Genomic DNA, 72,089 nt, shown 5'->3' on the forward strand with positions numbered 1-72,089 from the left:
ATAAATCCTCTTTTAAATTCATCTGCTTTAGTTTCTGTAGTTAGCCACTACGATTATGAGAGCTCTACGGTTGAATCTCTTATCTACATGAATCACAGAAAACCATGTAGGACAGAGAAGTTTTCCACAAAATGTCTACATATGACTTTACTGCAGAAAGTGCACCCTGTCACAAAAGCCCACTGATTCAAGAAGAAAAACATCCTACTTAGTAATAATATGTAAATTTTGCTAATTAAAATATTTAGTGTTGTAGTTATCTAAAACAATTTTATTATTTTATTATAATAAAGACAAAACAATAAAAATTATCATTAGGTTAGTTAAGTAGTTGACAACTCCTGAAGATTGGTTCTTTTAAAAATAGGAATTACATGAGCAATCTTTACTAGTTTATTGCTTTAGGAATAAGCAAGTACATTATGACATTTAGAGAAACTTCACTTAGAGAAGAAAAATTTGTGTTTGAATTCTGCTACCTGATAAATCTGACCATTAGTAAGTTATTGTTCCTAGCTACAAATTGTAAAAATGTCTTTTAGATAGTATTATTTTAAAGATTAAAAGACAAGAGAAATTCTGTATCAAATCTTCGTCAGGGTTTACAACAAAGCCTGCATTTTCTTATTTTCAAACTCATATTCCTTTCAGGGATTGGAAAAAAAATTGTGTATAGTGTTTAAACTTTCCAAGGAAAAGAAATTTAGTATTTTTTTTTTAATGTGAACTAACTTTTCTCTATAAAACAACCATGTTGGGGCAAATATTCCATCAATTCAAAATACTCTAACAAGTGTATTTCTCTCTTATCAACTGATCCTCTTTTTTCTTTCCCCTTACCAAGAAGATTCTTTGATGTAAGTAAGCATTCTCTTGGTAGAAGTGTTGGGCAGCTGGCTCTTGAGATGGCCCTTGTGCTATGTCAAGTCCCAGCTCCCCAAGAGATCTATCTTTTTCTATATGGTCATTGTGTACATTCACTAAGGCTGATTTTGCTGTTTTCCACTGCTAGAACTTTAGAGAAACACAAGAAGCTCTATATCTTTTGTGCAACAAAGAACCAATGGGAAGTAGTGGAAGCCAAGAAGGGACTGAAGGCTTATTTTGACTTATTCTGCAGTGGGATGCAGGGTGAGGCCTTTCTTGCCCACGGTGCCCATTTTTGAATAAGGTGATCTACACAACTTTAATTCAAACATGGTGAACTAAAAAATAATTAAAACTTCATTTCTGCTTTCATTTTCCTCCCATTCTAAATTATCTATGTTCTTGCTACTGCTCTTGATGTTTAATTCAAAAGACTGGAAAGGGAGAAGAAATAAGACTCTGTCAACAAATTGTTCCCCTTTCCCTCTATCTTGTCTTTGTTTTCTTAAAGTCTTACAAATGTTGTCTTTTCTTTTCCAAAGGGTGGCAAATCCCATATGTCTCATCCTGAGTCCTCTGTTTAAATTCTTACACTTAGATGCATAATTTTGATATAAAATGAAAATGCCTTTGAAAGTTAAAAAATCTTTTCCTACATAAATCATGCTTATCAAGGTTATTATCTTGCTTTATATGCACATGAACACAAACAAATACACACATACACAATTCCCGTGTGTTATTATCTGAACATTGTGTTTTTCTGTGTTTTCCAATAATTCTAGTTGCCCCTGAGACATTGAATGCATGTTGTCAAATAGAAGCAAGATTTACAAGTAAGAATAAAAGAGGAAAGGCAAAATAATGCATTTTAAAAATATTACCCTATTGAATGAATAGGAGAAATATTTATAATTGAAACAATAACTTAAATTATTCTGCTCAATCACTGAACAGATGTCTATTGAGTTCCTCATATGTGCAGAGGCCAAGTAGAAATTGGAGAAACCAAGGAACAAAGTGGAATCAGTACAGGAAGATGCAAATTTTGCTTTGTAGAGAAGACAATCATACACTTAGTAATTACAAGCATGAAAAGAAACACTGAAGGTGACATTTAGGGCTCAGAGCTAACATCTAACAGGAGGCACCCACTTGGACTGAATTTTCAATAAGAATTTTCCTCAAAAAGTAAGTGAGGGAAGGAGTTTACCTGTATAGCTTATTCAAAGCTACTTGAGTATATGTGTGAATACATTTGTCTATACTTATATATGTACCTGTATAGTTTATTTCTATTGACAATGATAATTTCTTAGCATTTTTCCAAATGGAATTTATTTGGAAAAATAATGCTTATATTTTTAGTCTGACAACTCAATGTTTTCTCCAAGTGAAATTTTTAAAACATGCAAGTACAACTTTCTGACATGCACGTTTATAAGCATAAATTAAGTATATCAACTCTACTATATTCTATTAACTTATTCATTTAAATGTACTTATTAAAAAAGCAAAATGTAAAAATAATGACAGTAGACTTTCTGAAATTTGCAAGATGTTTATAATAAAATAAAAACTGTTTATTGCCTGAAGAAAATTTTAAAATAAAATCTTAATTCATTGGGTTTAAGAGGAACATGAAACACCTTAAGGCATGATTCCCCTAAACTGCCTAGATGCACGAAAATGGGTTCACCGAGTTTGTTGCAATGAATGTCTGTATCTGCATTTTTATTAACATTGTCATTTACAGTGGCAATAATTAGCCTCTCTGCAGTAAGGAAAAGTTGATTCATACATTTATAGCCTGTCAATGCTGTAATTTTAGATGCTTAGACCAAAAAATAAAAAAAACAAAAAAATGCTGGCTGCATGGCAACAGGGCTCTCTAAGGTCAGAGAAAAACAGGGGAAAGAGAGGGCTAATTTCTTCTCATTCAGAACAAAAAAGTCACTTGTGTTCAAATTTGTCCTTTGCCTGACACCATGTAAATGGAACAAACGGGAAATGATGAGATAGATTATAAGAACAGAGACCAGCATGTTCCATCACCTCTTCATGATAAATAATGTGGCAGTGTGACAAATAATATCAAAGGGCAGAAATAATTTTATGCATCATGGCCTTGATTGGCCTCAAGGTGTCCTAACTTTCTTCTATGGTTTCAATATGTCCTCCAAAGGTCACATGCAGAAACTTAACCTCCAATGAACAATGCTAGAACCCTTAAGAAGAGAGTAGGGAATAGGGCTCTGCTCTTGCGTGTGGAGTAACACTGTTATAATAGGAATGGTTTTGTTATCAGTGGATTAGTATTGTGTAGTGCAAGTGAGTTTATAACAAAAACTAGTTTGGGCCTCTCCTGATCTTTTTATGTGCTTTCTTGCCCTTCTGCTTCTGCCTTTACTGTATAATGCAATTTTCAAAAGACCCTAAGGAGATGCTGACCCTTAATCCTGGAATTTTAGCCTCAAGAACCATGATGCAAATAAATTTCTGTTAAATATAAATTACCCAGTTTAGGTTGTTCTCTTATAGAAGAACAAAATAGACTAAGACCAAGTCTTGATATTAAACATTGGAGCTGTTGCTGCAATAATGCCTGAAATGTAGAAGCAGCTTTGGAACTGAATATGGTAAAAGCTGGAACAATTTGGAGAAGTAGTGTGTAGCAACTTATGTGGCTACAAAATGGAGTGTTTGGAAAGGGCTCAGAAGAATACAAAAACTGAAGGAAAATGATTGGAATTTCTTAGAGATTACTTAAGCTTTCATAATCAGAATTTTGATATAAATATGGACAGTTAAGTACATTGTAATGAAGTCACAGAAGGAGATAAAGAACAAGTTTTGAAAAGTGGGCTAAAAGCAAAGAACATGGCAGGATTGTGTCTATGCCCTAGGACTTTGAAAAAAGTCAGTGACCTTGGTTACAGATTTAATGCAATTTACAAGCTTGGGGAAGATGGCTGCCTTTGTGTTTGTGTGGGGAAGATGGCCATGGTTTTGTTTCTCACCCAATGTAGAGTTTGTGAACAGAAGCAAAATTTTGCCAAAAACTTTTATTTGTGAACTGAATTGTTTGCAAACAGAAGCCTTCGTGAACCAAGGTATTACTGTAAAACATATGACCAAATAATTAGAATATCTGGTAAAAGAAACATCTAAGCAACAAAGTGCTCAAGTCACTAAGTGGCTTTTTACAGTAAAATGAAAGAAGATAAATGATATAAATATGAAATTTACAATTAAATAAGAATGAGATTTGGAAAATGAACAGCCTTCCTGCTATACATTGGATCCCAAATGTCTTCCAAACAGCTCATGTGTTCAAAGTTGGGCTTTAGAAAAGTCATTAGATCATGATGTTTCTAACTTCTTCAGCTGGTCAATCCATCGTTGAGTCTCTGGTTTGCCCGCTACAAGAGGTGATGGAAAACCTAGAATATAGGGTCTAATGTTCAGGGAATGAGGTATGGAATTAGAGAGCTTTAATTTGTCCCCTACCCCTTCTTCTCTCAGTCAGTCTCTCTGTTGTTCTCTCTCCCCTCCCTCTCCCTCCTTCTCCTTCCCTCTCCCTCTCCCCCTCTCTCCCCCCCTCTTTCTCTCTCCTTCGCCCCTCTCTCCCATCCATCCCTATACCCCTCCCTCCCTCTTGTCCACCAGGAAGTGAGCCACTTTCCTCTCCACTATGATGTTCTGACCCCCTCTGTCCGGGAAAGAATGGAGCTACCAGACTATTGACCAGAGCCTCCAAATCCATGACCCACAAAAAAATCCCCTCTATTAAATTGACCTTCTCCAGTGTACTCTCACAGTGACAGAAACCTAACATACTTCTTTTATGATAAAATGGCAGGACTCTTTTACAAAGTAAACCACAAGTGCAGCCAAGTGAAAATTTGCTAGAGAGCTCAGTATGCATAGAAGACAGCCAAGTGCTATTCATCAAGAAAATGGCAAGATGACCAGCAGTGCATTTTAGATATCTTGATGGCAACTTTAAGGGCAAGGTTTACAAAGAGTCACCCTCAGCAGCAGCATGCCCTGCCCTGCACTTCCTTAAATCTCCACTCCCCATACTGTCACAGTGCTCACTGGCTGTCTCAGGTGTGGTTCCAGCAGGATGAATGAAGCTCCTGTCATTTCATCTAAAAGTGCAAGTTGTTAAGTGTTGGTAATGGCTACGTGATGCCTACTCTGCATATGCAAAGAATGCACAATCCATGCACTGACTGGCCTTCATTTAAGCCCCAAAGGATGCATTGTGCAGCCTGTGGGCCCAGGCAAAAACTTGCTTGGGGTGAAGCTTGGGGCTGTCATATAGAATCCCCTCCAGATCAATTCCTGGGACCGTCATGGAAAAGGGACCACTCACATGACCTCAGAAATGTAGAGATACCAGTGTGCAAAGTTAGCTTGGAAGAGCTACTAGCATTGGATTCCAACCTGTGGAAATTATGAAAGCTAACCCAAGAGAAGTCATACAGGCAGTACTGTCTGAGACATTGGGAGCCCTCAATATTTCCAAGAGGTGCCACACAGAGTGAGTATTCTGGAGTGTTAAGGTTTAACATTTTTTGTTGGGTTTTAGATTTACGTGGAACTATTTACTCCTCATTAGATTTTTTTCCCTTTTCAAAATTGCTATGTCTATCTTAGGCCTGTCTCACCATTATGTTTTGATAGTAAACACATTGTTTTGATTTAGGAAGATCAGACCTGGAGGAGAACTGCCCCAGGGTGAATTATGCCTTGAGTTTCACTCATATCTGTGTTAGACAAAGCTTTGGACTTTGGAGTTTTTAATTAATTTATTTATTTATTTATGTATTTTGGCCCCAGGGATCGAACTCAGGTCCTTGTGCTTTCAAGGTGGGGAGTGGGGGAAACCATTGAGCTAAACCCCAGCCCTGAACTTTGGAGTTTTTAGTTGATACTGGATAAGTTCATAATTTTGAGACTATTTGGATTCTGGAAGATACATTTTGCATGTGAAGAAAACATAATTTTTAGGAGTTGGGGATTTAGCTCTGTGGTGCCACAACTTGCCTCACAAGCATAAGGTCCAGAGTTCAATCCCCGGTACCCTTTAAAAAAAAAAAAAAACCCTAGAAAACATAAATTTTGGAGCCAACAGACAATATTATTGTTGAATGTAACCCTCAAAGTTGATGCATTGGAATCTTAATTCTCAGTGTATAGTTTTGAGATATGAGACCTTTAAGAATTGATTAGTGTCTTTTCCATGGAAATGACTTATTGTAAAAATGCTCTCATGCACATGCTCTCTTGCCCATGTGATGCTTTCCACCATACCATGATAAAGCAAGAAAGTGCTTGCCAGATGTTGGCCCTTGATCTTGGATCAACCAACCTCCACAACCAAAAGTCAAGTTTTATTATAAATATTATCTATGGTACTCTGTTACAGTCACTTGCAACAGACTAGGTCACTCTCAAAAACATGTGAGGATTTACAGTTTAATTTTGATTTACTATTTTAAATATATAGGGCTTTGTGTTAAACTCATTTGTGTCAATGAGAATATGTACATATTCATTTCTTCAGATAAGAATTCTAGCTGCCATTTACTAAGTGTTTATGTTAAATATCAGACTTTATGGTATTTACATTACATACATTTTTATGCTATCCATATTGTATACATTATTTTGTGGAAGCATCACAAAACTACTTGGTATGGTTGTGATAGTCATAACTTTATAATGAAGGTGAAAAAATTTAAAAAATGTTAAGAAAATTTCTACATAGCACAAAGTTAGTAAGTAGTACAAGCTGTCTGATTTCCAAGTTCAAACATTTAACTACACACTTTGATTATTGAAATTATTTCAAATTAACCTGTTTTTTTTCAAAAAAATTATGTTCATCATCAGATATGCTTTGAATGTGTCTCTCAAAGTTTGTGTGTTGGAAATTAATCCTCAAATTCATATGTTGATGATATTTGAAGCTGAGACTTTTGAGAGATATTTAGGGTAAGGTAAGATCATGAGGGTAGAGTGGCTGTGATGTGATTAGTAATTTTATAAGAGGGAGAACTGTCCCAGTACAAAGATCCCCTTGCTCTTGGCAGGAGAGGCCCACTGCCATGTTATGAAGTAGGATGAGACCTCCCTCACCAAAAGCCAGAGCCTTGGATTTCCAACCTCCAGAACTATAAAAAATAAATGTGTTCTTCTTTTACAACTTACTTAGACTGTTTTCTTAGAGTAACCTGAAAAAAGCTAAAATATCATCTTTTAAAATTTCCAACCAAATTAACTAAAATGGAAAGTAGTTTATTATATAGAGATGAAAAACATGAGGATAAAAACTATATACATGGTACTCAAGAGCTTACAGTTTATTAAGAGAGAGGATATACAAATCAGTGGTCTTTTAACATAAAATTTGGAGATCCTGACTTTCTTTTTTGATGGTACTTTGTCTTACACATAGCCTCTTAGTTTAGAAGAAAGGGTTCAGTCATGTAGAGGCAATCCCTGAGGCCAAATTCCAAAGAAATGAGATTGGATGCTCTTTAAAAACATTCAAATTAAAGTAAGAAGCATAGCAAACTGTAAGCAAGAAGGAAAAGCAGACATACTTTTTAATGTCCGGGATGGTAGCTGAAGTCTCTTATATTAGTTAGGTACCCAAAATTATAATCGAATTTCCTGGTATGAGTTTCAGACTGTCTCACACATTACCGAAGGCCAGTATCATTTACACGTTTTTATAGATGAAAATGCCACAGATTTCTGACCTCTGTTTAGGTAAGAAAGCCTCCTAGGAGTTCCAAATATTTTTTAACATATTTTAAACTTTTTAAGTGTTCATTAAGTTGAAGGGGTAATTTAAAGAAGTTGTCAAAGAGAACATTTTTCATTAAAAATATCTCCAAAGTGCAGCTCCCTCCCCCCACTCCCACTCCCACCCCTTGCCTGAGGGAGCATTTTCTGGGACACTCTTTGTAAGAGACAGGTGTGGCCGGAGGTGAGACCTGGTTACTTAGTCTAAACCAAAAGAAACTTTGAGTACGTGGCCACATTGATTTACTAGTGATTCTGATACATTGAATAATTAAACAATCTATCACATGATATTTAACATATGTCCAATAGTTAAATTGATGACAGTGCTGCAGCCAAGCTGAAGAATAAGCTTGAGTGCATCCAACCCATCTTATTTGACCTGTTTTCAGGTGGCAAGGTGTAGAAGCTTCATATGGGTGGTGAGGGCTCAAGAGAAGTTATTCACTAAGGATTTACTGAGTTTAAGTTAACTTTACCTAACCCAGGATTTCCATTTTCGTCACAACCAGGGAGGAGCATTTTGGAAAATTTAACACTGGATAGGAAGAAAAATGGAAGGAGAAGAATCTCCTAACTTGGGCAACACCTTATCACTTTTTACTTGGAAGTGTTTATGGCAATAAACCTACCCCCCTAAAAAAGAGTGTAAGTAGTGAGAATATTTCCATTCTTTCTCTCTTCAATATTGACATAAGGCCTTGGCCTTATGTCTTGAGAAGGGGTAGCTGGGATGGTCAATTTCAACTAAGCCTGAATAGATAAAGAGCCTACCTCAAATACAGAAGATACCTTTAGAAGCCATTATGCAGACACTCCTGGTAAAAGTCATGTAGGCTACTGAAGAACTAGTAATATTTCTGGTAAAGACTGGTAAATTATTAATCTCAAAAAAATAATCAGGGTCACAGACAATATCTGCTATTATTTTTATAGCCAATGAACTAAGCTAGATAGTCTCAATAAACAGATGTTGGTGAAAAACATAAGGGGAACAATTGAAAGTCTCTTGTTATTAATCTTTGATCCTCCATTTCTAGGTATAAATATGAAAACACTTTTTATCTAGTGAATGGTTATATCTACCAATAGCAACATATTCTGGCTTTTGCCATAATTATATGTTTTGTAATTCAGTGGCTGAGCATAAAATATATGCAGTGGCTTGTAGTATAGTTTCAAGTTGGGGATTGTGATAACCCCTGCCATGTCTCTGTTGCCTAGAATTGCTTTTGCTATTCTAGGTCTCTTCTGATTCCAAATAAATATTTGGATTATTTTCTCTAGTTCTATGAAATATACTGTAGCCATGTCTCTTGCCTAGAATTGCTTTTGCTATTCTAGGTCTCTTCTGATTCCAAATAAATATTTGGATTATTTTCTCTAGTTCTATGAAATATACTGTAGGGATTTCTATAGGGATTGCATTGAGATGGTATAGCAGTTTTGAAAGTATGGCTATTTTCACTATATTGATTCTCCCTACACAGGAACAAGGGATGCCATATGCTTTAATGTAGTTCATAGAATATTTTTATTTTTATTTTATAAAATCAGAACTCAAATAGTTTTCTCATTTAAATAAGTTAATGTGAAATTTTAAAAATTCCTCTTAATGTTTTTACACACATGTGCACAACACAACAAATAAATATTTACCTTGACATTTAAATACATTTCTACGTTTTCAAAACAGATATGCATAATCTGGAGGAAAACATTAAAAGAATTCCATGCAATTTTACTTTTTAACTTCAAAGTTTTAAATGTCCTCGCAGTGCCAGAGTGTTGATGTCACAATTCAAAGGCCATTAAGATAGACTTCTATTTTTGAGTGGATTCTTTAAGTAAACATTCTTCTTGTCTATACCAAAGAGGTCTCAAAACTTGCACAAATTCTGGGGATTTATAAGATTTAGAATTACATGTGAACAGAATCAATGACTCTTAAAGAGAAAAAGGATGTCTTCACTGTCTGAAGTGAAAATAAATGCTGTTATTAAGAGGTTACACTGTGGATCCATAAGTCCTTGATTTAAACCCTGGCTTTCTTGCTCAATAGAGATTTCTTTTTTTAAGTTTTTTTTTTTTAAGGGGTTGTGTCTTCAATCTTTTTATGCCCATTTTCCTCTTACAAAACAATAATATTTAACTCCTATGACTATTAATAGAAGTAAATAATGATAAACTAAAGTCAGCATAAATCATATGCTAAGCTAAATCAAATAAAATTATCGTCTTAATAATTGAAAAATGATTATCAGGGTTTTTTATATGCCAACCTAATATTAGTGTTATTTGCCTAACTACTTCTTTTTGCTTAAGATTGAAGAGCCTTTTAATTCCTTTCAGGGACTTCTCTAACTCCTACTCTTTCTTCTGTGACTAAATTCAGACATTATCCCACAATGTCTCTGTTCTACTACCATTATGCAGGGGATATAGTGCTATTAAACCTTTATCATTTCCATTCTATTTACTCTCAGCCTTAAAACACTTTTTAAATACTGTTTTTATTTTTGTAATTCTAGAAATTATCACATATTTCATATTAGTATATCAAAATTATAATAGCAGTGTCGATAGCAGTATTAGTACAGAATTTATCTTTTTAAATTGCCAAAGTTCAAACCTACTCTTGAGTCTACCCAAAAGCAAACTCCCAGCCATGATACAGGCTTTACAGGGTGCACACAGAGATTGCTAGTGAAGATGATCATGCCAGAGAACACAGCAGAGAAAACTGCCCAGCACCTCCTGAATGCAGAGAAGTGGGTAATAAGAAAATTGATTCCACCCTTAGACCTGCCTGCATGACAATTATGTTCTCAAGAAGTAATTTCCTAGGTTTGAAATTATGGCTTCAAGAGTAATGAGAGATTTCATGCAAGTAGAGAGAGCTCATGATCTCTATACATATCTATTGTCATATAGTGAAAAGCAAACCCTGTAATCCTACATCTAGCCTTGAATACACTGTGTATTCCATTCCTGAAAGAACAAAAAATTCAAGGAAGGAGAAAAGCAAGGAAAGAAGGAAACAATGAAGAAAATCAGACAAGCAGTGAGAAAGGGGAAGAGGTTATGAAGGAGGGAGGAAGTCATTGAGCGAGGGAAGAACCAAAAAAGGGGAAAAGAGAATGACAAGAAATAAACAGAAAGGAATGTTTTAACTATGTATGTATTTAACGCATCATGAAAAGAAATACATTCGCATTACCAGTAATGGGGCTTTAGAATCATTAAGAACTTACTTTGAATCTTGCCTTGGCTATTTTTGTCACCTATGTGTATTCTTAGAAAGTTACTTTCTTCCCTATTCCTCAATTTCTTATCTGTAAAATGAGGATTGTAATTGTAGTGTCAACCTTACAAAGTAGTGAAGTGCAAATAAGGTATGTAAATTATTAAATATAATGTTGGGCTATAGAAAGAGCTCAATAATTTTATATTAACATGGGAAAGAGGCAATGTAAGTTCAGAAATACATATTATGTTATATGTATGCTTATTTTAAAAATACAATAAATCTTGGGAATACTTTTACAACTTTTATAGAATGAATATTTGATGGTTTTAAAAAGTCTCATGAAATACTGTTTTAATGTATTTTTATTATGTACATTTCCAAGATTTAATTTAGAAAATATGATCATCACTGAATTTAAATTCAAATTTGGTAAACTGCTCTTGAAATAGTGTATACACTCATATAGAAGGCCATCACTAGGACCTTAAACAAAAAAGATATATATTTATTTTTCTCTTACAAAATTATATGAGGCCCAGAAGAGATATAGAAGCCCTATGGTATTTGAGACCCAAGTCTCTTCAATCTTCATGTTCTTTTGTTCCAGAGGTTGGTTTAATACATTCATAATTCAGGATAAGTTATTTTACTTTAACAAATCATCCCTTACATTATTGAGCATTCATAAGAAAAGTTTATTATTTATAGATATTATATTATATAACCAGCAAAGTACTTTACTACACAAAATCTCTCAGAACATTGGGGTGACGGACACTCTGCCACCTTACAGCACCATTAAATGGGATCTGTAATTCCCTTGGTCATCATGGCAGAAGATAGGAGAAGTTCATATTTGCAAATAGTCTTTCACTGTCTAATTGAGAAGTGACTGAGGTCATATCAACTCATGGTTTATTAGTCAGAAATAGTTTTTTGGCTGTAACTAACTAGATGAGTATGGGACATGTTAGGGTACAAGGAATACTGGGGAAAGATTTCTGTCTCTTTCACAGCCAAAATTCCCCAAAATGTCTCACCATTCTAGCTTCATTTCAGTCAGAAGGAAGAGGTAAAGAAGGAAATGGAGGGTATTCTCCATTTACAAAAAACACAACCCTGAAGATCTGCATAGAGTTCTACTCATAGTGCATTGGACATACTTAGGTGGCTACATCTACTTGCAAAGCTAGAGAATAAGATCATTGTTCAGAAGACTGTATTCTTTGCTTTTGTTGAAGGGTTCTATCACTAAATAGAAAAGAATGTGTATCAAAATTCAAATTACAGTCTCAGTCACAAAGTTTATTAACAAAACTATAACGTCATTTACATACATATTTAGGAAATGTTTATATTTCTGTATTCTGATATATATCAAATTTTAGAATTCAAAACAAACCTGAATCACTTCCTATGTATCATCAAAATAACTCTTTTAAAATAGGTATCAAATCTACTGATGTTATTGGAATAATATTTTTCCTATTAGACAAATTTTCTTCTGAATTAGGCAGTCTATAGATCTCTGATAGCAAAATATTTTACAGGATGTCAGGAATCTAAGGTTAAGTATAGATTAAAGAATCAAAAAGCATACGTTAATCATTCACTGTTTAACATTCTTTGTAGTGATACAAGGAGAAACAGTTATTCATTTATGTTGCCTAGAAGACTTTTCATTGCTTCTTTTCCCTATCAAGAAAGTCTTAATTCCATGAACTAATGTGCAAGTTGCATAATTAGTTACAAATCAATTTAAAGCAGACAAACATTAGGTCTCTCCCTCCTCTTCTTCCTTCTCCTTTGCATGGAAAACAAGATAATTGCTATCACAGGCCCTTTGCTCACTTGAAATTCTTACTTAGATAACATTTCAAAACTCCATTTCATTGGCCACCTAAAGATTTCAACAGAGCAAATCGGTCGAAATTCTATTTCTGTAATGACCCTTACAACCTGAAAGAATATTTCAGGCACTACTGTCTGCAATGAATTCACTTGGATATCACAGAGTTACTCTTTAGTGTTATAGATAACTTCTTTGCAGACTGGCTCGCATTTTACTAAAATATCTTCAGAAAATTCATGAATTAGAAATGTATGTTAGAAAAAATACTAATTTTGAGGCAAAGTGCAGAAACAAATTATTATTCCAGGTGTTGATCACAGTTTATATAACTCAGCAGGTTTTCTGTGCCTCTGTGAAGATCACATGGCAATACCTTTATTCTGGTAAATTTGATCTTTTATATAAAAAAACATTTTTTTGGCTTCTTTTTTCAGTACAGGGAATTGAACTCAGGATGTTGTGATTGCCAAGCAAGTGCAGCACTGCTGAGCTACATCCCTGGCTCTAGATTTGTTCTTCTTGAAAGAAGATTTCTTGAGCTTTGATATCAGCTCTTAACGAAATCATCTTCCAGAAGTAATTTACTTACTTGGCTGGCCAAATCCTCCAGCCAAGGCTCTGATTTTCCAGAATCCAATGATTTGAATAGGCAGTACAGCAGCTCTCCTCACATCTGTAGCTGTTGTAAATGTCTCTGCTGTGAGTTTTCTCATTGCCTCAGATACACGAGGACATTGCCTCAGATACAAGACGACATTGGAACTCTTCAAGGGCACCTCTGCCACTTTGAGATCAGCTTTCCTTAAAGGTGCTTAGTAAAACTAAATGTCAAAACATAGAACACTACATATAAGAGATCTTTGGAGTGAAGTTGGCCACTTGGAAAAATTAAACAGAATCTTTCTGCAACTCAGTGGTTCTCTCAGAAAATGCACTCACAATTGGTTGTGGTAGCCAATTCAGCAATGCAACCCCTTGTATGAATTTTTCCCCCTATCAGTTGATTTTCTCAGTTATCTTTTTCTGAAATTTCATTCATCTATAAAATATTATCATTGACTTATTTAATATTGTAAATATTAAATGCTTCATTTATAACTCATTAATGTATTATATAAATGTTACTCATAATTTTAAAATTTAATGGAGTCAATAGTAAACATATTTTCACCTTATTTCATTATTTCTACCTCCTTTTTTGTTTTCTCCTGCTAGTTAGCTTTCTGTTACTGTGACCAAAGTACCTTACTCATTCCACTTAAAAAGAAGAAGGATTGATGTTGATTTCAGGGGTTTCAATCTGTGGTCACTTAGTTCTACTGCTTTCACCCTGTAACAGCAGCACACAGTATATCATGGTGAGAGTGTGTGGATGTTCACTTCACAGCATCTGGGGGGGGGAGAAGACAGACAGACAAATAGACAGACAGAAAGAGAGAAATGTTCTGGACCTCTAATATCACTTCCAAAGGAACACTTCTAGTGATCCGTCTCCCCCCAGGCCCCACCCTTCATGCTTCCATCAACCCCATCAACAGTTGCATTACAGGCTGCAGACCAAGCCCCAAAGACCTGTGTCCTTGGGGAACATCTGACATGTCAACTACAACATCCTCTAGTTATTCTTTTCTTCTCTTTTTCATTTTAGACTCTGCAATTAGCAACAAACAAAAAAAGTTCACATTTGGATGAAATATAGGAAATACTACATTTCCCTTTAAGTGAGGCAATTTCTTAAACAGCTCTCAAATTAAAAGTTATCATCACTTTCAATAGCAATAAGCACCTGAAAAATCTCTTAGGAGAGTTGCTATCAAATTACAGACTCTTGCTCATAGAAGAAAAACACTGGAAATGTTTCCGGTAGACATGGCTTTATTTTTAATGATTGCATAATGAATGCATTAATCTGTATGAAGATTCATTCTTTTGACAATAGTAATTAAACTGTAAATGATACCTAAAATATCAATTTAGAGACTGATAAGACCTTAGCATTCATCTGGTCTTGACTTGATTACATAAGGTAAATAAGATTCTCAGAGAGAAGGAGTAACTTTTGAAGACTTATACTTTTCCACATTCAGAGACTGAAAATTAAAATTTAGGGCTACGAAATCAAAGCTCAAAGTCCATAAGTCATTTGTGTCAATTTGCTTTATACCTCAGCCGAACATCTCTCTACCTTGATATTTTTGAAATAAAAACTAGAAGAGGAACAATTTAACATAGAATTTTTAAAAAGACCCGAGGAACTAAACACTAGACTTGGATTTTTATAAAGATTTTTAAATAAATAACCCATAAATTCTCTTTCTTAACTGTGTACTGCAAAACAGAAGGTTGTAGATGCTAAATTATTTAATGTCCTGTCTTATCAGAAGGCCAAGCTTTAAACCACAGAGAACAAAATTGTTGGCAGTGCTTGAGATTTTTCTGACCTATATTCCTCTGAAATATTTAGCCATTCTTTATAATCCATCCTTATGCTCTCAGTGATTGAAGGTTTCCAGAAATTCTGCCCTGTGTTAGCAATGAATCACAACAATTAGGAGAACATTAACAAATTTCTACTTACCAGTACTTCTCCTCTATTTAATATTACAGACAGCTGATTTAGGTAAAAATATTATATAGACAGTCAGATAGAACTAGATCCTCCAGAGAATCAGGAAAAAGATGAAATGCACCAAAACTGCAGCCAGAGGCATATCTGTTGGAAGCCGGGCCTCAAGATAAGAATAAGGTACCAGACCTGAATACTTCTTCAAAGAACAAACACTGGGCCTAATGAAGTCTGCATAGACACCAGCCACCCTTGTGGGTCACCAGAGACCTCTGGTCCCATCTATTCCTAGAAATGTTTGTTCTTTCCATCTACACTCATTATACTACTTGTTTCCCAATTGGACCACTCTGACCTAAGTGACCATATTTGTAACCTTGTCCATTGATCATAGCTGTGGCTCACATTGTACCCATATGGCTTTCACTCTATAATACTCCTCTGTAAAGTAGGTTCCCTGGGCTTCCCCCTTGGGACTTAACCCAGGGGCTTAGCATTGTTTCATCTCTAGCCCATCATAAAAAATGTTTGTTTCAATTTTTAATAAGTAGCTAAATTGCCCAGTCTAGGCTAGAATTTGAGATCCTCTTGCCTCAACTTCCCAAAGTGCTGGGATTACAAGTATCTGACATCACTCATGGCTTCCTTTATCTCCAATAACACTATAACACAGTCAGCTCTACATCAGAAAAAAGATTGGTTCCCAATATAAAATAAGATGGATTATTAACATCTATAAATATTGGATGAAGATAATTAGTTTCATATTTAAATGTTTGTTTTTGTTATGTCTGTTATCACAGGTCATAAAATTCTCTGATGTGTCAGTTTCATTTTTCTCCTTATGTACAGCTGCGTGTTGATGGAGTAGGTCTTTTAAACTCCCTCATTAAACCAATAATTTGTTTATAATATAATTAATAACATCGATTTAGGTTTTTAAAAATAAATTGTTATAAATTCTTAATACATCTCAGATATGCATAAAAAGTTGAAAACTCATAAACGAATTTTGAAAAAATATAATACACTGCAAAACAAGGTAACAAAGTGTACTTAATTGGTGGTACTTTTACACATATACATTGGGAAATTTTGGAGACTTCAAACTAATATACATTAGATAATAATTAGGTTACAGAGATGACAGCAAGTGAAATCCAAAGACAGACTTGTAGGAACACAGTAGAAGAACAAGGTGAGGTAATTCATGAGTATGTACATATATTGACCAAAATGTGCTACTTAGAAAACACAATACTGACTGACAAATTCAGTGATTGCTTAAGAGACTCCTGTGAAGGTCAGGGATCCACGTGGTCTCAGAGTAAGACCGTTGCCTTTGGCTCTCATCTAGACATGTTGTAATATCTACATTGATTGAATTGAGATCATGAAAAATTGCCCTGTACTTTCATGTCAAAAAACTTAATTTTCCTTTATTTAGCTTTTATCATACACCACACGAATGACTGAAAATGGCACAATTTGTTCCCCAAAAAAGGAGGTTTGAGTCAAGTGTAGACAACGTACTACGACTTCATTTTGCTTGTTTCTTTAAGCTTCAGATAATTCATTTGCAATGTGGAAATAGCACCAAACTACAAGCCGTATAAATGCTTTAAATTCGATATGCTAATATGTTCAAGACTGTTTTTATAATTTTCAAAACTGTACAATGCTGTCAAGTTTAGTTAGGATGTTGGCCTTTTTATTATTCTTAATGCATAATCACTGATACTAATCAAGAAAAAGAAATGAAAATATTTATAAACAGGTAAAGTATTTATTCAATTATATCATAGAAATAAACCAAGTAGTTGCTTTGATAAATATAAATCTTTATGTGCATGCAAGCGCTTGTGTGTTTGTGTGTGTGTGTGTGTGTGTGTGTGTGTGTGTTTGTGTGTTTTTAGGATTTAAACTCAGGGCCTTTGCACTGAACTACACACCTAGCCCTGCCTTTTCTATTTTTGACCAAGGATCTTGATAAGTCTTTAACTTGTCCAGGCTGGTTAAAGCTTGTGGTTCTCCTGCCCCAGCCTCTCAGGGTGCTTAGATTACATGCACATGCCACTACACTCTGCTTACACTAATTTAGTGAAAACTTATTGTGCATTTACTAAAAGGATGTCGTCCACCATTCTTGATTTATCTGCTGTGCTGTTGCACCAAGAACTTCCCAAAGATATGAGATGAAGTCCAATATTTCATTTTTAGCTACATGAGCTTATTAGATATAAAACGTAAGAGATAATTTTTATGGAAAACAAAATTTTTCAGATGGAGTATGTAACAAGCATGAATAAATTATTTAAACTTGGAAACAAATGACAATTGCTAATCTTAAATTCTTACTGACTAGCCAATATCTGTGCTAAGAATTTGAACATATATTGTTATGCTTTTTACTCAGATAATTTAATTACATAAATGTCAAAATAATAATTATTGTATAGTTAAGGCAATTTGGTCTGAAAACTTATTTTCCCCCAAAACAGGCAGAATTTGTCAAATCTTGCAAATAGTTCAGAGTCTATATCACTTCAAAACATATAGTCTTAGCAAATTTCTACCTAATATATCTTCTAGCAGGTTTAGTTTTTCTGACTGCTATGAAGAAATCAACCAACAACAAATTCTGGCAGGACTGTGGGGAAAAAAGAACACTTTTCCACTTTTGGTGGAGTGTAAACTGGTGCAATCATTATGGAAATCAGTATGGAGATTCCTCAAAAACTAGGATAAGAAGTCCCATTTGATCCAGCTATTCCCCTGATAGGCATAGTCCCAAAAGAATTAAAAGCATCATGCCACAGTGATATATGCACACCCATGTTTACAGTGGCACAAATTGAAATAGATAAATCTTGGAAATATCCCAAAAGCCCATCAACCGGTGACTGGATATAGATGATGTGATTTTTTTAAATATGAGTACAATTCAACCATTAAGAATGATAAACTAGAGATATTTATAGCTAAATGAATGGACCTTGCGACCATACACTTATATGAAATAAATAGGACACACGTGTAAATACCAAATAGCTTCTCTGGTGTGAGAAAGTGTAATGAGAATCAAAATGTATAATAGATAATATGAAATAGGGAGAAAAGTTTAGAAAAGGGAGGGGAAGTAGGAAAGGGTGGGGGAAAGAAAAGAAGGGAAAGAAAAATATGAGAAAAGAAGGAAAAAATTGCAACAAAGTCTTTTTAAATAGGGAGGGGTGAAGGGATGAAAGGGAAGGAAAGGGAACAGGAAAAAATAGGAATCAAGATATATCATGTACAGGTACAAATTCCCAACGATGAATGTAATAATAATGTATACCTAAAATATGCCACACAACTTAATGAATAAAGTAGATATATAACTTATAGGTACCAATTTCCTATAATGAATGTGATCATTATGTATATTTAAATTGTACAATAAAATTAATTATTTTAATTAAAAAAATAAAAAGTGTAAAGCAATTCACACACACACACACACACACACACACACACACACACACAATGATATTGCAGGACTGGAGGGCCTGGTATAGAAAATCTGCTCAATCATGGTGACATGTTACTTTTAAACCATAACGATGGCTCATTTCTTTCACTTCAAAATATATAGTCTTAGCATTATGAAATGCTATCCAAATTCCAGAGAGGCCTCTCTATTCCACTCTCCTCTCTTCAGCCCATATACATTGATAGGCAGATAATAAAAGTGTTTGACTTTAAAGAAAATATTGATACTGGCCCTAGTAAGTTCAGTTCTGGTATGTTTTGATGAGGAAGAGTTAAAAGTACCCACTCTGACTAGAAACCTCCACCAGCAATAGATTCCCTTGTTCATTATCTCACTGTATTCTCTTTTGTCCCATGAAATTCCTTTATAACCCTACACTTCCTAAGACAGAGATTTGCAGCAACAATGAAGTCCCACAATTATTTCAAAGACCTGCTTTAATTGAACCTATATCCTTTCACTAATCTTTATCTCTCGAATGTTTCTGGTTGAGTTGTGAGCAGTAGAAAGTCAGTAGGGGTACTGACTTTAGATTTATTTATGGCACTTTGGCATATGTACAAATAGTATTAGTACAACTTGATTTCTGAAAATGAGGTTCAAAGCATTGAATTAATTTAGTGAAAAATAACCAAAATCATTTCTAGTATAAATATTATATTTAATTTTCAATCTGATTTTGCTACAAAAGTTGTAATTTTTATCAACATAAAATAGTATTTCAGAGAGTGTCTTCTTTATTTTTTACTTAAAAATATTTATACCAATGACTAAAGAGGGGACAGCTTTTTTCCTAGCTTTACATATACAGTCCTAAAGTTTGAATATATTGAATGATTTCAAGACTTGTATTGCTGAGAAAAAGGAAGCTCAACCTTTTTCTACTTTATCTGCTCTGTAAAATGAATCTCAGTATCCACTATTAATCAGCAGTCATAATTTATTTTTTGGAGAATTCGAGCCAATCTGGCATAAGCAAAAAGAGAATTGTTTTTGACTAGTCTAACTGAGATGTTCAGAGATAGGGCTGCCTTCAGGCACAGCTTGGTGTCCAGGCATAAATGACATCCAAGACATCTGTTTTTTCCTATCATGGTGCTCAGCTTGATTCATCCTCAGGTTTTGCTCCCCAACAGTTAAAAAAATAAAAGGGAAGAAAAGAATAGGAAAAAATCTAGCTAATGGTAATCAAAAATTGATAGTTTTTGCTTCCCTTAGAAAAATACTACGTTTTTAGAGAAACTTAATTAAATTTCTGTGATTTGACTTGGATACTGATTCTAACTTATGCCAGGGGAATTCGAGTCAACAAATAGCTTAAGACCAGGTCACATGACCTACACCTTTCTTTAGTCAATTTCCCTAATTTCCTGAGACAAGGATCTTATGTAAGCAATTATGATGGTATTTCTAGGAGAGATGAAAAGGGAGGGTGGGTAGGGAACAAAACCAAGGAACGGTGTGATTTGAGCAGCAAATAGGAAAAGATGCTTCCAGTCTTCTGCAAAGTAAATTTTGCTCCCATATTTTAAAATCATTGTTTAGAGGAAGATCTGAACTCCAGACCCTCTGTGCATGTGTGCAGAAAGTCAGTGTATCACTACGGGCCTGAATTGTTTCAAATGCAGACTGAGGAATTAAATGAATGTGGAAGCCAGGCAGGGAATACACAGAAAGCCAACATGACTGAAGTGTTTTCACCACACACCCACAGTGTTAGGTAGCTGCAAACCCAAAGGCCAAGAGGAAGATAGAGATCTCACCTCATGAAAACCAGAGTGCACTTCATCAGAATTTGGACTAAATTACCATTGTACACTACACAACAAGACATGTCCATCCACCACCTTCTCCAACTTAAACATGAAAATCAAAACACTTGTAACTAAATACTGGTTAAGTAGTCAGTCATCCTGATCTATGGATTCTACATTCATCAATCCAATCACTTAGAGAAAATATTCAGGAAAAATTTTGCCTCTGTAGAAAACATGAACATACTCTATTTCTTAAATAATACATGTACAATTACCCAGTACTACTTATACAGTATTTACATCATATTTAGTATTATAAATAATCTAGATATGATTTAAAGTTTTTCTGAGGGAATTTATATATATGAGTATATATGTTATTTAAAATGCTATACATTTTTATGTAAAGAACTTCAATACACACAGATTTTGGTATTGGAAGGAGATTCTGGAAGCAATATCCCTTGGTTGCTGAAAAATTACTGCAGTAGGAATCTTAGTTTTCTATTTTACATGGTAATGCTGATAAATTAAGCAGCTGCTTTAATGAAATGAATGTAAGACTTGGAGTACGATGCTAGTTTCATCCACTTCCTTAGAGAGTAAATTTGGACAAATTAACATTTATGAGCTTCAATTTCCTTGTCTTCAGTAAGAATTAGGACTTTTCACTAATTGCAGGGACTAGGAGATGAGATAATAAATACAAAAGAATTTTCCAACTGTAACAACTTTAGTAATTTTAATATATCTAACTCTTTATTACTGTGTAACTTTTTTATTATGTTTATTGGTACATTTTAGGTACACAATACAGTTACATTCATCGTTGAGTTCTTGAACCTTTACATGAAAGATCTTGGTTCTTATTTTTCCCCATTGCCCAACCATCCCTTCACCCCCACCACCCTTCCCTATTTACAAAGACATTATTTCCATGTGTTTCCTTTTCACATATTTTTTTCTTTTCCCTTTTTACCTTTCTCCTACCCTCCCACTTCCTCTATTCTTTTAGACCTTCACGTTTCCTATTAGACAATATCAATTATGCATTTTGATTCTTATGTACACTTTTAATTTTTCACACCAGAGAAACTATTCGGTATTTACCCATGTGTGTTTCATTAATTTTACTTAAGAGGATGGACTCAGTGAGCATCCACTTAGGTATAAATAACTCTAGCTTCTCATTCTTTATGGCTGAGTAGTACTCCATTTTATTTTTTTAAAAAACCCACATCCTCTTTATCCAGTCTCCAGTTGATGGGCTTTTGGACTGTTTCCAAATTTTAGCTACTACAAATTGTGCCACTATAAACATGGGTGAGCATATATTGCTGTGCCCTCATTCTTTTAATTCTTTTGGAAAGATACCCAGCAGAGGAATAGCTGGGACTTCTAATCAGAATCTATTGGCCTAATGATTAAAAAATATAAATGCTGTGGAGTTCACAACACACTTTCCTAAGCAACGTGTGTGTGTGTGTGTGTGTATACACACATATGTGCATGCACTGGGGATTGAAACTTTAAGCATTCTAGGTAAGCTCTCTCCCAGTGAGCTACATCTCAAGCCGAGCGCAAGTAATAATTGACCTTCAATTACAAACTCTAGTAAGATCACCATTAAAATATGGATGATAATAATACCTACCTCACTGTGTTGCTACACAGAGTATACTTTTGGTATAATATGTTAATCCACATTCATTAATACTGTATTGTGAGTTTCCTGTTATTCTTTTGTTTCTATCTTGGTCATTTGTCATTATTAAAATTTACCAGCTTTCTTGTTTTTGATGAAGACATTTGTTTGCAATTATTTAGGAGTGTGACTAGAATAGGTCACAGAATAACTGGTGATTAAGAAACGATATAAAAATTAATTTAAACACTTAAAACAGAATATCTACATGAATATTTAGTATGGCAGGGGAATGAGAAAACACAATACACCTATTAGGAAAAAAATGGACAAATAATATATCCAGTTTACACAAAAAGAAAATTTAAAGGCTGAAATTACCCGAAGAAGATATGATTTACCAACCTCAGTGATAATTAGGGAAGATCAAGCTAAGAGCACAATGATATTCCTTCAGTCAGGCTGTCGAATACTAGATCACCATCAAGTATTGAATACCAAGTAGCAAAATATTGACCTGTATGAAGTCCTCTTAGTGGAAATGAAAATACATGCAGGCACGTTGGGGACTATGTTGTCTATATGACCTAGTGTAGCTGCCCTACACTAATCTTGTACTTTCTATATGACACTGCTATAACTTGTTTATCTTTGACGCTAGCCTGAAGGCCAGAAGTCCCTCTTCAGGTAGACCAGCTGAAACTTGTAGATCACTAAGAAACCTCTGAATCTATTATAACATTTTCTGTTTGTTAAATGACAGTTGATAATTTCCAGATGACAGAGACACCTATAAAAGAAATAAACATATGGTGTGAGATAATTCCTAAAATATCTCCCTTACTCCTAGGAAAAACATGAATCTTTTTCACTTGTATAAGTCTATCTGTCCCCTTCATTTCTTTGCTTCTATATTTGTGACTTTCTCATTCCATAATAAAATTCTCCTTTGCACTCAACCACAGCTCCATTTCACTGATTAGGTCTGCAATTCCGAAAGGGGGAAAAAATTGGTAATATGTACCCTGGTTGCCATTTCAGTCCATGGCATCTAGACTGTGCTTTTACTGCTTGTCCAAGTTGGGTGGGACAAAGCACAGACACACATATAACAACCAATGAAATTCTAAGTTTTATTACTTATAGATAGACAGCAAGGGACAGCAGAAAACCTAAGATTCATAATAATATGTTCCCTGAAGGATCAGAAAATTTGTCTAGAATGCATAGGGTCATGTGTGATCGAGACTCATGCGCATCACAGTTTAATTCTATCTCCTTGATTTTACACCCTGAACACAACCTGACACAAAGGGATAAAATCACTGATTCAATTCTAGTGTTCGCAGGAATATGGAGTGATCTCTTCTGGCCAGTTCTTTCTTGTCTCAGGATGTAACATGTGCAGCATATTCTTCAGCTATCCATGAAATCTACCAACAAGAAAAGAGGGGGAACTAGATTGTCCAAGGACAGGATGAGTGTCTTGCCCTAGTGTCACCTGTACTAGTGTCCTTGCTTTATTAAAAATGGAAATTAAGACCAAAGCACAAATTTACAGAGGAAAACAAATTTTAATTAGAAAGTTGGAGGGAAGAAAGGAAAGAATTCCAGCTTAGATAGCTAGAAGGGTCACACTCTAATACAAGGATTAGGATAAATACAAGAGGCATTCAAGAATTTCAAGAATTAGCTGGTGGGTTGGGATTGGGTTGGCCATCATCTCCACCCTTGTGTCATAGTTCTGTAATCTTTATGGCTGAGGAATGGTTTTGTTTCCAGGAAAGTATTATCTCTGTCTGTGGATGTCTTGACTATATGGGGCTTCACCTTCCTGGGATCCAGCTGATCACAGGTTTAGGATGATGCCTTCAGGCTTCTAGGTGTGACTGAATGTCTCTGTAAGCCTCAGTCTTAAAGGGGGGCATGATCATGTAAACTCAGTGTTAATCATCCCTGTGTGACTGCTATGGGCAGACACTTGCTAAATGAGCCACACACACTATGCAGAGCTAAGAGATTTGACTCAAGATCTATAGGAACAAAGGATACAGCATGAAGGTCAAGCTTTGTTCTGCATTTAGTTATCTGTTTAGGCATTTCTGCAAGCCCAAGTAAAGAGTCATGGTTCATAGCAAAAATGCCTTTTAAATTCCTAACTGTTTGAGAAGAAAACACAAATCCTGACTTTAATGAGTAGCAGGCAAGGGCCCAGGACACTGGCTATTCCTCATCCCTACGGTGATCTCTCTCTAAGCCATGACTGTGCCATTAGATGTCTCTAACTAGAACATTTAAATAAAATATTGTGACTACATTCTATAGAATGTAGCAACAATAAATATCATTTATACACTAATATGAAGAGATCTCAAAATTATACTACCAAGCTAAAAAATCATACATGTAAATAAGCAACAAGAGAACATGCAGAAAAGCCTCCAGACTCTCCAACTGTATTTATTTGAGTGTGATCCTCTGCTTACTAAGTAACCTTGGACAAATTATATAATTTGCCTCTCTAAGCTTCAGTTTCTTTGTATCTGTGTAAATGGAGAAAATAACACCAGAATCATAAAATTGCAATGATTATATCCTTTAACAGATTTCATAACCTTTGAAAAGTGCCTGGTACATACTAACACTTGAATAGCTTTTAGAAAAGTTCATGTTTCATTTTGAAATATATTTAAAACTTGTGTACTTTTTTAAAGATCCACATTCCCATGGTAATATGTGAAAAGATGAGTGTTAAAAAAAAATCAAGCAGAGAAAGAAGATACAAACTAAGAAAGAAGACCTATAAAGACTGATCATGATATGAAAATTAATTCCCGAATAGAAGAGTGTAAAGTATCTACAATTGAAATCTAGATAAACTAATCCTTCTCTCTGTAGGTGGGCAAGGACAGTGTAAGACTTATGCTACAGCATTTTGGATTCTCTCATTTCATTTTAAGGTTATGAGAAGCTGCAACAACTCATTACACTCTGATCAGTCTCTTTCCATGTGTGGGAAGACCTGACTATGAACTCAACCTCCTTTCATCTGTGCTGAGAGACTGCTATGGTAAGTTCCACCTCGGGACACATGTCCATATGTAGTTATTGGGTGTAAATCAGAAAAAAATTTTACACCACATCTGTGAATATAATGTTCCGAGTCCTTGTCTTGCCAATTCCTCAAACATTTCTCATATCCATTCCCAGGCCTCTTCCTTCTCTCTGCTTGCCTGATTTCCTTTTTCCTTTCTGATTAGCTGTCTATATGTTGACATGGTCAATTGTCTGTGTAAACAACCTTGCTGAAGATTTCTTTGCAATTATCAAATATGAACAATCTCAACAGTGTTCTGCTTATTATTAAAATTGTATGCATGCCAATGAGTAATTTTGTCTTGGTTTATAATACAGTAAGTAGCATTATTTCAAATAAAAAACATCATTATCCTCAGTATTTGTTTTTTTTTCTTTTTATTGAGTTTATTGGTACTTTTTAGGTATACAGTACAATTATATTCATTACTGAGTTCTTGTACCTTTACATGACAGGTCTTGGTTCTCATTTTTCCCCTTGTCCCTGCCCTCCCTTCATCTCCTTATCCTCAGTATTTATAGGAGATAAAATTTCAGAGATTCTTCCCATTAAAAGTTTTTATATTATTTTCATAATATAAAAATAAAAAATAAACTAAGGTGTAATATAATGGATAAAAGAAAATATTAAGGATAATTTCATATTAAAATATCACAAAGTAGATCAATGTGATGGTAATTTATTTGATAGTGATTACATTTTTGATAAAAGTAGAGTCAAATATTTGTAGCTTCTGGTAGGTTTTTCTTGAGTTTGATCAATCCACAGTTCATTTGGTCTATGAAAACACTAATCAGGAATTTGGAGTTGACATTTCAGGGCAGTATCTCCTGACATCTGCGGGGGTAAACATTAACATTATTAAAAGAACATGATAACCATCTCATCATACTGAAGAAGAAAATTCATAAATGAAATGACACATTTTTCCCCTGTTGGTTTGTTTTAGGCATTTTGTCCTTTTATTCAAAATCACAGTCAACATTTTTACTACTCAGATTGGTTTTTGCTTGTTCTTTTCAATTTTTGAGCTATGAGCTTTGACTTTAGCCACAGAGCCTTTCTACAATGCATAAAAATTCAGAGAGTAAGGATTATGTAATAAACTTATATAATTATTTATGATGCATTGTAAATTATTCTGCTAAAATATTATCTAATAAATCATATTGTGTTTGCTTACATTGTTTGATGTGCTATCTAAAGACTGAAAATTATTTTTATGCAATTCACTAGAATTCAGATATCACTATTAAGTAGAATGCCAAATATTTATAAACAATAACATTTTAAGAAGTGCATGGCTGACATTTTTTAATTCCATTTTTGAAATAACAAAATCAAATGCAATCTCAACAAGTCAACAACTTCTTTCGTATTTCTGAAGCCAAATATGTTTATCTACTTGGAATCATGGTGAATTTAGAAAAAAGTGTTTACATTGCCCACATCTAATGAGATTCTTTTCCAGAGTCACCTAAATTGTGGCAGACATTCAAACTCCTATCAATTGTGGATAGCATCTAGGACCAAGACCAACATATCAGTATTGGAATTTAAATATATTTTATATATTATTTTATATTGTAGCATAAAACAATCTAAATTGGTGGAAACACATACTTTATTACCTGTAAAACAGGTAAAAGTTTCTGGGTAATTTTAAGAATAGTAACACATTTAAAACTATGCAAACGTTTCCAAATAATCATGTTTTATATTTAATATAGGTACTAAGACATGGCAAGACATAAGGCCAAAGAACATAAGGTCTAACATCAGTCACCTGAAATAGGATTTGAACAGTGCAAGTGCTAGTTATTTAGTCTCTCTTTGCATTATTTACCTTAAATTTCAAAGAAGGATAATGATAGTGCATAATTAGATTAGTAGTTGTGAGGATTAACTATGTTAATGATAGTAAAGTGTATGGAAGAGTGATAATATTCAACAAGGACCTAAATAATTTTAAATATCAAAAGTCAAGGTGAAGGGCAGAGTAGGATGAGCATTGGTGGTAAATATCACAGCATTTTGATTTGCTAGTTTTGCATAAATCTACTTGAAATGCCTAAAATACTTCCATAGAGAAAAACATAAATAGTTGATTCTTAAAGGAGAAAATAAATATTTTAAAAAGATAAAAACATTTCAAGATGGACAATCAAGTGGCCAGATCAGCCACTGCCTTATAATAGAAAGTAAAGAGATATTTTAAGGGAATAGGAATCCACACAGTGATTTCTAGCATGAAAAGTATATTTTTGAATAACTACTCATTTGTCAGCATGGAAACTGAATCCAAGAAGGAAAATAAAGGCACTTATGCTAATTAGATAGGTGATATAAACAAAGAAAGAATGGCAGTTCCAACTAACTAGAGTCATTTGGGGTAGAGAAGGCAATTTAACCATTCTGAGCCTCCCTTCGTTCTTTGAGCAGTCTTTTACAAGATGAACTAGTTACTTTTCTGATTAAAAAATGACCCCCTATGGTATTTAGCATATATACTACAATGAAAAGAGCGTCACATGCTTACCATGGGTATTCAGAAAGGAATGCAATAAAATTTTGATTTAGCACCACATAGCTGTGAGAGACCAAGCTGTACGAATTTGAAAGAGACAGATAAAAAGCAAGGACAAGAAAAAAGAAACCAAAGCTAATAAACTGAAATGTCTTCTGGGAACTACTTCACACAGATTCACTTGTGAAGATTCCTAGGGGAAAGGAACTAACTCGAAGAGTGTGAAATTTTCATCAGAAAGCTCCACACTACATGAAAACCCCCTCCTTCTAAGTTTATGCACAAATTTCATACCAAAGGGATGTTATTTACATTAGAGGAATGTTTTCTTCTTTGCCTCAAAATCTTTCATTAAAGCAAAAGAGAGACCCATTAATTTGTCTAAGGAAGATGATTTGTTTAAGGTCATTATTTTTCAGATCTTTGCTCTATATGTGTACAGTTTAACAAGGAGTGCAAATGTAAATATATTTATTTCGCTCTCCTGTATTATGGCATGGAAAAATCAGAGCGATGATTTTTAAATAATGCCTATGAACATCCAGTTCCCTGCCATTTTTAGTGTAGTAGAGAAAGGACTGGATAAGTCTTCCTATCTGATCTTCTCATTTTTATACACCATTCCAGCAATTCTATCCGTTTTTCTCCATTTTTGTTCTTTATTCCTAAGAGCCCAATGCACTGTTTTTGCTGCTTACTTGTCAAAATTTCTTTATTCTAGTGACCATTGAAGCCACCCTTTGTCCATTAGTACCAGCCCACCACTTAATTGTATATACCACTTTTTGTTTTCCAATCCTGACCTCTTTTTACTTAATGGAATTGTGATTACTATATAAGAATGATAATGCTAAAGCAACTGAGTGGGAAATCTATGGCATCTTCTTTCTCCTCAATTCTGTCCTTGAAGCAGGACTGGGCAAATGAAAAATGATGCTATTAGGCAAGACTCAGCACACTAAAGGTTGCTCCTGCCAGTACAACTCTCTCTGTTACCATGGATGCATCAACTTTTCATTCATTCTGAGGCTCATGCTTACAATTTCACTGATATTTCTGTTCACAACTTTTTCTAATTCACATGGTAGTGCTTTTTCTGAATTTTAGAATGTATTTTACATCTATAATCATAGAATTTTAACCTAATTAGTTAAGGTGAATTCACTGGCAAAAGTTCAGAAAAGCATCAGCTTCTATAATTATTTTCATGCCCATTATCTTTATTTCCCTTATCTTTTTATGATTCCCTTGATAGTTCCACTCCTACCTCATTATGTGCATACTTTCAACTTATAACATAAGCATCTTTTTTTTTTTTTTTTGTACCAGGGATCGAACTTGGGCCCTTGTGCTTGCAAGGCAGGCTCCAGAACCACTGAGCTAAATCCCCAGCTCTACCATAAGCATCTTAATGGTAAGTTCCAAGTATTCTTCAGTTTTGTATCCCTAAAATCTAACATCTTGAAAAAAGTAATGGCTGAGTGAATACTTGCAGAATGAATATATATATAATTTTTAACTAAAGAGACAGTTTCACTTATGTTAAATAAAAATATCTTTAAAAATCAGATAGATATATCAAAAATTGTTTTAAAGAGACCTTACAATATTTTTGTGTACTGACGACAGCTGAGGGAAAACTGAATGATTTCTGAAGATTAAAATTTATTCCAAATTTCTTATAAAAAATTAGGAGACAAAGCAATGAAATTGACTAGATTATTTAAGTTATATATCCTCTCATTTAATCAAGTTACATAGTTTAAAACAATAATGGTTTAGGCCAGGGTTGTAGCTCAGTGGTACTGTACCTGCCTGGCAAGTGTAAAGCTCTGAGTTTAATTCCCAGTACTAGAACCTCCCCCTAAACAAACAAACAAACAAAAAAATATTGGCTTCAACTCATCTGTTTTATCTAACAAAAGACATAATATCCCAGTATATGCAAAAGGTTCTGAGTTTTAATGTGTGTAAGGGAATAGTGAACATGGCATATAGTGATAATTTTATTATATAAACTGACTCAAGTTCTACATCTTAAGTGAGTGCTTACACATTTAAGCCTTAAGCAAAGTTTTTAAATACCAGAAATAGTTGTATAATGAATGCAGCTTAAATTATACAGTGAAGTTTGTCCCATTGTAATCCCATCTCTTTATATGCTGAAATCATTGCTGTTATAATAAAGACAAATGTTTCTGGATTGAGGAAGAAACAGTTTATATCTTCTGGATTTGTTTGTTTGCTTGTTTCCATTAAGTTTATTGGTACATTTTAGGTATACAGTACAGGTACTTTCATCATTAGGATCCCGTACCTTTATGTGATGTATCTTGGTTCTTATTTTTTCCCCATTCTCCTGCCCTCCCTTCAGCCCTTCCACCCTTCACTGTTTGCAAAGACTTTGTTTCCATTTTTTCCTACTGTATATATTTTCTTTTCCCTTCTTTCCTTTCTCCTATCCCTCCCACTTCCCCTACTGCTTTAGACATTTTCCTCCTATTTCACAATATCAATTATACATTTTTATCCTTATTTATATTTTTAGATTTTTGCACAAGAGAAACTAGTTAGTATTTACACATGTGTGCCTTATTAATTACACTTAAGAATATGGCTTCAATGTGTGTCTACTTAGCTATAAATAACTCTAGTTTCTTATTTTTTATGGCTGAGTAGTACTCCACTTTATAATTTTAAAAAACCCACGTCTCCTTTATCCAGCCTCCGATTAATGGGCAACTGGGCTGTTTTCCAGTTTTAGCTATTATAAACTATGCTGCTATAAATATGAGTGCACATGTAACACTGTGTTTAAGATTCTTTTATTCTTTTGGAAAGATACCTAGCAAGAGGAAGAGTTGAGTCAAATGGGACTTCTAATCCTAGTTGTTTGAGGCATCTACATATTGATTTTCACAGTGGTTTCACCAGACTGCACACCTACCAACAATGAAGAAGGGTCCCTTTCTCCCTTTAAACCCAGCAGCATTTGTTATTGGTTATTTTCTTGAGAGCAGTTATCTTTACTGGAATGAAGTGGAATCTTAGTATTGTTTTCATCTGCTTCTCTTGAATGACCAGTGATGTTGAATATTTTTTCATATTTTTATTTGGTACATTTGTTTGTCTAAGAAATGTCTGTTCATTTCAGATGTTGATTTTTAAATTTGGTATTTTTATTTTAGGGTCTTATTTTTTTGAGTTCTTTATATATATTCGAGATAGTAGACCTTTGTCTGAGGACCAACTGATAAAAAAATTTGCCCATGTTGTAGGATGTCTCTTAGCTCTGCTGGTGGTTTCTATTGCTGTGTAGAAGCTTTTTAATAAGATGAGATCTCAATTTTTGGTTCTTTGTGCTAATTCCTGTGCTACTGAGGATTGTTCATCAAGTCTTTTCCTATGCCAATGTCTTCAGGAGTTCTGCCTAACTTATTTTCCAGCAAGATAAGTATTTCAGTTTTAATATTTAAATCTTTAATCCACTTAATCCACTTTTTTATTAAAGATTGCAAAAATACATGACAACAAGAAATGAAGATGCTAAATAACATTTCAAAAATACATATATATGACAGCAAAAAAAGGATGTGAAATAAACACAAATTTATGCAACACAGACTGATAATCCAAATACATTATTAGTTTGATATGATCTTCAAACATTATATGTTCTTTCGCATTTTATTTTTGTGTAATACTTTTGAAATATATTTATAATTATAAACTGTCCTCAAAATTTTATGTTTTATAAACTACCTTGGTTTTATTAATTTGATAAATATCATATGTTTTTTTATTGTATCACTTACATTTTCTAATAGAACTTCTCACAGAAAAGAAATATACTTATATTTGAAATCCAAAAACAACTAAGAGTTCACATTTTTAAGATTTGATTTTTCTGTTTCTTTTTTATTATATTCCATACTTATTTTTATTATATTTTATAAGCATAATGATAGAATTTAATACCAATACATAGGAAATATTCTTCCCAAACAAATGACTATGAATTAAATCAAGCATCTAATTTAGAGAAATCATAAGGTTTCCAGAGAAACTATCAATATGCCAAATGTGTAAAATCCTACCACATTCATGATCATGATCATGTTTCTAATTTAATAGTGCACACATATGTGTAAAAACATACCCCCCACACATATACACAATGCATATTTTCTACAATACAATATATATTTTGGTATAAAATAGTGCAGTTATGTGTGGAATGTTTGTGATTTGTGTGATTTGAGAAAAACAAATACAATCTTTGAGGGAGCTGGAGAATTTCTAATATGTATCAAATATTAAATGATATTAATGATTCATTATCCATTTATTTAAGTATAGTTATGATAGAATTTACTTAAAAATTAATATTTGTTATCAGTAGAAAATAGGTACAAAAATATATTGAATACATGACAAAATTTTTCTTAACAAATTTTCAACCAAACAAGCTGTAGTGACAGAAAAGGAAGTTTGCAGAAGGCAGAGATGAGAGAGGAGAATGACAGATAAACCTTAATATTTTTCATACTACTCATATATACAGATTTCATAAATTCTCAAATAAAAAAGCAAAGAAAATGAGAACTAAAATAACTCATGAATTTGGTAGACCAACATATAAAGACAAAGATTAATGTGTTGATAAATTTTAAAAATATGAAATGTAAAGCCTGAGATTTAGCTCAGTAGTGCTGCACCTACCTAGCCAGAACAATGTGCCGAGTTTAATCCCCAGCACCAGGGGAAGAAAAAGAAAAAGGAAAAGAGAAAAGGAGCATATGTCTAACATACTCAATAGATTGAAAATGAACTATGTGTTATCTCTTCCTCTTGAATCGATCCCTTCACAAGGATGTAGTGGCCTTCTTTGTTTCTTTTAATCAGTTTAGGTTTGAAATTTACTTTGTCTGTGAATAAAATTGCTACCCCTGCTTTTTTCTGGGCTCCTCTTGAGGTTTGAAATACTTTGTCTGTGAATAAAATTGCTACCCCTGCTTTTTTCTGGGCTCCTCTTGCATGAAGAATTGTTTTCCATCATTTCACTGTCAGTCTATGGGCTTCTTTTTGTACTAGTTGTGTTTCTTGCATACAACATATTATTGAATTTTACTTCTTAATCCAATCTGCCAGTCTATTTCTCTTGATTGGTGAGTTGAGGCCATTGATATTGATAGTTATAACTGATATGTACTAACTTATTATTGTCATGTTTTTCTCACCTTCTTTTATTTTCTTACCTTACCTATTTGATTTGCTCTGTGGGGCCTCATTGTGTTGTTACCTTCATTATCTTTTTCTAGGATATTATTTAGAATTCCTGGTAGTGCTGGTTTGGTATTCATGAAGTTTCTCAGGTGTTCTTTGTCATGGAAGTGTCTTATTTCCCCATCCATTTTGAAAGAAAGTTTTGCAGGATACATCAGTCTAGGTTGGAGGTTGTTTTCTTTGAGGACTTGAAATACCTCACTCCAGGCTCTCCTTGACCTGAGGGTTTGTGTTGAAAAGTCTGCTGTGATTCTGATGGGCTTTCCTTTGCATGTGATTTGTTTCTTTTCTCTTAGTGCTTGTAGTATTTTGTTTTTCTGTTGGGTTTCTGGGATCTTGATTATTATATGTCTAGGTGTAGATTTTTTTTTTTTATCACAACTAGTTGGAGTCCTATATGCCTCACTTATCTGTATGTTAAATTCTTCACCTCTGTTTGGGAAGTTTTCTATAATTAATTCTGTAAACAGCTTTTTAAGTCATTTGCATTTTCTCCTTCTACTTCTTGGATTCCTATCAGTCTTATGTTATTCTTCTCTGCAAAGTCTAAGAGTTGTTTGGTCTATTTCTCATAATCCCCTACTATTTTTAAGGGACCTCTCTTTTCATGGTCACTGACTATAATTTTAATCATCTATAGCTGAGATTCTATCTTCGGATTCTTTCATTCTGTTACAAACACGTTCTCCTGCTACTTCAGGGATTCCTATCAGTCTTATGTTATTCTTCTTTGCATCATCTAGGAGTTGTTGGATCGAGTTCTCATGATCCCCTACTGTTTTTAAGAGACCTCTCTTTTCATGGTCACTGACTGCAATCTTATCTTCTATATCTAAGATTCTATCTTTGTATTCTTTTATTCTGTTGCATACACTTTTAATGGAGTTTTTAATCTCCTGGATATCTGTTTGAATCTGTTTTATGGATTACATTTCTTTCCTATATTGGGCATTTATTGTTTCCAATTCTTTCTTATGCTGGGCCTTCATGGCTTCTATCATGGTTCTGAGCTCATCTATTTTTTTTTCTCAGTTTTTGTTCTAGAGTCTCAAATTATAACTTTCATTTTGCTCATCATCTCTATGATTATCTGAGAAATTTTTCTGTTTTGAATTTTTCTAGAGCCTAATTGATCTGTTTTGTTACTTCCTGTGCTTTGAATTCAGGGTGTCCTGATAGTTCACTGTCAGACATTTTATCCTCATTTGCCCTACTGTTTGCCACTGGTAAACTGGAAGTCTGTCTTTGTGTCTTGCTTAAGTGTTTTCTCATTTTTACTATTGTTGTTGGGCTGTCCTTGGTTTAATTTTTGGGTTATTACTTAAATCTTCCACATATAGTTGGGCTTTAACTCTTGGGTCTCTAATGACTCATAGACATTCTCATTTTCATAATACCAGAGAAAACAGCGCATGGAATCAATCACAATCCTGTATCCTAATTGCTACAATCAGCACCACAATATGATCAACCACAACTTGCAAATTGACCACTTGTGGTAGTCATTAAACTATCATGTTTAAATCATATAAATTAAATTAAAATGAAGAAGCAATCCAACATATATTTGCAGTGAATAAATTTTTCAATACAGTATATGTTCCATATAGGGTGGGGGCTTAAGACAGAGATAGGATGACAGGAGTAGATAAGTAAAAGAATTGGAGGTTTCACATAAAGCCAGAAGACATAGGATGACCACCCAATCATCAGGAAACTATTGAATTCAATTAAACAGAAGTATAATAACCTTTGAGTGAGGTAGAATGACATAAGAAATGAACATAAAGAAAAGAGAAAAAAATGATAAAAGAAGACATCTGAGTTCGAACAGGAGCAGAAACAAAAAGAGAGATGAGGGATAATTGGTGAAGCAAGAGACTGAGTTGGAAAAAGAGGAGAGAAAAAAAAAGAATTTGCAAAGTGGAATGAAAAAAAAAGAAAGAAAGAAAATGAGTTTGAAGGACTTCTTTCAGACTATATCACTGCTGTCATAATATAAAACATGTGCTGCCATGTGCAGAAGCAAGTCCACTGATCTCAGTTAGCTGGTGGCAGAACCCCACGATGCAGACTGACCTCAGGCTGCAAGGCACAGATTGAGTTCCCTGACCTCCTGAAGTGTTGAACTCCACTCAGTTCTACTACAGGTTTTCCCCACCCCTTCTTTAAAGATGTTTAAAGTTGGGAGCCCAGGCAAACACCCTTTATGACCACCTCTGCCTCTATAGAGTAGGTGTAAAGACTGGCACAATCAGGAGGTCTGAAAGTGCACACGGGGGTGGAGGGAGTAGGGGTGTAGGGGGATTCAGAGGCACCTGCATGGCTACCTTCCTGGCACTGGAGATGGTGGCAGCGGCACCAGCAGGGGAGGGTGTGCCCACTTAATCCACTTTAATCCACTATATTGGATCCATTTCTTTGGATGCTATTATGAAAGGGATTTTTTTCCCTAAATTTTCTCTCAGTGAGTCTGTTATTTGTGTACAAGAAGGCTATTGATTCTTGAGTGTTGATCTTGTAAACAGCTACTCTACTGAATCTGTCAATTAAGTCTAGAAGTCTTTTGGCAGTGTTTTTTTGTGTCTTCTATATAGAGCATCATATTGTTAGCAAATAATGACAGTTTAACATCTTCCTTTGATATCTTTATTCCTTTCATTTCTTTCTCTTGTCTGATTGCTGTGGCTAATGTTTCCAAAACTATATTGAACAGGAATGGTGATAATGTACATCCTTGTCTTCTTCCTGATTTTAGCAAGAAGGTTTTCAGTTTTGGTATATTCAGTATGATGTTGGCTGTTAGATTTTCATAGATAGCCTTTATCAAATTGAGATAAAGACCATCTATTCCAATTTCCTGCACGGCTTTTTTCATGAAATTGTGTTGAATTTTGTCCAATGCTTTTCCTCCATCTATCAAGATGATCATATGGTTTTTGTCCTTGACTCTGTTAATATTGTTTATCATATGTTTTTATTTACATATGTTGAACTATCCTTGCATCACTGGGATAAATCTGACTTGGTCAGGGTTTATGATCTTCTTAATGAACCTCTGTATTCTTTTTGCCAGTATCATATTGAGGATTTTTGCATCTATGTTCATTAGGGAGATTGGTCTATTATTATCTTTTTTGGTTGGGTCTTCCCCTCATTTTAGAGTCAAAGTAACACTTGGTTCCAAGAATAAATTTGGAATTATTGCTTCTGTTACAATTTCACTGAAAAGTTTAAAGAGTAGTGGCAATAGTTTATCTCTGAATGTCTTGTAGAAAAAGCAGTGAAGCCATCAGGACCTGGGCTTTTCTTAGTGGGTAAATTTTTAATAGCATTTTTACTTTTGCTGATTGTAATTGGGGTGTTTAGAATTTTTCTATCTTCTTCATACATGGTAATTCATATATATCAAGAAATCTGTCCATTTCTTCTGTGTTTTCCATTTTACTAGAGTGTGGGTTCTCGAAGTAGGTGTTAATGATCCTCTGAATTTCTGCTGGATCTATTGTGACTTTTCCTTTTTGTTCCTAATTGCATGGATTTGAGCCTTTCCTTTTTTTGACAAGGTTGGCTAAGGGTTTAACAATTTTATTTATTTATTTATTCTTTCAAAAGACAAACTCTATTATTCATTGGTTTTTTTGTATCATTCTCTTTGTCTCCATTGCATTGATTTCTTCTTTGTTTGTTTGTGTCTGGTACTGGGGATTGAACTCAGGTCCTTGTGCTTGCAAGGCAGGCGGTGCAACCACTGAGCTAAATCCCCAGATCTGCTTTGATCTTTATAAATTTCTCCCTCATATGTGCTTTGGGTTTGTCTTGCTCTTCCTTTCTAGGGTCTCAAGTTTCAGAATTAGGCTGTTTATTTGAGTTCACTCTATTTTCCTAGTGTGGGCATTCAGTGCTATGAATTTCCTTCACAGAATTGCTTTCACTGTGTCCCATAGATTCTTGTATGCTGTACTGGCATTGTCATTTATTTGTAAAAACTGTCTAATTTCTGCTTTAATTTCCTGTGTGACCTATCAGTTGTTCAGCAGAGTTATTCAATTTGCATGTATTCAGTAACTTCTTGCATTTTCTAAAGCTATTCACATCCAGTTTAATTGCACTATGGTCTGATAATGTACATGGGACAACTTCCATTCATTTACATTTACTTAAACAGATTCTATGAGGTAGTATGTGGTCTGTTTGGGAGAGTGACCCCTATGCAGCTAAAAAAGAATATATATTCTGACTTTGTGAGGTGGCTCACTTTTTAGATGTCTATTAAGTCCATTTGTTCAAAATCTTGGTTCAGTTCTAGAATTTTGTTGTGGATTTTTTGTCAAGATGAACTGTCTGCTTGTGACATTGGAGTATTGATATCCCCAACTACAATTGTATTAGTGTTTATTTAGTTTCTCATGTCCCTTAATATTTGTTTTGTATAGTTTGGGGACATTAGTATTTGGTGCACATATATTTATGATCGTCATCTCTTCCTCTTGGACTGTTGCCTTTTCCAAGGATGTAGTGACCTTCTTTGTCTCTCTTAATTAGTTTTGGTTTGAAAGGTCTGCAAATAAGATGGCTACCCCTGCTTTTTCTGAGTTCCTATCTTATGGGGAGCTGTTTTCCAACCTTTTACTTTCAGTCTATGAGTTTCTTTTGAACTAGGTGTCTTTCTGTATACGGCATACTGTTGGATTTTGCTTTTTGATTCATTCAGCCAGATTATTTCTTTTTATTGGTGAGTTGAGATCATTAACATTGATGCTTGTAATTAATACTTATTGACTCATCATTGTCATGTTATTTTGCTGTTGTTGGTCCTTTTTTATTTTTCCCTCTTTCCCTTTAATTTCTTGCCTTGCCTGATGAATTTGCTGTGTTGGGCCTCAGGGAGTTGTGACATTCTTCATCTTTTTTATAGGATATTGTTTAGAATTGTTTAGAGTGCTGGTTTGGTATTCTCAGTTTTTCTTTGTCGTGGAAGTATCTTATTCCCCCAACAATTTTGAAAGATTGTTTTGCAGATACATCAGTCTAGGTTGCAGGTTGTTTTCTTTCAGGTCTTCAAATTCCTCCCTCCAGGATCTCCTTGACTTGAGGGTTTGTGTTGAAAAGTCTGTTGTGATTCTGACGGACTTTCTTTGCATGTGATTTGTTTTTATTCTCTGCTTGTAGATTGTTGTTTTACTGTGGGGTTACCGGGACCTTGATTTTCTTGTTTGTTTGTTTGTTTGTTTGTCTAGGTGTAGATTTTTTTTTTCCCATGGCTAGTTGGAGTCCTATATAAGCCTCATTTATCTGTATGTCAAATTATTTTACACTATTTGGGAAGTTTTCTGTGATCAATTTTGTGAACAAATTTTTACATCATTCATACTTTCTCCTGCCTTTTCATGGACTCCTATTAGTCTTACATTATTCTTCTTTGCACAACATAGGAGCTGTTACATTGACTTCTCATGGTTCCTTACTATATTTAAGAGATTTCTCTTTTCATAGTCTCTGGCCACCATCCTGTGTTCTCTGCCTGATATTCATCTTCAGATTGGCTCAGAGTGCTGTTTACACTTTCAATAGCGTTTTTAATCTCTGGGACAACTGTTTCATGGATTCCATTTCTTTTCTATGTTGGACATTCATGGTTTCCATTTACTTTCTATTGTGAACATTTGTGGCTTTGATCATGGTCCTGGACTCATATTTTTTATCTGCTTCTGTTCTAGAGTCTCTAATCATGCCTTTCATTCTGCTCACCATCTCTGTAGTTATCTGGGAAATTATTTCTGTTTTGAATTTTGCTAGATACTCACTCATCTGTTTTGTTACTTCCTATGCTATCAGTTCAGGGTCCAGGTGGTTGATTATCAGACTTTTCCATATAGTTTCCACCAGAATTTGCCTTTGTTAAGCTGGAAGTCTGGGTTTGTGCCTTGCTGAAATGTCTTCTCATTTCTATTTTTGTTGTTGGTAGTGTCCTTTGTTTAATTCCTGGGTTGATAATACTATATGGCTTATGGTAAGTATCTTTGTTGCTTGTATTTTATTTAGAATCCTTGTGGAATGATTGTTTCTCACAGATATCTTGCAGATATAGTTGGTCTTTAGGTTTTGTGTCTCTAATGACTCTAAAGCCATCTTATTTTCATTACACATGAAGGACAACTGATTTGATCAATCACAACACCTTACCCCAAGTGATACAATCAACAACACAGTAACATCAAGCACAGCTTAAAATTAACAATTTGTGGTAATTATTAATCTGCCACCTTTAATGGTGTGAATTAAATCAAAATTGTGGACCAGCCCAAAATGTATTTATAGTGAATAAACTCTTCAATGTAGCAACTTTACCCTTCATAGTGGGGTCTTAGAGGAGTTGCGGAAGGAATGAGGGATAGATAGGTAGAAGGATAGGGACAGATACATTAAAAGTGAGGCCAGAGACACAAGATGATCATTCAAACTGTAGGAAACTGTCAAAGACACAGGGAAAAGACAGAACGAAAGAACAACCTAACAGCAATAGAGAAGCTAGAAACTCTTTTCACGTGCCTTTGAAACTAATGACAGTTGAGAGAAGGAAAGAGAGAAGAAAGGAAAATAAAGAAGAAATCCAAATTAGGGCAGGAACAGGAACAAAACATTAGATGAAGAACAATGTGGGAGAACAAGAGAGTGAGAGAGAAAGAGAAAGAAAAAAGAGAAAGAGAAAAAGACAAAAATTTAAGAAAGTAGAAAAAATAAAAATAAGAGAAAAAAGTTTTGAAAATAAAAAATAAAAATGAAGGCCCCCTTTCAGGGTATGTCTCCACTGTCACTATAGACAATGTGGGCAGCAGTGTGCAGATCTAATTAGTCTCAGCAAGCCAGAAACAGACCCCTGAGATTCAGGCTGATTTCTGGCTGCAAGGCCCAATTTGAGCTTCCTGACCTGCAGGGTTGAACTATACAAGGTTCTACTGCAGGTTCCAGCTGCCCTTCTCCTGAAGATAGTTCAGGTTCTGATGGGAGGTGCTGATCCTTCCAACTTACCAACTATGGTGGTGTGGTGTGCCTTTATTGCAGAGATTCTCTTAACTTTTCCAGTGGGCTTCAATTTTCATCAAGGTGCCTGAGAGCGGCCCTCTTTCTGTTATTAACTGCTGTTCTATCTTCTGGAGCTCAGGACAATAGCCTCCATGAACCCCTGGGCCTCTGCTGTGTAGATCCAGAAAATAGCATAGCCAGGAGGCCAGAGGTGGGGGCGTGCAGGTGCCTAAGCAGCTCCACTCTGCTCAGAGACCCAGGGTGGGCATGGTCTGGATTTTTTTTTTTTTAAATAAGAGACTCTCAAAGAAATGGTAATTAAATCAAGGACTAGGACTACACATGTATGATGAGAATCTATATGCTATAAACTAGAAGTGAGAATAAACTCCATCAGCATCCCTGGATTAGTCTTCTTTCCAAAATCACTTTTAGATGCTCCCTCTTTTTTTAAAGAAACAAAATATTGTGCACATAGCTTACATATGTGAAAAGTCTCTTCCTTTAGCTTTGCTCTTTACAGAATATATGTCTGAAGAGTTGATACAAAGAACATTTCTCAGGCCACATTCAGTATAATTCCAGCTTTGAGGGGATAGGGACTCTGTGATCAAACAGTGTCGGGATATATTAGTTGAAAAAACTGAGTTTAAAACTTGACTTCTTTATGGAAGAAAATCAAAGGATAAATTTATTTTATACTAATATGTTTAAAGTCAACTCAGTACAGTAAAAGATTTTCTTTTCCCCATTTTGTATTTATATGGTAAAAACTCTAATTACAATAACATTTTTATGTATACTTATATATTAAGTCTTATAATACATATAGTGTCTGTATCCTGAAAGAACGTAGGAGCAGAGGAACGAACATACCTTACACTGTACCTTGGTTTCCAAACACCGTTTCCATCTCAAATAGACACAGGAGTATTGGAGAAGCAGCATGATTGCAGTATAAGCCCAGCATAAATCTAGCATATCATACATGCTCCAAAGAATAAAATTACTAAAAAATAAATAATCATATTGAAGTGACCCAAGAATCCATTGGACAAATTTCCCACTGACCAAGCTTAAAAATAAAATTTTCTAAATTAATAATAGCATATTATTATGGTTAATTTTATACATCAGCTAGAGCAGTCATGAAATACTATTGCACTGTGGGGAGGGGTGGAGCATGTCCGATTGTTTTGTTTTGGTTTGGTTTTTATTTTATTCTGAATGACAGGAACATTTGATTTTTACACTGAATAAAGTTGAATGCTTTCCTCCTTAACAAGTGGGCCTTATCCAATCAGTTGAAGACCTGCACAGAACAAAATGACAGACCAACCATGAGACAGGAAGAGCACCTATGGGCTGAGTTCCATGAGTGGGCTATTTGTGCTAAAACTTTGTTTTTTCATCTCTTCTTCAAAGTTGGTTCTTTTTGAGTTCTAGGCCATCTGACTTCTGAAACAGAATTTATACAACTTGTTTTGATTTTCAGACTTTAGTACCTTGAAGAATACAGATATGTAGTTAAAAAAAATCACAAACAAATTCAGGAAAAATCTCCTTCTTACAGTAGAATACCAACTAATAATTTAAAAAGCAAGAAGTAAAATGATGGATTTAGAGAAATCGGCTTTCTATAATTATCAAAGTAAGAAGTTTATGTAAGGATAATATTTTAGAGTGTGTTTTGGTTATTACCTGTGAATTAATTCATTGTATTTGAAACTATGCATAGTAGTTTGTTACAATTTCGACTCAAATATAAAGGAATAGTTTTACAGAAAAATTCTATGAAATGTTTGGGTGCAAACAGATGGTTTAATTTTCCCAAAAACATTCAGAATTTAATACTGTGACTGAAAGTCTAGCAACATTTTGACTGATTATTTAAACAAGGAATTTATTTCTACTGCTGTCTCTAATCCTCAGTCATTAATTCTTTCCTGATGAATGTTGATATTCCATATGTTCTATTCTAACTTTCACGTTTATATCAATTCAGTAAATTATATCTAGAATCAAAAGAATAAATTTGAGGGTAAAATATTATAAAAAACTCAATATATTATCTTCACATTCCATGATCTCTGACATTTATGTAGTTTTATGGATAGATATTACATGTTTCAAAATCTGAGGCACAGTACTTTACATTGATTTAATTATTTAAAAATAAGCATAATAAGGCCAGGGATTTAGCTCAGTGGTTCGGTGGCCTGCTTTGCAAGCACAAGGACCCAAGTTCGATCCCTGGTATCACAAAAAAAAAAAAAAAAAAAAAAGCATACTAATAAATGGATTAGACTCAGCTAGAAAGCTCATCAAAAACATTATAAATCCTATAAGAATATCTTCATAGCAGTGTTCTGAACTTATCATCTTTTGAACTTGAGGTTGAAAAGTTTTTATAATATTGAGCAAAGGATCAAAGTAACTTTTATATTCTAGGGTAATTCATGACATTTTAGTGACTTTGTCCTTGTGACAACCAATAAAATTGTAATTCAATAATGAAGAGGCTTTTATTATTCCTTTATATATCTTCTATTCAGTATGAAGATTTAAATATACATTATAATTAAGAAAATAATTTTGATTTGAAATTAAAAACTAAATTCTAAGTTAATAGCTAAATCTATTTGCAATTTTGGAAATGTATATCCAATATGCATAGCTTTGTATGACTCAAATATTAATGTTGTCAGCTTTCTTGTAACAATAAAAATCTTCTACATCACTCTTTAAAAACTAACTTTTTGATGCTGGAAACATGAGCTAAATATTTTTAAACAATTATAAAATGTAAACTACTTTTCTCACCGTGAATAGACCTGGCTAAAATTCACTTTGCTGGATCATTTCTTGATTTATCAAGTTCTGTTTTATTCTCTGAAATAGAAGAATCAAAAATCAGTGAATTTGACAATGAATTCTTTATAATTAGAAAATGTGGCATAAAATCTTCTACCTAAAGAACTCCATTGTTTTCTACATTATTGTAATAAATATCATGTAAATAATTTTCAGAACTTAGCATTACAGATTTTAAAAAAAACATAGATGGCCAAAGAATTAAATAAAAAATCTGATTCCAGAAGAGAATGCAAGCCTTTACTGTTATTTCTCTCTCACTATCTCTAGAGAGAAGGCAACATAAATTTAGTCATTTAAAAACATAGATTAAGATATTCCATTCTTCATGATTTAATACTTACATCAGATATGTCATATGTTTATGTCTTTAAAATTAAAAAATATCCATTTTAAAAATTCCATAAGTAAAAATATCCATATCACTCAATTTGACAAAGTATTAAAGAGCAAATGATTCTGCATGGAAATGGCTCCAAAGGAGAAGTATAAATATTATCATCAAACATCAGTTATGTGGTATTAGAAAATAATTTCTGAATTGCTAAAAGTTCAGGAAATAATTTAAAGATAATCGGTTTTATAAAGAACATAAAAAGTCTGATAACTTTTTCTAGTTATGTTTATTTAATTTTTTAGTTTTTTTCCTCATTGAGTTTATTGGTACATTTTAGATATCCAATATGGTTACGTTCATTATTGGGATCTTGTACCTTTGCATGACAGGTCTTGGTTCTCATTTTTTCCCCTTATCCCTGCCCTCCCCTCACCCCCTCCTGCCTTCCCTATTTACATATACTTTATTTCCATTTTTTCATTTTCTCATTTCTTAAAATTTTCCCTTATTTCTTTTCCCCTACCCTTCCACTTCCCCCTACACCTTTAACCCTTTTCTTCCTATTTCAATTATACCATTAGAATTTTATTAGTTTTTTATTTTTATTTTTGTTGGTTCATATTTGCAGTATAAAAAGATTTTATTTCTCATGGCAAGTTGGACTGTGTACATAAAACATCCTAATTATTTTCTTCATCCCTTTCCCCTTCTTTTCCTCCTCCCTCCATCCGTCTCCTTCCCTTTTGCAAGAATTAAACATGGCGTAATTTTAAATAGTGCCACTGTAGAAGAATGGTTTATCTCAACTTGTTTTATTGATAAAACCACAATTATGAAATTACATAAATTAAATCCTGTAAAAGAAAAATCAGGAATTTGCTTTAATTTCACTTGCTATATAGAATGACCTACCTGATATACAAAAGAAGTAAAATGAAAACCTTTTCCGTATATGAAAACTTGGATGGATAGCATATAATAATCACTTTTTAATATTATGGTAAAATTTTACTGCATTTATTGATCTGCTAATAACATTAAGTGGAGTTTCATCTTAATGTGACATTTGAAGAAAAACCTGAGGAAGATGAGGAGGTTGGCCATGAAACTATGGAAAATAACTCTTTACAGGAAGAGGGAACGTACGGGTAAAGCCTGGACTAGAATATGCTTGGAAATTAGACATAGCAGCCAAAAAGCTACCAAAAAAATGGCACAACCACAGCAGGGAAAATAAGGGGACAGAAGTACCACAGGTCTGCCTTAGTGACAGAGCAGTTCATGAAACTACAGGCCATTTTGGGAATTTTAAATTTTGACCAGAAAGATTTAGGATGCCATTGAAATATTTCCAGGAGAAGATTAGAAAAATCTGATTTACATGTACTTTATAAAGATCCAAGTGTGATATGGAGCATCTAGAAAGCAGCTAAGAGTCCATTTAGTCAGGCAAGTTATATTGGGAGCTTATTATCATGGGGAGAGTTTCAGAAGTGCTAAGATGTAGACAAAATTCTGAGGTGAGCAAATAAGTCTGATTACAAGTGAGTATGTGTCAAAGATAGGAATCGGTGAACTCCATCTTCTTTAAGCTGAGCTACTGAACTATGAAGTTTTTCCTGTATTCATTTGGAGAAGACTGAAGGAGAACTGTATCAGAGAGAATTAAATCAAGAATTTAATGCAAGCTTTATGATGCCCATTGGACACCAAGTTAAAATGCTAAATTGATAGCTGGAATTCATAGAAGAGATACGTGCCTTTTCCATTGAGGTAATATTGACTAGATGAAATCACTTAGTGGGACAGCTAGTATATAAAATAATCTAAGAACAAAGATCCAAGTACAAATGCATGTACTCCAAAAATGTAGTAGCAGATTTAAATTATTTTACCAGATTTTTCAAGTCCTGTAATTATAATGACTGAAAATAAAGACATAGCCTTGAAAGGAAAATAAAAGAATAGATAGTTGATTTCACTTTTTATAAGCTGTCACTTGTTTTACTGTTTCAAAAGGAGTGGAAAATATTTTAGGCTTGCAGAAGAAGTGTAGAATAATACATAAGGAGTCTGGCTCCTGGTCAAGGAAGTACCTGTGATTTTCTTTCATGCTCAGCTGTCAGCTGTATCTGGGGCTTTCCCTGGCTGCCTTATGGAGGAGCACAGCTGATGCCCTGGAATCTCTGAGGAAAGTTTGCTCTGTCGAGTCACACTCCTTCTATGACATTTTTACACACAGAGCCTTCGTTCTTAGGCCTCTATTTGAATCTTTGGGCATAAGTCTGCTCATGTATCCCTACTTAGAACTCTGTGTTGGTCTATTTTTGCTGCTATAACAAAATATCAAAAATAAATAATTTATAAGCAAGCATTTACTTCTTATTGTTCTGGTGGCTGAGAAGTCCCCAGTACCAAGATGCCAGCCTTTGGTGATGGCTTTCCTTCTGTGATGACATAGTGAGAGGTGTCAGTGACAGCAAGTGTACAAACCCGCGTCTCTCTCCCTTTAGTTATAACGCTAATAATTTCATCATAGGGCTCTGTCCCTACTACTCCTGAGTTCATGGAGTCCTAACATCCTCTCAAAGGTCCTGCCTCCAAATACCAGGACATTGGAACCCTAGGTTTTATTCTGCAAAGCATGAAGTATTGGGAGACACATTCAAACCTCTTTGAGGGTGAAGGGAAATCCTGGAAAATACTTTCCCACACTCTTATTCAAACCCAGTGCTTTTCAACTATAGGTTTTTAAAGGCTTAGCTCTTTTATATTTTGCTTGTTTAATCAACTATTCCAGCACCTGGTAGTTTAGTTCTTCCTCCTAGTTCATCTGAGCTTTTGACAACCTAAATTATCATGCTATGTTTTTTATCAGAAAATACAATTTCTTTATCACTGACCTTGTGCAACTTTAATTTATATTGATGCATTGTCCTACATTTGATATTAATTATAATTTTCTTAACATTTATTAATCCAAGTAGTTTTGTATGAAATCTTATAAATATTTTTGTGGACAAAAGAATCCTGTTTTATAAGAATGTGTTCATATCCCCCACTAATTCCTTGATGGATTAATTAATTAATTAATGAAAAAATCATATTTTATTCACTGTTCTTTTTTCTGTTAACTCTTCTGTCTACAATGCCAAATAATTATCACCCAATGATTTAAAGGCAGCCCATGAATTTGGGGCTGTGGTGTGAATGTGTCCCCAAAAGGCAAGTATTGGAAACAGTTTCTAAAAAAAAAAATGAGTTCAGGCTCCTTTTCTCTCTGCCTCTGTATCTGTTCATCTCTGCCTCTCTCTGTCTTTTTCTTCCCATCATGGGGAAAATGCAATAAAAAAAAAGCCTCACTAGAAGCCTGTCCTTTAATCTTGGGCTTCCTATCCACCAAAACAATGAACTGATAAATTTCTATTCACTAAAAATTGCCTAGTACTGAGTATTCTTTTACAGCAGCAAAAATAAAAAAAATTAAAACAAGGACGTGAATTTAGCTCAGTGGTTCTGCCTGCCTTGCAAGTGCAAGGTCCTGATTTTGATCCCCAGTACCAAAACAAGCAAACAAACAAGCAAGCAAAAACTGAAACACTTAGCTCATAAGTACAAAGTATATGGATATAATTCCAAATTGTCAATTTCATTGAACTTATTTTTACCTATTGTTCAATAATAAAGTGAGTAAATTAGGTTTTTACTTGAAGATGGAATACTGAAATTCTGTAAATTACAATATTTTGAATTGAGATATATAGAAAAATGTTATTTATGTGATATCATGACACGAAAAATCTGTTTAAGATTATTTAACTTTAAATCAGTACATTACTTTATGCTTCTTTTCAATATTGCTCAAATATTGTTATACTTATGGTTTTAATATAATCATCAAGGTTCAAAGAACCAAAATATTTTAGACATGACACATACAATTCACTGAGTTTTATGTGAAATGAAATTAGCGAATAGGTGTCAAAAGCAGATCGTGTTTTATTCTCTGGAACTTGCTAACTGATAATTTTTATTGAAGTCCCTAGGACTGTCTGAATTTCAATTTATTGATCTCTAAAATTAATGCATTCCTACATTATTATGGGAATCAATTAACTGGTATAAATAAAATGATTATATACTATTATATCCTACCCAATTCTGCACTATTAGTTTTATCATAATGTTGAATTTGTTCATGTATTAGTGGAATATAGTGAACTCACCCTTTGACAATAGGTAGAATACGCACGGGCAAGACTAGCCTTGCACTTCCCAACCTTTGCTTTCCTTACTTTCTACCGGGTTTAATGACTTCAGATATTCATTGGTTTTTGTGGTCTAAGCCTATTCTCTAAGGCAGTGACCTCTGACTCCTTCCTTAGATCCCACGGGCTTAGATCAGTGGTGGAAACCTTTTAGATCTTTCAATGATAACAAATAACCTCCTGGGCACACTTACCGTAGGTTCACTACCCCTGGTCTAGATTACATGACTGATCAAAATGAAGGTTCATTAATCCAAGAGGGATGATGCAGCAGTAAAAGCTCTGGAATTAAACCTGGAAGGGATCCAATCTTTGGTCTTTATATGCTACTTCTTTAACTTTTAGAAAATAATTATCTCCTATTTCCTTAACTGTTCGATGAGACTAGTGATACATGTTGGCTATGTCTTAGCATTATAAAGAACACATGAAATAAGTTTTCCAAAAATGCCTTGCAAACAATAAGACATGTGAAATGCAAGTGGGGTCACAGCCAAGATAAATTCATCCAAGTTAACTGAGGGAGCCCAGTGAAGCTTTCCTAGAAACCTAGCAACATTATGAGGAAGTGCATGAGTGCTTAACAGAGCCTTCCAGAGACTAGACCTTTGATCTGTTGCTCAATCCAAAACAATTACAAAGAAGTCAGTATGGGAAAGAAGACAACTTTAGTTGAAGAGAGGCCTTGGTTATCATTTATTGAAGAATTTTACTTGTCTAGACATAAAATTATTTGATTGAGGTATTATCCCCAATTTTTACATTAAAAGAGAGCAAAATATAGATAATAATAGTAGTCACTAATTCCATTTATTATGTATGTCCCGTTCTCTAGAGCTAATATTTTTACCACTGGAAAAATAAGATTAAATATACAAATGGTGTCTACTCTGTTAACATGCTCCTACATGACTGCAATGAATATCGCTCCCAGGCAATGGACAATACCCAAAGTTCAGGTGTCTTGCTGGTTGTATGGTTGATCCCTACTAGTGCAAAATTTATATTTGAAATGAGAATACTGACTATAGGTCAAGTATGTTATTTGTTAATGAGTATGAAGCTTTTATGAGATAGATACTTGCTTCAAACTTAATTATATACAATTCTAAAGACTGATGTGAATATACTGCAATGCTGAATTCACATTGAAGCTCTCAGTTCAACCCCAATTAATATGTGACAGCTGATTTAAAATCCTTACCAAGTAGGAGCTTATTCAGAAGAGAGTACATGATAAAGATAAAGATATTGTCCAGGAAATCTTTCAGGTAAAGTGACAAGCTAGGATAAGGAAAGGAAAATCAGATTTGATATAAAGTCATTGCTTATTCATTTGTTAAATGAAACTAACAACCATTACCCAGTTGATCATGCTTTTGAAAATCAAAATGCATTAATTTATATAGTAATGAGAACTAACATGTCCTAGAAATTCTTCTATGGAAAATAATGATAAAAACTCAAATGCTTTCTGCCCTTGGGTAACCTAGGTATTGACAGGATTTGGAACTGATACAGTGCATATGGCATTGCTTTATAAATTTTAAAAGAGAATTTCTGTATAATACAGGCAACGTCCTGTGACAGATAAAGGGATAATGGTTTGTTGTGAAAATATTTTTAAGAGTCTATATTAATCTGATATTGGGGGAATAAAACAGAAATCAGGAGGAAAAGGATAACATTAACTTATTACATGCTTCATTTCAAAATAAGTTCCTACAAAAATTTTTATGAGGAAACCTCTAGTATTTGCTAGTTTTCTGTCTGGAAAATAGTTATTTAACAAGAATATTTAATTACATAGCAGCACAATTATTGCAATGTAGAAAACACTGGGTGGGTCTGTACTGAAATGCTTTTGGTTTCTCTCCTCTTTAGCTATTCATATGATTATACTCTGTTTCATTTCAGTAAGACTTTTGTGATATAATATTTAGTAGGGTAAGATTTTATGATTGAATACTAGAGTGAGTTTATCATTCATCATGGACATTGAATTAATGATAACAAATTATTTCTTAAACTCATTTCTTAACTTATTTCTTATTAAAAACTAGTTTTTTCTCCTTTACATCTTAAATAGGAAGGGGTATTTTCAATATAACTTTTATGTTTCTAGGTTATGATGAATTAATTTTCAATTAAATATTGACTGAGTTAATCTATAAATCATTATGTACAATTATTTTCTTATAGTATATTTCTGTACGGAGACTTCTGTGAGCCAATTGCTACATTAATCAGCTTTATCACTCCCACATTTTTCCCTGGGTAATGTCACATAATCTAAATCTATTGATATTTAAAATTGAATGTTAACCTAACAAAGCTATTACGAGTAGCCCCAACTTCTTACAAATATATCCTCCAGACAAGCTGAATTTGAATATTGACCATTTCTTTATCTCATTCCTTATCTCTATTAAAATTAAAACTTCAGCTGTTCATGACAATATTTAATTTTCCTCTCGACTCGGTTGTTCAATGCTAGTACAGTAGTCAGTTCCTCTTCTCTATTTGTCATTCTCTGGTTTCCTGTTAAACCTGCTTTACTGGATTCTGGCAATGTATTTCATGTTGTATGGCTTATCCATTCATTGCGTACATTACTTTATGCATTAATAATACAAAAATATGAATAAGTAAATTGTATATGACCATGAATGTGTGAGATTCAAATTAATCTCATGTAATTTCTCCACAATTTATTCTCTTGATAAATTTTTTTAATTTTGTAGGAAACGTTCTACTCTTCTAGTCTTATAGTTCACTGTGAAAGAAAACAGAGATGGACTCAAGTTTCTCCCTTATAAATGACTTATCTGACACATATAAATAAATGGCAGGATGACACACATATTTATGCCTGTATCATGAGACAGAATTATTTGAAAATTAGGAAAGATAAAAAATTAAATTGTGCAGACAGTTGTTTACATGAATACTTGAAGATATAGGGAGATCTAATTGGATCTAGAGATATTCCTGGCAAATTATCTTGGCTCTCCATTATTAAAAAGTTAAACTATTCACTTGTCGGCTTCCTCTCCCTGTCCTCCTCACCTGTGTATTTTTTCCTGTATAAATAGCTTCAACTGTCATCTCCATTCTGTATATTTTATGTATGTATGCAGGTTATTCATTTTATGTACATTTGTTTAGGACTGTATTCAAGTAAGATCCTATTAAATTCCCAGGGGACAATGGACAAAAAACACGTTCTCTCTTCTCATGGATATAGTAACCCAACAAGTAGTTCTAAAATAAGGCACCATTAAAATGGAAACAAAGTCTTTGTAAATTGGGGGGGGAGGAAAAGGGTATGGGGAAAAATAGAACCAAGATACATCAGTAAACGTACAAGATCCCAATGATGAATGTAACTGTATTGTACACCTAAAAGGTACCAATAAACTTAATGAAAAAAATTGAAAACAGTGGCTGTGGCTATAATGACTGAAGACACTTATGGGAAAATCTGGTTTAGATTTTGAAGAAGAGATTAGGAAATGTTTCTCTGGAGAAATTGTGATTAAATAGAAAACAAGAGTTATTCAGTCACATCATGTTTGAGATCCTTTCAGAAATTGACTGTGAGAAATGATCACAAAGGTTCCAAAAGTGATGCACAAAGAGCTATATTTAAAGGGGGAAATAATGATCAGTACCATGAGTAGCTGGGTTTAAAACCATGACCTCTTGAGAAATGTATAAAATATCTCTCAAATTTTTCATCTGAGCTCTCACAAAGAGAATCATTGATCCAATCATTTTTTCCCCATTGGCTGAAATCTTATTCAGATATTTTTAAATGCCAGCACTTTCAGATTACACCTGTTCTCATCATCATCAGATACCACCTGCTTGCTTGTGTCATTGTTGTTTGGGGAAAGACTCAGTTCACAAAGTCAATGATGTGATTTCTTAACTCACAGTTAAGAGTGGATACTTGGTGGGTACCTCACTAGCATGCATGCATTATCTAGATTTAGAAATGAAATGAGAGATGTAGCCAGAGTATATGATGTGAGCCTCAAAAGATACTTGTCTGCCAAGGAAACCATTAAAAAATCAAAATGTTTAAAGTTCAGGAAAGTTCATGGAAATTAATCAGGCTTGTTTAAAAAAATTAAAGAAGGTCAGTTATCCTAAAGATAAGTGGATAAAGATGAAGGTTGAAGAATCAGGAGAAGCCAAAATATATGTTTATGTTGGATGTATATGTTTTCAGTATTTTAAGGGTTTTGAAATGTGCTATGCAAGAGATATTTAACTAAAACACAATCTTACATTTCCTGCATCTACTGCTAAATAATTCTTTTATTTTTCCAAATTCAGGATCTTGAAGTTAAGAATTAGATGCCCAAGATTATTTTTTTACACAAAAATATCATCCTAAATTGTATGACCTACAACACAATAGACGGCTTTGCATGAAAAAATCATTTCTGGTTCCCAATCAGCTATATTGACAGAAATCATAATTGACTTATTTAATGCAGATGGTGTTGAGAATTTCTGCGCACTTTATTCTTCTAAATAATAGAAAAACATAAACCAAAATATTCTTTCCCAGTCTCCTTTGAAGTAGAAAGGCACCTGCAATCAGCCATATATCATCAGTGCCAACTGCATATTCTTCAGATAAAGAAGGGAATCAAATGGTCTATTATTAAAGTAAGGAGAAAAAAAATCATATGTATGGAATTTAGAAAATAATAAAGTAGCCTGATTGCTAATCTTTTAGTTCAAAAACCTGACAAAACCCTTACTTATTATGGAGGCTGTAACATTGTACAATCCATATGTGTTGCTGTACAAAACATAGGAGACCTTGGAAATCTTACTGCTGCACTTTTATCTACCACAGTCTGAGGCTGAAAACACACTTCTCACAAGTTTTCACAGCCAGTGTTTGCTCATGGAGAGAACACTAGTGGGAGACCTATTTGTGTGGGACTGACTCTTTCCATCTTTTATGTTCTTGTTGTTGTTACCATGGATCAATCTCAGGACTTTGCACTCGCAAGTACAGCAGCGGAACCACTGAGCTAAATCCCAGCAGGGACCACCTCACTGATTATGCATAAAGCAGGCTGTGAGAAGTTCAGGCTGTAAAGAGTTAACCCCACAACTGGCTTGCTTTGGGAAGCCAGTCCAGCTGAAACCCATGTGCTCAGGTCAGAGTGACTCTTACCCAAATTCCATTCCCACTGTTAAAACCTTCTAAACTAGAAGGACAAGGTTACTGTTTCACTGCAACACTATTTTGTTTATCCTGTTTCTAATTTGAGAATGCTTTGTCTTTTCCTTTATAAGCCTTACCTGCCATAGTATCCATAGCAACCACAGGACTGCACGTCCACACACATAGTGACCCTTTATCCCGATTTGATTACCAATAAAAATCAGTGGCTTGGACGGACAGAGAACTTCACTGGTTGCTCAGCACTTGTTGTCCTGGCTTCCCACTTCTTTCTTTAATCCTGTCTTTGAGTCTTTCTTCATCCCTACATCATACACTGGCAGGAAACTGGAATATACTGTACGGGTCTCCAATACTGTTTATTTATTTATTCAGTCATTCCTTTCATTTTGAACGTGAATCCTAGTGTTTAATTTAGTTTTAAAAATTTTAGTACATGTTTGTAGTACATAATACTTACATTCAGCTTGGAGATTTGATACGTCTCTCATGCATCACATTTTGATCAATTTTACCATTCCTGCCCCACCCAGCCACCCACCCTCCCCTCCCAGATATTCTTCCCAGCTATACAGCATTATCTCCATTTTGTAGCATGGCTCTTTGGTTTGCTTAATTTATATTTTGAGTTTTTCATATTAGAAATAGAATTTGAGACTTTTTTAACCTTGTGTAAGTGTTGTAGTTCACTTAGCATCATGACTTCATGATGCATCCATTTTCCTTTAGATGACTCCATTTTTTTCATTATTTTGTTGATGGACACAGGCTGTTTCATGATTTAGCTATTGTGAGTTGTATTGTTATAAACATTGACATGCATACGTTGCTGTAGTATGTCAGCTTTAGCTCTTTCAGGAAGATATCTAGGGGCAGAATAGCTAGGTCAATGGAGTTTTTATTTTTATTTTTTGAGAAATCTCTATGTTGATTTCCAAAGTGATTGTACAAATTTATATTCTCACCAACTAAATATGAGGGTTCCTTTTTCTCAATAACCTCGCTAGCATTGATAGTTCTTTGAGTCTTTTGTAATAGCCATTCTTAGGGGTGTAAAGTAGAATCTCAGTGTTTTCATTTGCATTTCTCTTATGGCCAATGTTGATGAACATTTTTCAAGCATTTATTGACCATTTTTACTTAGTCTCTGTGAGGTGTCTATTAATTTCAATTGTGCATTTTTTCATTCAGTCTTTCTTATTTTTGGTAGACTATCTCTCTTAGCATATATTATTGAAAATTTTGTGAAAACTCAGTTGGCTGAAGGTACTTGGAATTTCTGTAGACTCTATCTTATTCCATTGGTCAATATATTTGTTTTTATGCCAGTACCATTGCTGTTTTTATTATCATATCTTTGTAGTAAAACTTGAAATCTGGGATTTTAATGGTTCCTTCCTTGATTTACTGCCAAGAATTTTGTTGGCTCTTTTGATTTTCTTCTCTTTCCGTATAAATTTTAGAATTCTTTTTCTAGTTCTATAAAAAAAGAAGCGAAGTGTTTTTGGGGATTGTGTTAAATGAACATATCAGTTAATATTACCATTTTGACTGTATCTATTCTACCTATTCAAGAACAGGGGATATCTTCCCATTTTCAAATATTCTCCTCAATCTCTTTTCAGAGCAATAGGTTTGTTTGTTTGTTTTTTCCCCTCCTCATTGAGTTTATTGTTACTTTTTAGGTATACTAGTTACATTCATCATTGGGATCTAAATGCATGGGAAAGATATTGATTTTGTGTGTTGACTTTACTTCCATTTTTCACTTTGCTGAATTAATGTATTACTTCTAAAAGTCTTGTGGTGGATTTTTGAGGAGCTCTATATAAAGGATCATGTCATCTGCAATAAGGATATTTTCACTTCTTCCTTTCCTAGTCAAATTATTTTCATATCTTTCTCTTGCCAAATTTCTATGTCTGACGTGCTAATTCAGCAAGAGTGGTGAGAGTAAATACTCTTGTGTTTTTACTGATTTCACTGAGAATATGTTTAGTTTTCCCCATTTTGTATAATTTTGGCAGCAGATTTGTCAGAAATAGCATTTATCATTTTAAGTGGAAGTCCTCCCATTCCATTTGTTTTTTTTAACAATTCACCCTTTTGTTAGTGAACCACAAAGACTGATAAACTACTACTTACAGGCTTGGATGTACTGTGTGGGACAAGGAAAAAGAAAGTGCTAATGGGCGGGGTGGAGTGTATCAGAAAGAAGAAGAAATAAATAAAACGACAAATGAAAGAAATAGAGGGAATCAGATTTTGTTGACATTATGCTTATAATGAACAGTGGACTGGTGGTTAAGGAGTCTTCAGAATATTTGTGGAAGTGGAGCAGGAGAGGGAACAAAGAGTGGGGTTCGTGTGTTTGGAGAGCAAGGGAAGGTGTGAGAAACCTCGAATCTGTTAATGCGCTAATAGCTTGTGTTTGAATCCTCTAAACAATTGTATTGAGGGCTACTCTGACCTCCCTTGGTCCCTAGTCAGGGCCTTGCCCATGTTTTTAGCTTTCCCTTGGCCTGCGGGCACGGCCTCAGTCACTGATGAAGAGTATTCATTTTCTCTGCTTCCCCAGTCTGTGAATAGCTTCTTCAAGGGGTCCTCCACCCCACCCCAATCCCAGGATGGAAAGGTTAGGGGCCATTACTGACTTCGTCCCTTGGGCCACTAGATTCTCTCCTGACCTGGAGTGGAAGAGGTGCCTTGACCGGGGATTGCTCAGCTTCCTTTGTTTCACTCCCTTGATACTGTACTCTTTTGGTTTGGTTTCTTCTCCACATTGCCCTCCCATATCTGGTTTTCTTTGTTTCGGATTTCTAAACACTTGCCTGTCCCAGTGCCTGACTTCCCAGAGTCCTTAGGTACTGCTGTATCCGGTCACCTTGGCAGAATTCCCTGATTGTTGTCCTTGAATTTTTGAAAGTGCAGTTGCTATCTCAGCTTCTACATGACCACAGAATGCACTTGTTCCTAGAGGGTGCTCCCAAACCATGCTGACTGGGGCTGGTCCAAAACAGGTGTTATGGGGTCAACCACATAAATTACACTGTCTCAGGCACTTCCAAGAACAAAAATCCATCTGTGGTTTCCAGAACGAGGTTCTTCAGCCCCTGGTCTCTGAGGAGGCTGGGCATCAGGATATGGGATGATATAGGACATCCTCACTAGGTATATTACTCAGGGTCATTTTTATAAGGCCAATTACTATTGTAACTGTTGAATTAACTCAAGAACTGTTCATTGGCCTGGCCAAATATTTTTGGAGCTGAGCTGGAGTCCTAGAATCTTCCTGCTCAGTTCTCCCTTCTCCATTGGTTTGAGGATATCCTTGTCTTCTCTGGTTCTGTTTCTTTTGCCTTCTCTGGCACCACCCCCAATAAGTTTCTTGCACTTGTGCTCCCAGATTAAGTTTGTCTTCCTGTAGAAACCAACTTTCACATAACACATATTTTTTCTGCTCCTGACCTCTTTGCACATATTATGTGAAGGAGGGAATTTCTGTGGAGAGTGGAGTTCCAGTACTTGTCTCAAAGAAGTTACATTAGTAAAATGGGTAAAATATTCCTGTAGTTTAAAAAAAAATAACAAATAAAATATCCACCTTCTACTCAGATGAGGTTTTTTTTCTTACTTTCAATGACATCAACTGTTTTTGGGATATCTTAAAAGTTCTTAATTTTCAAAGTTGTTCTCCAAACGCCAAGTGTTTGTACAGTAATTCCTAAAAAATAATAGATAAGGTCCTGTGTGTAGAAGTTTCTGAAGCAACTTCTGATTGTTTTGCAGGTATTGGAAGGACCATCAATTCAGATTTTCAAAATGAGATTCAACCTCCTTGGACTGTGCCTTGACACTGGTGAAGGGGAGTTAGAATGATGTATTTGATGTGACTGAACATTATAGTCGTAATGTGTTCTATTTGACTCTATCCAAATTCTTTTTTCTGGTCTCTATGAAAAATGTTAGGTGTGACATATGTCAGATAATTACTTTTAATAGAAATATAAATGGTGTTTCTAGAATTTCAAAAATGGATAAACACATCTTTTAAAATTTGAAAGTAAGCATACCCTTAGATATGGATAAATGTCCACTGAAATTCAGCACTGAACATTTGCTGAAACTATTTCTTATTTAGAATAATTAAGTATTGGAAGTAATCACTAGAAAAGGTGATATGGGCAAGAAGACCAAACATGACTTGAACTTTTTTGTTTGTTTGTGTATGGTGGTTCATGATTATTACCAAAGAAATCTTATTTAGATTTCATCAATTTGATTTGTAATTAAAACAGTAGTGAATTTTTACATGTTCTTTGTGATTATCAGAGGCATATTATTTGCATTTCATAGCTTAGTAAAAAAATTTAGTTTCTTGGCTTGTCACTTTTGTCACTTTTTAAAGCATTAGTTCATTTATAGTTGTTCTCATCATTCAGGAGAGTATTTTATTTGCAATTTCTAACTTTCTTAATGTAGTTTCAAAATGATAATATCTTTTTTAGTTGTGGTATCTTGGTAACTTGGAAAAAATACTACTCTAAAACAATATCACTTATAAAAATAACCCATTAAGTTTATATTATCATTGTATATTGAACCATCACTATTTCTAATGTTTTTGTGAATGTTTGTTAATTTGCTTTTAGGAGAACTAACCACATATCCTCTGTTATTCTCCTTTCAAAAAAGGGAATAAAATCTATACATATACATTCTTACACATGTGTATGCATACATATAAACACTGTATTTAATTTAAAGAGAATATCAACTGGAGGATTTTACAATATAGAATAAAGAATATAAGTATAGATTTTTCCATCAGGCTAATCCAAGTTTAAATTCTACCTTGCCATTTATCAGCAACATGATCTAACACCTATTTCTAGTATTAGAAGCTTTAGTATCTAATTTTAAAATATCAAACTACTTCACAGGAGGCTTCCGGAATTAGAAGAAATAATATATTAAGCATGACACTGTTTCAGTACATGTTGACACAAATTTTTCTTCCCTGACATGACTCCATTTTCTACCTTTACCTTTGTCATCAGCTAGGACTTGCTCAAACAATAGATTTAGAACACCCGTAGAAGAGTTTCATAAACTCTTCAAATTGGCTGCAAAAAAATAGGCTATATAAAACTTTCTTGTGGGAATTAAAATTAAAAGAGATCAAGTAAAGTTAAATATGTAGTCTGTAGTTAATTTTTTATGAATTCAAAAATTATGCTTATTAAATTCTAAAATGTTCTTTTATTATGCTATTTAAATTACAATTCTTTAACTGTGGTAAAATTGCCTAAAATTAATAAATTATTTTAACTATTTCTTTTTAAATATTAAAATATATGTATATATGAGTGCATTCATTACTATAATATTTTTCTTACTCCTTGAGCTAAAATATTTTTCAAATTGACCCAGGTGTAAAACATAATAAATATTCAGCCTTTGAAACTCTGTCACCATGAAAAAGCCCTGTAAAGATACATTTGTGAAGGACTGCTGATGACAAAACTCTTGGATTGGTATTTCAGAAGATTACTATAATATGTAGTTCTGATACTCTCTATGTATTTGCTGAATTTTATTTGCTAGAATTTTGTGTAAAATGTATTATTTCTACGTATTAATGCTGCAGGGCTAAAACTTTCTTAGTTGTGCTTTTTCCATATTTTGAAAGAAACTTTCCATAAGAATTAAATTGAGTAGTGTAACATTTTTATTTCCATTCTCTTCTTTGAAATGGTGAAACAATTCGCTGTTAAATTCTCCAGCTCCAGGGCCTTTCCCCGCTGATACACATTACTGTTGTTGTCTTAGCTAATACTGTCACGTCAATCTTGGATATTCCACACCACTTATGACTAATACTGTATAACTGTAAAAGCACTATCAAATGCCTTCAGTCTTTATTTGAAGTTTTAGTTTCCTTATTTTTTTTTTTACAATTGTGGTAATGCCTGTTATCTTATATTTTCATTTGCTTTACTAATAGCACTTTGTGCTTATATTGCTTGTCTGAAAATAGAAATTAAAGCACCAAAACATTTTTCACCTTTCTTAGCCCCTGAACACTATACTTCTGATACCAGGTGTGTGGGGGTTCTTCCCCCACACCAACCAATTCTCCAGCAAATATCAGCTGGGCGTTCTCTGCTTCATTTCTGATGCTGTCTACCTAGAGCGCCAGTCATCCCAGGTGCTTCTCCCTCCCACTTCAGATGCCAGTTAAGAGCAGGAGGTTTGTTTCTGTGCTTTAACTGATGCATTTTATCTGGGGATTCTACTATTCTCTTCTTCAGTTTCATTAAATTGATACAGTAGCTTAAAGAACTTAAAGGGAAATGCTTTATACTTTTCAGTTTATTAATAAAGACTCTAATAAAGGTTACAGATTCACAACCAAATAAAGAGGAACACGGGCTTACCTTAGACATGTGCAGAACGCTTACATTGGCCCAAAGATAGACAGAATCATTTAACACAAAGTCCATTTTAAAATGTGTGGAATATCTCATAAAATTTATGTACTATTCCACTGAGTGTGAAATGAAAAATTGGAACACAGGTATACTGTTGTACCCTCAGAAAGATGATTCCACTGTCTGGATGAACAGCAGACATGGCTAGGGGTGACTCAGTGCCTGCGTGCAGTATTTTCCTGGAAGCAAATTTGCTCGCATGTTGATTCAGGCTATCAAGTAGGAACTTAGCTGGCCTAATAGCAAAATAAATCAGGAGAACCTCTCCATGTGACTTCTTTGTGTAAAGTAATTTGGGCTTCCTCATAGCACGCGATTAGGTTTCAGGACCAAGTACCACAAGAGAATCTTGTAAAAGTTGTGCTATGTTTTACAGTCTAATTTTGGAATGCTCATATTTCCATCAAAGTCACAAGCCTATCCAGATTATGAAGAAGTAAAATACATCTGATTTGTTAATGGGAGGAAGGTCAGTGTCTCATTGTAGAAACATTTAGATTGGAAAATATTGCTACAAGTATTTCTGGAAAACACTTATCTACTGTACCTCTAGTTCAGTAAATAATGAGCTCTGAAAGTATGATAGAATTCATGGATGGATCTTCCAAAGAGCCAACAGCATCTTTACTTCACTGAATATAGCATTTTAGATCAAATGCTATTTTAATTTTCATCTTGATAGTTTAAGAAATTAGGTCATGGTTGAAAACTACGCCATTTAAAAGCCATTAGGAAACATAAATATTCTAGAATTGTAAAAAAAAAAGCATTTTAGCTTCATATTAGCTTTTCCTATGATGAATTACAAAGTGAATCAGCTTTACACTGGGAAGCCAGCATGGCTCAATAAACTAATCAATGAACTAAGGCTTGAGCATATGGTAAATATCCTGTCCTCTCCCCAAGATATTTTAAGCTTCATCAAAATCATCCAAACCAGATGCACATTCAATTTTTTTAATGCAAGAATAAAACCTATATCAGAAATGATTTTGTCAAACCTTCTGGAAGTTTCTACAACATATTTACATGCATTCTTGAATGTATGCTTTCCTAAATGTTTAACTAATTAATCAAAATATCCTGGGACTGGTACAAGTTTAATTGGTTCTTAATGATCAGATATTCAGAGATAATTATGATTTCTACTCTGTATAATTTCAGTTATTTCTCTTTCTCCCTACAACACAATGCCTATAATTCTATTAAGTATGATGACTATTCCTGTATCCAGTCTGCAAAGAAAGACTATATACAATATTATATTAAATAATCTATATATAGTAGTTAAAACACACAAAATGCGTCTATCATCCTAACATTTTAAAATGTACATATTAGTAATACTAACATAATCATATTGTTACCTTTAGATCTTCTACATTTTCAAAACTGAAACTATATACACTGAACTCTGCCCCTTTTTTCTGCTCTCCCAAGTCCCTATTTCCTGTTTTAAGGAGTTTGAATCAAGCTTCTCCTACGAGTTAGCTAGATCCATCACATGAAGTCATGCACTTGTCCTTTTGCAACTGGCTTATTTTACTTCGTGAAATGTCCTCAGAATTTAGCCATGTTGTAGAATTTACTAGGATTTCTTTCTATGTTAAGGCCGAATAGTTTCTTGTAGGTATCCCCCACATGTTGTGTCCCTTGATGGACACCTGAGTTGCCTCCATTCGTATATTGTGAATAATTCTGCAATGAACATGGATGAGAGAATATCTCTCTGAGTTTCTCTTTTCAGTTCTTTTAGGTATACATGGAACTGATGGATCATTGCAGAAGTAATTTGCATTAAAGTAATTTAAAACATTAAGACTGTACCCTCTATTTGGTGATATCCATGATTTTCTTCACCTTTCGTGTCTGCAATATTAAACTGAGCATTTGACCTGTGACTTTGATTTTTCAGTTATATTAAATTCAACAATACTATCAAAAGCTTCTTTTATTCATTGAGTTTATTGGTACATTTTATGTACACATTATGCTCACATTTCATTGGGAACTTGTATCTGCGCATGATATATCTTGATTCCTGTTTTTTCCCATTCTCATCCCTGCCTTCCACCCCTTTACCCCTCCCTATTTGCAAAAACACTGTTTCCGTTTTTCCTTCTTTTCTCATTTTTTTTATTTCCCTTTTTTCCTTTCTTCCTATTTCACATTTTCTATTATACATTTGGTCCTCATTTGCACTTTCAATTTCTCACACCAGAAAAACAATTTGGTATTTACATGTGTTAGATTTATTTTACTTAAGAGTATGGTTTCAAGATCCATGAATTTAGCTATAAAATCTCTAGTTTATTGTTCTGTATGGCTGAGAGTACCCAATTTTACAAAAACAAAAGCAGAAACAGAAACAAAATCCTATGTCTTTATCCAGTATTTGTTATTGGTTGATTTCATGATAGCAGCCATTCTTTCCAGGGTGACGTGAAATCTATGTACATAAAACCAGCTACTATATAAGTAATCTATTAAAATAGTAGCTACATTTTTATTTCAAATTAGTTTCTTCCACTAAAGCTTCTTTCTATGTGCAGACAAAAAACTACAGTGAGGGGTTGCGTACAGAGTAGGAGAAGGTAGTCGGGGTGGTGGGAGTAGGCGACGAATCACTTATAAATGACGCCAAGCAGGACCCAAAGTCCAAGTTCCAGAAGGGTGAACAAGTACTGTACTCTCATGGGCCTCTTCTTTATGAAGCAAAGTGTGTAACGGTTGCCATAAAGGACAAAAGAGTAACATACTTTATACATTACATGAGTTGGAATAAAAATTGGGTCGAATGGGTTCCAGAAAGAGGACTCAAATATGTGGACACCAATCTGTAGGAACAGCTGAACTTCAAAAAGCCAATCAGGAGCAATATGCAGAGGGAAAGATGAGAGGGGCTGCTACAGGAAAGAAGACATCTAGTCCACGACAGAAAAATGGTGAAGTGAAAATAAAGAAGAACAAATCAAACCCTCTCGTAATGGAGATGGTGGCAGCACCAGTGAGACACCCCAGCCCACTCAGAAGTGGGCCCCGGTAGATCATGCTGTTGAAAAAGAAGGGACATTTATGAACACAGTTGAAATTAAAGATACCTGAAAAGCTAAAACTGTGGCTTGTTGATGACTGAGACTTAATTACCAGACAGAAACAGGTCTTTTACCTTCCTGCCAAGAAGAATGTGGATTCTATTCTGGAGGACTATGCAAATATAAGAAATCTCGAGGAAACACAGATAATCAGGAGTATGCTGTAATGAGGCTGTAGCAGGGATAAAGGAAAGCTTCAGTGTGATGCTGGGCACTCAGCTCCTCTACAAATTTGAGAGCACAGTATGCTGAGATCCTTGCTCATCATCCTGATGTAACCATGTCCCAGGTGTACAGAGCCCCAAGTCTACTGAGATTATTTGTATGAATTAGAGCAATGTTGGCCCATGCATCTCTGGATGAGAGGAGCCTTGTTTTATCACTGAATTATCTTTGTGATTTCCTTACGTATCAGGCGAAGAATTCAGCAAGTTTCTTTAGTGCCAATGATTATGAAGTGGCCGCGCCTGAGTCCCATCGGAAAGCAGTGTGAGGCACTCTCACCTGTGTTTGAGTCTCTGTCAACACGTTTTTGTTCCTAGTCCTTCTCTTGTATAAATGTGTACCTTGAAGAAGATGTTAGTGTATAACAGAGTTGAGGTTTGTTTTGATTTTAAACAGAGAAAATAAAAGGGGTTACAGGATTCCTATTTCCTTTTCACTTCAGAGCTGCTGCCAGTGTGTTCAATGATGGACAGCAAAGAGACATGGTATAGAGTGTTTCATTGCCTAGCTGACAAAGCTGGTTTTAAATGCTGGTGGTTCTGTTCCTCTGACACTTTGCACTTTTATAATATGTATTAATGCTATGGGACAAAGTGCTCTGATTCCTAGTGCCAAAGATCCAATTCAGTGTATATATCTAACACACTGATCCATTTGTGCTTTTTTTTTTTTTTAATGGTGCTGAAAGAGCCTTTTCTTTGCAAGTCATCCCTGTTGTTCCTTAGGAGTTTTATCTTTGCTCAAATTGTTGAAGAATGGTGATTTCACGGTTTTTGTCTTTGCGTCTAACACATGTTTTAACATGATAGATGCAATGCATTGGGTAGCTACCATTTTCTGGAAAAGTCAATCTTTTAGGAATTGCTTTTCAGATCTTCAATAAAGTTTTTCTTTAAATTTCAAAAGAATAAATTACAGTGGAGCACTAATATCATACTCCTTTAAATCTACACAATCACAAACAACTTGTATGTTTTTCCCAGTGCTACCTGATGCACCATTGACCAAAGGAGTTCAGAACATGTGTAGCAATCATGGGTAGTGTACACTGACAATGATTTAAGAAAAATAGTGTGCTTATGTAGTGAGAATTCTTTCTAGTGAAAATATAATCTTAAAGGAGTATTTTTGTGTAAAATAATGACCATTCCCAAATAGCCATTAAAGGATAGAGGATTAATGGATAATGATATTACTTAATAATATCAAAACAGAGAAGAAGGAATATTAAAGTAAACACTGTCACGGACTTTTTATACTCTACAATACTCTCTTGTTTTCCATCAAATGATTCCTTATGTTCTAATAAATTTATATTTCAGTTTAACTTCTTATTATCCAAGCCTGGAATAGGGCTATCATTATGCCTTTAGTGTTTATAATTTTCCTCTATTGTTTGTGTTTTCACTTGATTCTTCTTTATTTAAAGCCAGACACTATTTCATAGTCATTATTTCTACCCTATCAAGCAAAAGTACTGAGGAGATTCAAGCTCTTGTCTTGGCTTGGTCTTTCACTAGGGAGACTGTGAAAGAGAGAGACAGACAGACAGAGACAGAGAGAATTTAAATTAATTTGTTAAATTGAATTTTGTTAACAAATACCAATTTATAAAATACAGTAAATTAGCTGTTACCCTTAGAGAAAACATGTCTAGACATTTATTGCAATAATGTGCTAAACATTTTGCTTGCCAGTGTCAGAAAAAATGGCACTAGAGAAAGAGAGTTCAAGCTATTTTGATGCACAGGACAAGCTAGCCAATCTGGTCTGGCCCAGCCTTGGCTGAGCCCACAGAAACATGAGGCAGAGATAGAGCTGTCAGGAGTTGCCTTTAGCACTTGCTTTTAAGCACGAAGTAAATTAATAGGTGACCACAAAGTGCACTTATTTGAATCAATTTTGAATCCCAATAGTGTCCTCAAATACTATCTGTGTGTTTCCATTTTCCTTTCCAAATCTCTCCCTTGTTTGGCTTTCTACTCTTTGTCCCAGAAAAAATAGCCTCTATGGATTTGAGCACTAAGTCCTTGCACTCTGGCCTGCAACTGGGGTGCACCTAGAGAGCAAACAGCAGACAGAAGAAGGGGAACAATGCATTGGGATATCTGTTCCATAGGTTCTCTCCTTCAGGGTTGCCACAGCACCTTCAATAATATGCTTTTCAACTGATGAAGAATGTATTTCCTCTCTGGGGTTCCTATGCCAACAGTAGTTTCTTGGGTATTTCTGAGAACACTTCCTTTCCTTTGGTATTGTAACCCCATCTCCTTTTTCTGAAAGTAGTTTCAAGATTCTGAAAAATCCTTGGAGATTTTTCTTACTCAACTTTTGTAGTGTTCACTTACTAAACATGCCTTATACAATTTAAATATTCAGTATTACTCTTCTGGAACTATGACTGAAAAACACTTCAAAAACATCTCAAGGCAAGAGTGAATCTTCTAATGTTCCTCATTCATCCTATAGGAGACAAAGTCAGGGAAGAAAAGAAGAGTTATGTATGTGACATAACTGATTTTGAATTCCTTTCTAATATGCCCTATACCTTAGGTTTACATTATAAAGCCAAGATTAATATGTGGAAGGCTTGAACTTGATAAACGCAGTGCTGTGTAGTCCATCAAGCTCTCTAGCTAAAAGTTTTCTTCATCTATAGAGTGTTTAATATTAGTCTTTTATATTATGCAACTCTTGTTAATAATCATCTGAAATTATTCATATTAAAATACATGCATATTAAAATCATATACTAATGCTAGTTTTTAGTAATGTTAAGATGACTCTTCAAATTTCATATGTTTTCTTCTGATAATAAATATTTTTTTAAAGATGAGGTAGAAAGAAACACTGAAACTTTATCAGAATAATTTTTAACATATTTAAACTCCAAGCCTTAGTGTGAGTATAAGTTTTGGTAGTGATTTGAATCACTATCCAGATATTTGAGTTATGGTACAGTGCATTGGAAATAAATATATCTACTCTATATCCTGAAAGAAAATTTGTTACTTTACGCAATGTGCAATGTTTAACAAACTGTTCTTTGTGGATATTTGAAATGCAAATTTTAATAATTGAAATGCACCTACTGAAATACAGAGGGAAAGCACATGAGTAAGGTACAAGGAGAATTAAATATTTATTCCAATGAAATTATTCATAAAGAGCTGCTTGGCCTTAGTGCTATGAAAAACGTTGCTAAATGTGAGACTTTTTATTGACAGAAATTTTAATGGGGAAATATACTCAAGGAGAGGAATCATTATTATTACTATAATCTTTGTCTTTAACTTCTTTTATAAGGAATCTTTTGTCAGTTTAGATAATAGAGAATCCTATGTTAATCTCTGGATTAACCTATTTTATCTACTTCAAATAACTTTAAATAATTATAAAGCATGTATTTTTATTAATGAAATATTTATAATAACTTGTTACAGATTTTTAAGAAGAGGACACAGCTTTGATCAATGTGTCTTTGAAAGACATTCAGTGTGTTATGTACAGTGAAAGGCAATTAACTGAATTACTTGATACAAAACTCTCTTTAATACTTTTCTTTTAAATTTAAAAATTTAAAAAAAGAAAATTCATATTTAAATGCCACCAATGTTAATTAACACATTGAAGTCACTTTGAGGCAGGAAGTGAGAAACGTTTTTCACATAAAGTATTGGAGAGTAAATATTGAAGCTTTGTGTGCCATTTGATTTTGTTGTCCCTGCTGTAGTTTGGGAGCCACAGACCTGAAGTAAATGATATGGCTGTGACCCCATCACCATTGGTGTAGCTATAGTTTGTCGATGCCTTTTCAAAAACACATAATACTCTATATTTTGGTTGGATGTAAAGAATCATCTTTAAAAGTCTTTTTTAAAAAAAGCATATATTTAAAGTTTTCCATTGGGGAAAAAAACACTTTGGGCAGAAAATGTAAAGGATAATACAGATGATGTTATTACTGAATGACACAATGCACTGTTTCTGCACTCGAAACAAACTGGAGTTTTTGTCTTTCAGGTCTCGAATTCTTAGTTTTGAAAAGAGCATGTTCTGGTATTGGAATATGGGCAATCATTTTTGCCTTCAGAATAGTTGTATGTAAGGTCCGGGGATTTAGCTCAGTGGTTCGGTGGCCTGCCTTGCAAGTGCATGGACCCGAGTTCGATCCCCCGGTACCACAAAAAAAAAAAAAAAAAAAAAAAAAAAAAAAAGAATAGTTGTATGTAATTGGAAAATAAGGGTATTCACAGGTGGAGATATAAAAATTCAATTTTAGCCTGCAGAATACATGAAATGTTCTGAATAAAAATCCTAACCAATATGTATTGTTCTCAATTCAACTAAGAAAGAGTTTCTGGAAATTCAAATTAGTATTAAATAACAAATTATTAGAATTACCCAGATGTTCACAGTCTTAGCAGCAAAAATAACATATAAACATCATTTTCACTTGATCACTAATAATTCAATTCTTTTTCAAAAATCTCTACCAAGAAGAAATCTTTAAATACATTTCATAATTTGAATAATGGGAAATACTGGTCAGAAATTAACTTTAATGCTAAAGTCATGATCTCATATTACAACATAGAGGGAGATACCTACTTGAAAATTATCAAAAAGGACACATTTTAAGAGAATTTAACATGAAACTTTATTCCACAACAAGTTACAAGCTTTATTTTATATGTAGGATCATGAATGTACAGAACACTTTGAAAAATTAAAATATCTTTGCCACACACAAATGCTTCTTAAAAAGATAAAGCAGAAACTAAGCAAACACATTTTCATTACAAGCCATAAAGCTTTACTAAATAAAATGACTAGACACAGTTGATACAAATAATGACTATTCTAGTGATTTATTCAGACCTCAAATTTTTCTAGTTAAGTAAATCATGTCCAAAAAGTTTGTTCACAACCCATTTCTGCTTAATGATATTTCAGTTATCACAGTCATAGAAATTCACAAAATCAAAGGGTCCAGGTACATTTCATTGATCAGCAATAAAAATTTATTTATTAAGACAGAATTTCAGAAATTAAAAATTGAAAATCTTATCAACTTCCTGTATTCTTTTGGTCCCACAAAATCTCTTTATTTTCACAGTTCTCTTTTTTCCCTCCCTTTTGATATATATGTATTTTCTAAGATAGAAAGTTAAAAGAGACTATTTGAAGAAAAAGCCCTTTTGATAAGTAGCAGATTTTATGAAAATAATAAACCAGACAAACCACGTTTAATATATACTTTGAGATATTGTTGTTTTTTATCATTCCAAGTACATAGGTCATTATTAAAAGGTGAGCATTTGATTTGAATACAACAGCAAGCAAGACTATAATACATCCAGAATTTCTTTCTAAGGTTTGAATGTTTATTCACACAAAGGCAAGTATTGTTCAATACAAAGCTCCGGGTGCACACCTTGTATCTTGGTCAATACCATTTGCTAATCAAATTTTAATATCTGCCAATTCATTTTCTTGTTCCAGTTTATCTCCCCTTCCACTGAAAACTTCTTTCATTTCCATTCCTACTCACTTCCTGCATCGCCAAAGTTGCTTTAAGCTTCTTACACTCAATATTGCACACTAATAAGATGAAACTTTTAAAGGTTTAATGACTTCTTTCTGTACTTAACTATCTCTATTTACTCTTCCTGATTTTATAAAGTCATCTGGCCACCTGAAGTCTGTATTTTCATCTCTCTATTGTAAGTCTAGGTCTTTCTTTCCGGATTCTGTTTTGATGATCTTGATATGAATCATTATGTCCAATTAAAATGGAATTTTCATTTTTGTCCATACATCTGCTTCTTTATTCAAGTTTCTTTCTCCAACAAAAAATTGTTATCTCTATTTCTGTCATCTACAGGCATCTTGAATCCTCAAAGTCACATTGTTAAGCACACATCCTCCTGAGAATCTCCCCAGATTGTTCTTAAATTGTACAACTAATCGTCTTCTCTATCTGTTCCTTAGGAGTTCATCTTTCCACTTCCTATTCTATCTGGAACACTTTGTGCCCAGAGAATGTTCTTCATTTTAGTTGAACTATCTTATTTGTAAACTGCAAACATAGGCTGAGAGAACCTTAAATTTTCTGGAGCAAGTGTCAATAGTGTTTGAAACTCCAATTGGAATGTGCTTAATAAATATTTGGTAATTTCTTGTGTGACTTTACAGAGGCATGTCAAAGGCCACTCTCTAGCCTTAAAAAAGAAAAGATGGTCAACATAATACTATGTCTAGCCTTCATATAACATAACAGTGAAGAAATGGATAAATTTGTTGTTATTATGTCACTTTAACCCTAGTGATAAGACTAATAAAGTAATCATGAACGTGGTTCCTTGCTACAGCAAATTTTCCAAGAGTGGGCAGAGCATTGATATAGATAGTTGATAGTTTTATGTATGCATTTCTTCATTTATTATGTGATTATTCAAATACTGATTGTTAGTTTCAACTTTACTCATACCAATCATTCCATCTAGGCTCTGTTCTTAGGTAATGAGTATAGAATTATTTAATCACAATCTACTGAAATGAACTAGAATTTCATATATACAGTTATGAGTAAGAGTCCTACCTGATATTCTTTCTGATGCTGAATCATTGGAAAGAATGCAGCTCTCCATTTTATCCTTGTTCTTAAGAAAAAAAATACAGTCTGTGTATGATTAGTTTCTGTAGGTATCAGAGTGTGGGAACACAATAACGGTAAAAAACCCTGATGACTACTTTCATATCTACCAAAAGTGTGCTTAAAGTAAAGTTTTATCAGGAATTGCAACTTAATAAAATCTAACTCAAAATGAAATATATTCAATGGACTTTATAATTCTTAACCTAACATCAAATCTTTATATTTAATTGGCTTTCCTGGGGGAATTTTTCTCTTCCTTTACTGAATGCTCAGATAATTTGAGTACTTTTTATTTTTAAAACTATTTCACACTTTAGGAATTGATGTCAAGTGATTACAATTTTGTTTGTGTAATTCCAGAGTATAAAAACGATTACTCTTATTAACACTGTAAATCAAAACAAAGTTATGTCAGTCACATTCTCCATCTCAGTACCTTTATGTCCTCATCACATAATCCATGAATGGATCTATGTGATTTAACATTATTTCCAATCCCTCTGTTTCTCTTACCCTTTTCATTATTTATATTTATTTTTTGATCTATGTTAGAGGTTTGTTTGTTTGTTTGTTTTTGCATCCAGCAAAAGTTCCAGTAAAACCAATAAAATAAGACATCACTTCCCTGGCAAAAGAGGAAGATAAAAAAAAATTTAAAAAAATAAAAAAACTTTGCCAACATGGAAAAACTAATACTTGAAAAAATAACAAGAATTAGAATACATCTCATATGAGAATAAGCCCTTTGATTTCTTGATTTTAAAAATGTGAATGCATCTCTACTTTTTAATGTTTATTTTTAGATACAATAAGATTTGTATGCATCTCTTTCTGATCCATAAATTTAGATAAAGCTGCCCAAAATACCCCTGGCTTTGAAAACTAAGTGATTGTTTTGATGTTATACACAAGAAATAAATACATATAAAAGTATCTTCTATATTTTTATCAATTGCATTTTCACATATAAATATTGTCAACATTTAAAATCAAGTTAATAAGACACCAATGAGAAAAATCAAGGCTATTTATAACAAGCATATTAAAGTGCTTTAAAATGTAATCATGCTCAAATAAAGTTGAAAGAGCTCCCAAATCTATACTCCATAATAATGAACAGACTACAGTTTAAAACATGGAACTGGCCATAAAATAATTTAGTGAAGTAGTTTGTTTATGAATCTTTTACTTTTTATTTACTTCCAAATGAGTGTTAATCTTTAAAATATCCACCAATACTCATCACTATAAACAAGAATGCACAAGTATTGTGAAAATTAATATATATATGTCCAAACTTTAATTTGATTCACCATTCCAAAAAAATAGAGCAGTTTTCATGAGTACTAGTCCTTAATGTTCAATATCTACTATTTTTTGCCTGAAGTTTTTTTTATTTTAATCTAAATATATTTCAAAGGAATACACCTTGAAATATATTTAGATTAAACTAATAAAGAATTATATATTCCAAAAACATAAGCACAACTCAGGCATTTACTGCCCATGTGGAGGAATTATCACACTATAAACTAGAGCATCAAGCACATAGGTGATAGCATCCTTTTCAAATACTAAATTAGTCCTGGAACATAATTCTCTTCATCTGAATAATCATTCTTGGCAGTGGAAATAATTTTTAAAGTTCATGTCCAACCTGACCCTGGTGACTCTCCAGAAAAATAAATGATGGAGGATGAGTTCGGAGTGTTATAAAGGACTGATACATGCAAAAATATTTACAGGGCCATATGACTGAAACCTAATTTTAACTCTCCTCTTCACCAGAAACATGCGGCAGCTATTCACCCACCAGCTTTGCCCACAGAGACTCCATTTGGACTTCTCTGCTGTCTGGTGGCTCCTCCATTCATGTTCCTTAAAGATGTCTGTAACGAAAGTCACCTTAATATGATTCTGTGGCTTCCCTAGAGAAGATAATCTAATAATGATTTATAATATTGTAGAATGAGCTCTGAACTCAAGAGGTAGAAGAGACAAATGTATGACATAGGCATAAACTGTTTGCAAGTAAGTCTGATCTAATAAATGCATATGTAAGGCTATATTCTCAACGTGACTTGCAACCCAACTTGCCAAATCTTTCTCCACCACCAAGAGTAAATACTAGTACTCTCCCCTAATGATTGTATTAACCTAGAGACTGTCGCGCCTCTGCAGCGCATGAAAAATATTATCATTTGCTTTTGTATTTAATTTTAGTGTTGATACATTTAAACATCTATACTTCATAAACACAAAAAGGAAGAAAATGAAATTGAGAAACATAATTTTTGAATCATTTTTCAAGTTGTATTTCAAAACCTGCTGAAGTAGTTTCTATTTAAGTTTGCAGATTCTCAAACTAAATGCTGCTGGACTTTTGTTTCATATTGCATAAGGAAACAGACTGTATAAAATGACAAATATTAGTCATTTCATAAGGTATGTGCTTTTACCAACTAGCTTCCTTCCATTATGCCACAATGTATTCATAAATCATGACATCACTTTTTAACCCCATAAATTTATACAATTATAAATTATCAATTCATAGTAAAAATAAAAATAAATTATTTTCTTCTCAGGAGTAAAACATCATGGAAAAAATGCAAGAAGTTGATGGCTTTCTTTTTTTAACAAGATTTATAGTAAACAGGGCAGACAAATAAAAATCAAGAAACAAATCAAAGTAAAAT

Source organism: Fukomys damarensis, unplaced genomic scaffold, assembly GCF_012274545.1.
Source record: "Fukomys damarensis isolate Sample0158 unplaced genomic scaffold, DMR_v1.0_HiC HiC_scaffold_35, whole genome shotgun sequence".
NCBI lineage: Eukaryota > Metazoa > Chordata > Mammalia > Rodentia > Bathyergidae > Fukomys > Fukomys damarensis.